Here is a 72,089-nt window from a genome sequence, read left to right on the forward strand (position 1 = left end):
ATTTATCTACTTCTCCATGAGAAGTGCTAATTTATGGTTAAATTGTTCATTATCTACCCTTACAATATCTTCTTAGATTAAAACAGAGTTCCTTACTTGTCAACCTGATCTTTGTAAAACATATTGCAGTGGTCGTTGAAGTTTGAAAAATTCACACGATATTAGACGGTAGCAGAAAAAAGGGGTGTAATTTCTATGTGTTTTAATGCTCAATTAGAAAAGGTACAAGTCATGAGAATTTCTTGATTTGAAAGGCTTGAGGGATTAGATTGAAGTTTAACTGGTCATTTGTAATGTACCACTTTAGCTAGATTGAAACTCACAAAACATTCTATGAAAATTTAAACTTCATTAGCTGTGCATTTTAAGAGAAACATAATGCGTAAGTGCTTATGATTTATACGAAACTTGATTAAATGGGAAATAGACTTATGTTGTGCTTCCTGATGCATCGTTACTGTAGAAGTGGTGATGTGATGGTGCAATGGTTTTCTCAATACAATTAAAATACCTGAAATAGTCACTATTTATCACAAAGTAGCTTTATGAATCTGACAAAACAATATTGTTATTTTAGTTGCACCATCTAAAATCTAAAACCGCATTTTCATCATGATTTTGACTTATAATAGTAGCAAATTTTTACTAAAATACAGATGAGAACTATCAATTTATAGCTTACTCAGAAATGGGATTGTAACATCCTTTTATCAAGCAATGTGGTTGTTTCCACTGAGTCTACGATTTTATCTGGAAACTTTGATGATTGCATTATGTGTTTGCCTATGGAAGTTTCAAACCTTTGAACCAAGCTTTGCAGTTTTAAGGAAATATGATAAATAGTCAATCAGGTAAATCGATTTTCACTAGAATGCATCAATCTAGCATGGTGAGATTCAATGTAACGGTTGCTTCTAATCCATACATATTAAGCCTAGTCTTGTAACTAAGTATGCTTTGTCATGTTATTTGTTATTAAGACGAAGAAATCTAGAAAGTAATCAAGAAATTAGTTAATAATGAATAGGTACAGGTAACAAGGAAAAACAATAAAACCAGCAAGCAAACAATCCAAAGAAAAATGGTCTGACATGATGTAATCTAAGGTTGAGGAAAAGAGGATGCCAACAATTATTGCATGGTGCATAACAGATGGAGGCATTACAAAGATGGTCTAGTGGGGTAGAATTTTCTAGTGAAACTATAGATTGAATACTATGGGCTTGTGTAAGGCTTACTTTGATAGTTGTTTTTAATGATCTTAAATTGAATGAGAAGATCAATTCGTAGAGAATTTGGGATTTTAGAATGGAAGCTTATTTAGTCAATAAAAGACTAGTGAAAATATTAGGATACACTTTTACCCTTATTCTAGTGTTGAATAAAAATATCGTGAAAAGTAATGTGTTGCTAGTTTTGGATAAAAAGACCCTCAACCTTCTTCGCAACTTTGTGGTCACTGGCCACTTATGAAAGGAGTAGGCATCTTCAGAAATGTGGTGCCATTTAGAGGAAATACTAATAGCAATAGGGAAAAGGAAATTATTCCGTTCATTTAATTATTTTTCAATTGTATGGTCATATTGTGAGCTGCAATATATATCACAAGATTGTTTTAGTACTAGTAAACAATGATTAAATATATAATAAATTTGAACCTTTTGACATTTACAGGACATTCCTCTCAATTTACAAAAAAAAATAAAGTATGAAAATCATGTTGGAAACAGTTCTGAAGTTTGGAGTTTTTATTTTATTTTCAAGATTAATTAAATGGGTTTGGAAGATTGGGACTTATCTATTCACTAAGGTTTTAAAGAAATTATATGCATAAAACTTATACTAACACCTCCTAGTGGAATTGATAGTGCACTAATTTGTTTCTTGCTATTATCTTGGTTTTGGTACCACCTTATAGCATATACGGGTTCAAATTCTATTTTCCATGATGGACAGTTGAATCTGTTTCAACTCTAATTGTTATTGAGGGGTTCCACGAGGATGACACATGAGCGTTTATGATGCCCATTTTAACATAGATAGCCACATATGTTAAGGTTCTATTGTGCAGTTCCATGTTGTTATTTATGAACATTATATACATTTGATTGGACACTTGAAAATCAATTGATGGATTTGGTATTGATGATGGAAATGTTGGATGTATAACCAAATGTATGACTTACTTGGTTACAATTTATCTAGTGCATGACTTGTCAAAGTTATTATTGCATCATATAGGCTTATATAGATATGATTTATCTAATCGATGACTTAGTGAAATTATGATTTATCTGATGTAAGATTTAATTCCAGTATGAACAACAAAAATTGACAAGTGGACACTGGGCTTAATAAACATGATGTTTAAGATCATGTATCTATATCTATTTTGTGGTTATATATATGCATGGATGAGAACTAAACTACAGATTGGAAAGAACCATATGATAGCCAATATCTACTATTCCATTGGGGAAGGTCGAGACAACCAATGAGGAAAGGTACGATGTACATTATTCTATTGCATTTGGTATCTACTTGATATACACTCTTATGACACGAGTAAAATGAAAATGACAGGTGGCAAGACGACCTGACTGGATTATTCGATGACAAGTCCAACCAGCTTTGTAGTGTGGTCCGTGCTCTGAAGGAGGGGTGGAGGTGTTTCCCACCGTGTATCCTCCGAAACCTAGAATCGTGGGGAGGACAGCTGAACGCTCCCCCTAGACGTGTGATGACGATTTCCAGATGCCTGCTGGGGAAAGTTCGGTCGAGGTATTCGATGCTTCCACCATGTCGGTTTTATCAGTGGTTAGTATGGCCGTTGCCACTGATAGAGCAGCAGAGGATGGATAGGGTGGGAACGAAAGTAGGTCAAGATGGATAGGAGGAAATAGATTAGTTGGAGACTCTTGATGGGAAGTAATGACATTTTCTGACTTATCAAATTTTAATGCTATAACTCTCTCTGGGTTGCTATGCTTTCAAACTCCTTGTATCTTTTCATTCTAACTTTGGGACGAAGTTTTCTGAAGGAGGGGTGTATGTAATGCCCCACTTAAATCTTATCCTACAAATTGTGTTAATATTTACATTATCTGAAAATATTGAGAAATATTGGTCATAAAATAAATTTATGATTTCCATTATTCAAATTCCCCACTTACCTTCTCAATTTGAATATTATGTAGGATATGGTCTCCTTCCATTAATTCAAAATATATTTATTCATTTCACATACCCCAATGTACCCTCACATTTACTTGGGAGAAGACATAGTCCTCTCCATCTTATCATCAATATATATTTATTCATTTCACATTCCCCAATGTACCCTCACATTTACTTGGGAGAAGACATAGTGCTCTCCATCTTATCATCAATATATATTTATTCATTTCACATTCCCCAATGTACCCTCACATTTACTAAGGAGAAGACATGGTCCTCTCCATGTAATTACACTTCACATTCCTTGTACTTTTCAGATTTACTTGGGAGAAGACATGATCCTTTCCCATTAAATTCTCAATTTTATATTCATATCACAATTCCAAATGTACTCCTAGCTTAGAAGAGAAGTCAACCAAGGATGGGTGAGAGTTAATGACATTAATGAGAGGTGGTTGAGGAAAGAGGGTATAAAAAGGGAAGGGGGAAGGAAGAAAAGGGGGGGAGTTGGAGTCTTGCTTAGGATTGTGGGGGTTGGTTGTGATTGTTTGGCCTTGTTATGATTTTGGGAAACCTTGGAAACCTGTGGAGGTTTCTTGGGTTTGAGAGGAGGAAAGTATCATTATCTAGTTTTGCACATTCTTCTTGAGGACACACTATATCTAGTTGGACTTGGGCACGGAGGGCTAGGGAACCTGTGGAGGTTTCCTGGGCTAGGAATTTGTTTCCTAGTTGGTTGGGAGGCAAATCCGGTTGGGTCGGTCAGAAGGAGTGTTCAGCTGGAGCTATAAGACAAAGGTATCATCATCAACCGCCGGAATAGGTATTTTTCCATGGACTACTCTTGTCAATTTGATATCAATGGAATGCTCACCTTAACTTATGTTGTTTATGATAAAATGATAAGATGTTAAATGTTTAAAGCTATGTGAGAATACCAACAAGTTCTTTTAATTTTAACTTTTAAACCAGCGGGAAAATAGATCTGTTAGTGTATAATAGGTTGAGGCTCTCATAATAGGAAAGAGGGCCTTACAAGATACCTCAATCCAGTGTGATCACTCATCAGTACAAACCTCCTGCCAAGAAGATAGTTCCTCCACATCTGCAATACTTGAATGATCACTGCCTACTCAATATCATGTGTCAAATAATTATGCTCGTGTTCATTTAATTTCCTTGATTCATATCATACCACCTGTCCTTCCTGCATAAGGACTCCACCAAGCCCTCTCCTGTAAGAATTTGTACATACCAAAGACTCTTTGTTTGGATCTGTATTCTTTAAAACTCGAGCATTTTCCAACAACTACTTCAACTGCTCAAAACTTGCCACACATTCCTCTGTTCATTCAAATTTCTTACCTTTTCACTGCAATGACGTGATAGGATATGCAATCCGAGAGAATTCATGATGAACCTTCTATAATAACCTACTAACCCCATAAAGGACCTTACCCCATCCACATTTCTAGGAGTTTCCCATTCCAAGACAACCCTTACCTTTTCCGGATCCATTTCTATGCCTTCCATGGAAACCACATGCCCCAAGTAGTGTACCTCTATATGAAAGAAACTTCATTCATTGAGCTTATCATACAATTGATGCTCTCTCAGTAATCTCAATATTGTTGCTAAATGTTCGACATCTTCTTCCTAATTCTTAGAATATACCAATATATCATCAATGAAAACAATAATAAACTTGTCTAGATAAGGACGCAACACACTATTCATCAAACACATAAAAGTAGCTAGAACATTAGTCAAACTGAATGGAACTAGAACAAATTCATAATGCCCATACCTAGTTCGGAAAGTTGTCTTATAGATGTATTCTTCCTTAATGCGTACCTAATGATATCATGATCTCAAGTCAATCTTCGAGAACATTACTTCTCGCTTCAGCTGATCGAACAAGTCATCAATCCTCGACAACATATACCTATTCTTAATCGTCACCTTGTTCAACTACCTGTAATCAATGCATAACCTGAGAGTGCCATCCTTCTTCTTCACAAACAACATTGGTGCGCCCCAAGGTGACACACTTGGCCTAATGTATCCCTTGTCTATCATTTGCTTCAACTGCAACTTCAATTCCACCAACTTCAATGTTCTCATCCTCTATGGTGCCGTTGATGCTAATGCTGCCCCTGGTACCAACTCAATAGAAAAGTCCACTTCCATGTAAGGCGGTAACTCTGAAATCTCTGCAGGAAATACATCTTTAAATTGCTGCAAGATTGGGTACCTTATCAATACCTCTGCATCCTCAACATCCTTACTCTTATCACTAGATATATGCACAACAAATAACACACACCCTTTTATGCGATTGTACTTTTCCTACATAGTTGTCACCATTCTAACTGATGTCACCTTCTTCTTACCCTGCAAGATTATTTGTTCTCCATTGTCATCCAAGCATCCAATGGCCTTGTCATAACAATCCACCTTGGTCCTATGAAGATAAAACTAATCCATACATATCAACATATTGTATGATCCCAGCGGAAGTACATTGAAATGCACCGATGTAGACATACCATTCAATTCAAATGCACAAGCTCTTACCCAATGATGAACTTTCTTCTTAGTACCTGTAGCCAACTACACTAACCAAGACTCTGCATGCACTTCTTTATTCAAACCACACTTATCCACCAGGTCAATATTAACATAACTATAATTAGATTTAGGGTCAATCAAAATAGAAACAACTTGATCACAAATATTACCATCCATCTTGATAATAAACGTCTGGTGATATGCCTTCCTGTTATCCAATGTTGCATAAATCCGAGGAATACTCATTCCAACATACCCCACTGTTTATGCCTCCTGAGCACCGTATATCTGCAGTTTACCACCCTGATGTTGTAGACAATCTGTCCTGCGATGCTCTCCTCCACAAGTCCAACACTGCAAGGGCTTCCTACAATCACCCTTGTTCTACTCCTCAGACCAAAATCTCTGTCCTCTATCAGATGCATTGAACTTCTTAGGTGGTGCTGGATTCTCTTTGTTACCTATGTCTTGAGGTCTTGCTCGCTTCTCATCTCATTTTCCTTTATTCTTCTCATTACTTTTCCAATCATGTTTAGTCTCAGATCTACACTTTGATTGCTCATAACAATGCTTTAGCTTTTGGATGGCCTCCTCCAATGATATAGGCTCATAAAACTCAATCTTGTCCTTGAATGCTACCGACAACCCACTGATGAATCTCTAAATCTTGGCCTTCTCCTCCTTGAGGTAAGGCACATAACTCAATAACTCCAAAAATATGCTAGTGTACTCCTCATCGGTCATAGATCCCATCTTTAGCTCATAGAATTATTTCGCCCTGTCATCATAATAGATCTCTGATAGATACTTCTTCCTGAAAAGTATCTCGAAATCACTCCAAGTCAAATCCTCTTCATGAATACCTCTGACGTTCTTTACATCTTCCCACCAAATGTTTGTTTTACCTTTACTGAATGTGGTTATTTTGCCCTTCATGTTTGTTGATTAATCATGCAATCTGAAGAACTTATTCATCCTAAGAAACCATGCTTCGACATCCTGTGACTTCTTCATCTCTCCATCGAATATAGGTGGTATTTCTTTCTTGAACTCATCCAACAAATATCCCCTGTCACTCCTCCTATAAGGATGATAATGATGATGACTATGATACGTGTTTGAACCAGAACTGGAGTAAATCCCATGTCCACTACCTCATTTATTAAGTGTATCCAAGAATCTTCCATCTCTAACCGTGTCATCTCTATCCAACTTGTGCCCACCATGTGACCTTCTATCATATGCTCCATTAGTCCTATCCTCCCATCCATGACTGATTCTAAGCAATCCATGTCTCTGCAAGTCTGAAAAGCTTTAAAGGATAACTGCATTGAATTCTACTTGTTTCCCCTATTCCCTAGCAAGTCTCTCTTGTGATTGAATGATTCAATCATTATCTTCTTTGCAACTCCTTATTTATGCCTTCAAAGTTCTCAAAGTATCTGATATGTGAGGGGAGTACTCATCACCATGGTGCTCATATGATCTATAGGGAGAATCTCATGAATTGTAGTCTACCATATTTCTAGTCATATTTGTTATTCTCTCCCTTTAAGGTATATCATGTTAGCTAAACCAAATCACAAACCTATGTACCTCAACTTAGTTCAGGGGAGGATATCTCGTCTACAAGATCAACCAGATTTGCACAATACATGTATAATCATAATCATCACACTATATAAACATCATCTCAATAATCATTCAGTTACCATGCATCATGCCACAACTACATCACCAACTAGACATAATGCGTGCATAAAAACATATGTACGACACACATGCATACACAATACATGAAAACACTAACATTCATTCGTGAAGAACAAATTCCGACAACAACACCATCAAATTATGCATGACATCACAATGGCAACCATGACCACCACCATGCATAGACAACAAGCACATATAGCACAAGCACGAGGACACATGTGCAACCGAAATGTACATATGACAACACATTCATCCAAGGAGAACAAAAACCAGACATCACCTAAGGAGAACAAAACCATGCTCTAATACCACTCGGTAACACCTTCCTCCCACATTTACCCAAGCTAATCGGTCCACTAGGGTAAACATGTGATGAATATTACTATGATATGATTCAACTCCCCATGTAAATTTAAGGAAGTGGAACTGACATGACAAAACCAATCTAACCTCTCTTAAAAGCTACAAAACCTTAAGGAGCCAACCAACCCCTAAGAGAACTTGCTCTTTCACTACCTTAGAGCCTCAATCACTCCCATGACAAGGCATTCTTGTGATTGGGACCCTCCATTCTCTCTCACAACAAGGCATCTATGCGACTGTGGCCTTTTTGAGGCAATTTTTTGCCAACAACCTAGGATTCTGTGACACTTTTTCAGGGCTAGGACTCATGCCACTACCCAAAACTTCATGAAACTTTGAGAAATGACAAATAACATCAAAATGAGGATACTAATGAAAAAAATTAAACAAGGACTTTATCTAACCCCTACTATCCATGACAAATATTTCGTCAAACATATCACAAACATGTAATCTACAAGTCATAACAATAGATCTAAACATATGGGTCTCATAATTATCTGAGAATCGTCCAAGAGGACTGATATCTCCTCACAATAGATGCATTTTTATCTATTAGGTCATCCATTCATTAATATTTCATATGCTAACTGAAACATGATGAGAGCCACACATCATAATTGTCATAAAACATGCTCATAACCAGCAAATAACTAGAGATATATCAATGAGGAAACAACCATTAAAGCCACATAATAGAAAGCACATTTACTCATGAAATTACCAAGGAAAAAATATCTTATTAAAATATGCAAATCCAACCAAATCAAGGACTTCCACGTACCACCCGACCATAGATTGGGATGAACCAAATCTCTCTTTCAAAAAATCACCCCCACACCCTATTCCAAGCATGAATGTGGGATCTCATGAAACACATCAAACAAAACAAAACTAGGTCTTCCAGAGGCAAAACCACCTCAACCATCAACCAATGATTCCACCTCATGGTCGGACATCACTAACCATCACCATATCGGTCTCTACCCAAGTTGTCCAGGGCTTTAGAGCGTTTTTTCCAACCAAGGCTTCCAAGACTAGTAACTCAACCCACAGTTTCTGTCAGGATCCAAAGCGTTTTTCCAACAAGAGCTTCCAGGACTTGTAACTCAACCCACCAAGGGCTCTAGAGAATTTTTCCAACCAAGGCTTCCAGGACTAGTAACTCAACAAAATTTGTTACAAGAACTAATAACTCAACCCACGACCATAAGGAACATGACCACCAACCAGAAAAAAAAAAAAAAAACAAAAATAAAAAAAAAAATTGAAACCCACAACACCATGGCTATCCAAGAAATGGAAAGGCTAGTCAAATCCATTATCAATCCAAGCAATCCTCCATGCCAATGACAAATCATAACCAAGAAACCACAAGCATGCCAAAACTAGCAAGGAAATAATACATGCAACTCAGTACCTGGAAGCAAAAATTGCTATAGCTGCTGAGCTAGATGCCCTCTTGCGCTTTCCTACTCTTCCTTTGCCTTCTTGCTCCAAATTCAAAGTATTCCACACTCCTCCAAGAGTGCTCCAAGAAAACTCTAAGTGTCCAAGAGTATGATAGAGATAATAAAATGAGAACTCCAAGCTAAAACTGACAAAATGTTACAAACTGATCCTTACAATCCATTTTATTAATGAGGCCTCTATTTTCATCATTTCCCATTATTTTTCCTTCATTTTCCTCCTCACATGCAACCTGTGACCTTTCACCTCCCTTTTCTCTTATTTTCCATTATTTTCATAAATAAATTGCCAATAAATGCCTCATACCTTTCCAAAGCCTTTGCCATTGCCGTTGCCAATTTCCATAGCCATTGATTAATCACAAGTGATCCCCATCACTATTGTTTTTTTCCCAACATTCAGCTTGGAATACATGTCCCATGACCTTGATTATTATTTTGCCTTTATTAATTTTATTACATGGATTTTTAACCAAGGTTGTTACAATATCATAGATTGTACGTTTCAGTGAATGAAAACAACACCGATTCCTGAAAGGTATACTGCCTTGGTGCATATGTCTTCAACAAACGTCTCGGTGCTACAAAATATTGTATCCAACTCCGTGTGTTATTAAAATTAACAACACTAGTTATTTTATATTAGTAGTACACTAGTCCTTTTATATTCAAATTAAGAACACTAGCCTGCAAGCTTTTTTTGCTTGCCTCGGTGTTGTTCCTAAGAAGTACATCTTGAGGCGTTTGTTGAAGACATACACACCAGAGCGGTATACTCTCCAGGCACCGATGTTGTTTGCATTAAACGCCCCAGGGCATGGCATCGTAGACTGCCTGAGCCAATGCATTTTTTATTTTTAAAGCATCGATGCTTTGATAATGATAACCCACCAGTGTTCCAAACCATTGGTTCTAGTCCTGATGCTTTTAATAAATTTATGGCATTGGTGCTTTTATATTTAGAGCACACACGTGTTATTTTTCCATTAAGTGCACTGCTAAAAAATATTTGTTAAAACCTCCAGTCGCCCATATTTTTTTAGTTGTGATGAATTTATGTTATCAACTCCGCTAAAACATATGCTACTACAAATGGATGTTGTAGCGGAGGTTTTTTTGACAATTTTTGCAAATTTTATAACACTAGAAACCTTCATTATAACCTCTGCTAGAAGGTATTTTCCTTATAGTGAAAAGAGTCAAACTAGCCATTGGAGGTTACTCTTTCCTAGAAGATACATTTGTGGACAATAAAGTGACTATTAAAATTCAAGTTGCTAAGTCTTTTCTATTGGAGCGAGTTACTAAAATAATCATTCACATTCCAAGGAGAGGTCGAGTTGTGCAAGAGGAATGTTGGACTAGATTTGATCATCATTTCCTATTTTTTGACTTTTGGATCCTTTCTTTAGTGCACCATTGGACTTTTTTTGAAGTGTTGATGACGATTTGATCCACTTAGTCTTTGAATTCATTGTGGATGAAAAGTCAAAGATTTTTATTTTAATGTGGGTGGAAACTTGTTGAAAATTGGTAGCTTCGGTTGGTATTTTCATTAGAAAATCAAAGAATAAATTATATATTTTTATGTTGGCCAAGTATGTCATCATATGATTAAGTCGGCCCCATGCATTGAAAGGGTTTGACCCTAAGGTCAAAACCCACTTCCTAGCACATGTATATATTGGCATTCGAGTGACCTTATTTGGTATCCATCTCACTCACTCATTCGATCTGAAACAAGAAGAAGAAAATTCCACACATGCAAAGGATAAAGAGGAAAGATTTGTTCTGCATTGACCAACCATATTTCTTTTGTTTGACTAATGTTAACTTGGTAATTTCTATTGATATTTGATCGAACTCTTAACGACATTTGAAGGCCGATATTTTCAGTGGTTTGTTAACTAAAGTTGACTGAATATTTTCTCTTGTTCTAACTCGTTGACCAAGGTCAACATATGTACTTTGACCAAGCTTTAACTGTGGTATTGGAGGTTGAATTTTGACTCTTTTACCAACTACCTCAGACCGAAATTCAGCCCCTCAGCTGTAAACTTTGACTTGGACCAACATTGACTATTTATTTCTCTTTTGACTAGGTTGACTTGGAAAATATTGAGGTCAAAAGATTGGAATTTTGTTTGGAATATTCTGATGTACATTTTGATGAATCAAACTCTCTCTCATAAGGAAATATTTGTTGGGTTTTCCCCTTGTGAGTTTTTCCCTAGTCATTGGCCAATTTTTTTTGTCTCTTGTCTCATTATTTATTGTGATCTCTATTTCTCTATTGAAGAAGTGAATGGTTGAAAAATTTCATGTATAAATGCTTAATGATTGGAAGTCTCTAAAGAAGTAATATTCTATAATTGGAAGTAGTTATCAATTTGAAAAATTGTACTAGTCTTGATTACACTAGAAAATGAACAAAACCAGCCATTAAAAATGAAACTTATGAATTGCTAGCCCCTCCTCTCATTATAGGTTGTTGATTGTGAGATAATTTGATGTTATTAATAAAAGAAACTAGTTTGCGAAAAATATTCTCATTTGTGCTCTTGCGTTGTATGGAGTTAAATTTTCTATGATTCTTGATCTTTCACACTTATCACCATGCTTTCTACATTTTTTTGTAGGTACAATTCTCTCATCATACGATCAAAGTCGAAATCCATTGAGGCACAAATTGTCATGTAGAAGGGAATAGTAAAATATTAGCCTTTTATAGCCACTAAAATTACACATTTCTAAGTGGTGGAGAAGCCCTCTAAGGGGAATTCCCATTCAAAATCAATGGTTATTAGTGTTATAGTTTCTACATTGATTGAGGCACCTCAAATGAGAAGGTCCTCCTACTAAGCTAGGATTTTTAGTGAGTAGTTTCATGACTAAGAAGGTGGGATAATTTCACCCCCAACTTCTTACTCTTTAGTCTCAAAAGTGAAGGATCGACAAAATAAGGGTTGTGATCACAACTCTAAAAAGTGGTGAGGTAATAAGGCAAGGTAAAACTCACTCTTAAACTCCATTTTATTTCAAAAGTATAAAACAATTTTCTTTTATTTTTTATTTATGTTCTATATTACTAGCTTGTTGGAAATTTTTAATCTTTATATCTAATAGAATCCTTGGAGAAAAGAGCATAAATTTAGATATTAACTAATTGATAGTTATGTCCTAGGGGGTAGCTCAATTGGTTGATTTGAAGTTTGTAAAATCGTAGAACAAGGCAACCTAGGTTCAAATCCCCCCTGAAGTGACCCAATTTACAATAAGGAGGATAGGTCGTAAACCCCCAGAAGTTTACTAGTAGTTACATGTCAGGTGCGTTGCTGGGTTCCTTTGGGATACCAAAAAAAATACTAAGGGATAGTTATCTTTGTTTTCTTGATTTTATTTTGCATATTTTATGTAGGTATACATAGTTTTTTGTGTGTCAAGATGCATGTATATATTATTATAGTAGAATTTTAGATTGCAGATTTCACATAGAAAGGTACTCAACAAGACATTAGACATCAAGTAAGTACATTTTGATTATCTTGTTTTAGCTAAGATTAAATTGTATAGCTAATACTTCAAAATTGTAGCTTGGAATCATTTTTTTCCATGAGAAAAAAAAAAGGTTTTATATTCATGAGAATGAATATACATTTTTCAATTTTGAGAGAGTGTCCATTGTATGTCAATCTTTTGTTGGTTAAAACAAAAAGCCTTTAAAAATACTTGTTTACATCTTATACATGCAAAATTATATTCGAACCTGTCATTTTTGTGAAAACTATAGTAGTTAGTTGAAAGAGGCATTTTTTGTTCTTGATTATTTGGCCCAATATTCCTCAAATGTGATACATACATGGAAAAAAGCATGAAAATTCAAAATAATCACATCTGAAAAACTATTGAGAATGCATCGATATAAAGAAAACTGTGTAGAAAATGGTGCTACGTGGATGACCATGTGGTCATATGTCCCACTTCATCCATAAAATCAATGACCACAAATGTTCTTACATGAAGATTTAGTGCTTCCCTATAGAGGTTGTTAGTGGTGTTGTTTAGCCCTTAAATCATGTGTTTTAATGAAAGCCAATCAAAAGTGGAGAGAGAATCTATGATGTCCTATAGGATTGGTTGCAAGTAGATGTTCTCAATGGATACCCTCTTTTTTTCCAAGACAATTACTAGTTTTGAGTCGCCAAAGATTTGTAGTGACTTACTCTTTTTAGTGTTTCTATTTCCAAAAGGGTGCAATGGGAAATGAATTTAGCTCGGTTATGTGAGCCCTGGATGGGGGCATATCTAACTTGTACACATGAGGACTAAGTGATGAAAAGGACTACTCCTACTCCACACTTGGGCATATTTCCTTAAGCTACATGATCCATATTGGATCATTATATTGTTTCTCATCCATATCGATGCTTTCAGAGTGGAAAAAGTGGAGGAATAAACTCACAAGACCATTTTTACTAGCGGGACCTAGTTTGACAAATTGGGATCTAAAACATTCCAAGAGCATTTTGAGGCATCAATCAACGTCTTTTGGGGTAAAATATTACAACTTTAGCACCACACCTTTTTTCCATATTATACACACAAATACCTTTCCAACGACACAAGAATCACCTCAATCGAAGTCCATTTGCAAAAGTTATGCAACTTAGAAATTGAACTTCTTGTTTTCACCACCATAATTCGAGAGGATGCCACGTCAACCCCCATTATTCATGGTAAAGGGGCTAGCCACGTGATTATGATTAAGAAGAGTTTAGATGCATTCATATTGTAATTCTGGTTGAGAGTTGAGCTAGTCAAACCTAACCACTAGTAGGATATCGAGATTTGTTATAACCAAGCCACTAGGAAGAAAATGGGTTCCATTATTTTTTAGTGATTTTGTTCCATATATGAGAAAAAATAACTAAGCGGGATAGGACATAGGGCACACACATAGGATTCGTTCAATTTAGTAGCCAATGGGCCACAAGCCATACTTCTTTGTACTCACAACAATTTTCTTTTCAAAGAAAGAGAGCAAGGAGACCTCACCTTCTAGCTGGGTTTTTCCCCTGAAAGGGTTTCCCAGGTTATATCTTGTGTCAAATCGTAGCTTGTGAGTTTTTATTTTTCTATTCTCTATTTTATGCATAATTTAATTTGCATGCATACATAATTAACAATAATCTACATATCCCCAAAAATCTAAAGGAAATAAAACCCTAATAGTGTAGATTTTGGACTTTTAAATGTAGTTTTATTAGATATGTTCTGATGAATTATCCAGTGGAATATGTATGGTAGTTTACTAATCACCACTCCATCGAACAACCCCAAGGACAACCTAGAGTGAGTGGTGGAATTAAAGGAACTCTAAACTTATGAGGTTTTTGTTCAACCTTGTATTCTTTGTACAATTTTTTAACTACACCTGTAGTGACCTCTGTAGGATGTCCCCTAATCAGAATAAACTATTGTTCATAGCCCACCATAGACTATTTATGAGGATGTCAGGAAGCCCTATAAAGCATTACATGTCTTTATTACATTACCGAGTTTTGAAATTGTTCTCTAGTCCTAATCCTGACCATGAGCCTTTAATGTCTAGTTCGATGAAGTTAGATGAGGTGACCCGCACTATGTAGGAGCAAGATAGAAAGAGGTGTGAGATATTCTCGATTGGTGACTTGCATAAAGGGAAGAAACTAGGTCCCTTCCATCCCCTTTAGTTGAGGTTGTCCTAGGCAAGGAGTTTATTGAATAATGCCAACCAGAAAGTTAGCTTTCATTTGAGTGGAGCATATGTCTTCCATAAAGGGTCTCACCACCATATTTTTATTTGTATGTATTGTTGTTCAATGTGTGTTTCATATACCACTTTGGCTAAGAAATACCCATTGTTTGGGTTCTTTTTCCATACTAGATCATCATCTATGTATTCCCCCAACCATATAAAATTTGAGGTCATAAGTCTTATGTATTGTTTCCATTCCACAACTTCTTGTGTTTAAATACCCATACAAACAACATTTTTCCATGATTCCTTTCACCATTCGTATAGAGATTGAGCCTTGGAATCTACAAGTGTGTAAACAATCAAGAGGTGAAGGAATTTGATTAGGTTGTTTGATAAAATGTAATCTTCACCCGATCCAAGCCAAGGATTTTGGACCCAATTTAATCTATTTTCCATTCCGAACTCGCCAAACTGTCCAAGAGCCTATAAGGGGGAAGGAAAGAACCAAGGCTTTCCAAGTGTCTGAGCCTTTGGAGGATTTTCTTAGAATACGAAACCAATCAGAGCAAGAGATATTTGGTAGATATTTGGATTTGAGTGTGTTCCCTAGAGGAAGGTATTGTGTGTTAATCTCTAAAGGCTTCTTGCTGTGATAAATTTGTTGAAAGTGTAGATGTTTTTGAAGCCCCAACTACCCAGGTATTTCAATATAACTATTTTTTTTCGTTTGACCAAGAGAATTTCACCTATGTGTTTATTTCATGAGAAAAGGAATTAGAAACATGCTTTCCTAATTTTGGTGAGGATGCCCTCTCGAACGTATGCAATAGAGCACCAGTAGACTGGTATACTTTCAAGTACAACCTTGATAAGAACTACTATGCCTCCTCTATAGAGAAGTTTGTTTTCCCAGAAATTCATATGAGGGTCAATTTTGTGGAATAACCAAAGCCAATCAACAAAGAGATACCCAAGTAGCCTGAGGAAGAAGTTAAGGTAATTAAATCCTTCATACAAGGGAGAGATAAGAAAGGGGAAAAATTTTCTAAGTTGAAGGGCTATAAGTTGGATAGTATATTGGGATAAGGCAATATTTTTTTGGGTTGATTTTCATTGCAAAAGCTAGGAAAAAAAATGAGAGGGAGTTTTTGAGGACGAGGCACTCAAAAGTTCCATTAGGTAAAATGATGATGTCATCAAAGATAGGAGATGAGAGATTCATTGATGAGAATCCATTTACATATATATTATAAGTTGATATATAGTTTTGGGTTGTGTACCCATGATTTTTTTACTCCAAAACCTCAAAAATTGAATTTCTAGCTTGTTGGAAATTCAATTTTACAGCAAGTTCCAGTCTCAAAGGTGGTCTAAATTGACCATCCTTTAGTATTTTTTGGCTCCCCACTGCTAGATCTAAGACATATAATTTTTTTGGTACTTCTGGGTGGTTTATTAAGAGGTCTACTTGTTTTTGCAATTTTCTACATAAATTAAAACCCTGCTAAAAATATGGCAGTAATGAATTTCACAAAAAAAAACCCTAACCAATTGTTCAATCACTTAATCATTTCTATAATTGTTTAGGATATTTAAATTTATGAAAATTGATTACTTACATGCCATGTCTAATGTAATTTTGAGTATCTTTTCTTCTTGATAGAAATTTATTTACATATTTGCAACATTGTTAAATAGGACAAAAAACAACATTGCAACTATAATTCTATTCTCTAGTTAGTGTATTTCAAGCACATTAATTTATGTTATTTAGTTGACAAATTTCTTCAATTTTCAGTGTACTTGTAGGTTGGTTTAGTTTAATACAATTGCATATGTTTACATTAAGCCAACATGAAAATTGTAAAAATGCATCCCTTCAGCCAATTAGAACCCATTAGATTGAATGGTGAGGACCTAGGTTGAGGTGAGAATGGGTCTCCATCCAATTTGTTTGTTGATCATAGTAAATTATATGATGTTCAAAAATTTGCTAAATGAGACAATCAACAACTCTAATTTGTGTAATGATATTGTAAGGGCCATATTTGAACTGCTTTATTTTCTTCTATTTCTTTTTTATTTTCTCCTATAAAAAGTAATCACAACTCTCCATGTTTGCCCTCATGATTTTGCAATTTTTTGTTAAAATATTCTCAAGTTGATTAGAATTTGTGAATTGATTTTATAAACCACATCCAATTACTTTCTTTCTTGTCTTTGCCTTGGCCATTTGATCAATAATATGGATCATTTGGAAAAATTTAAGAAATCATTCAAAAGGTGAAGTGTGAGTCATTCTCTACATTATGTGATTGGGACTATGCTATACATATTAGATGTAGTCATTCCATCTCAATGGATGTTTTAAATTAAAATTTCTCAGTAGTTGGGCCATTGTCGGTCATGCTATGCATTGTGCGAGCATGACTATGGATTGTGTGCTCGTGACTATGCTATACATATTGAATGTTGTCATCCCATTTCACGATATGTTTATATTTAAAAATGTTCAATAATTGTACCATTGTGTAGTGTACTACTACTTTAGATTGAGCAATTTGTTTAGGATATTGAACAATTTTTTTAGGATAAAAGAAAATTTTCTTTAGAAAAGAAAAAAAAATTAGGATAAAAGAAAAAATTATTTATCTTGGTTTCTATTGATATTCAAATCGTTTTCCAAAAATCATGAAGAAATCCCCATATTGGGAGAACAATTGCACTGTATTAAGGCTTAAAAAAATTCCAAATTCCAATAGTGAGAGAACAATTGCACTATATTAAAGCTTAAAAAAATTCCTTTGCTCTGTCACCATGGATATGCTTATCTACAAACACAACGGTACTCATTAAAATTTCACTGTCACCATTGCAAGTCAATATTCACTTAAAATTAGTTTTAGTAACATGAACAATGTCAATTCTTCGATAATTCTACTATTCATCCTTCCTTGACTCATTGGGATTGTATTTACTGAATTGCATGATGTCTGAACTACTTCCACACATAAAAAAAACAAGTCTACCAACTTTATATATTCCCTTGGTTAACTCAGTGTTCAGATTGGGCTTGATAGCAATATCACCATCAAACGCTACAATGCCATGAGACTCACCATTCCACATAAAAGTTGAAATAAATGGCAATTACCATAGTTTCAGGTTCAGAGAAGTTGAAATAAATGGCAATTACCATAGTTTCGGGTTCATAACAGTTGAAATAAATGGAAATTACCATAGTTTCATGTTTAGAATAGTCTAAACTCAATCCAATACAATGCCCAACTTGATGTATTATGTGGATGCATATCAGTGAGCAACTATAGCAATTAAATAATATAAAATAGTCATAAGCAATGAAATGTTTGATGAAGGTTATAGGGATTGGTAAAAAGGTAAATGCTTGATTATTTAATGACTAATCCCATGCCATATATTGTCATCCATCTAACGTACCATGCTGGAAAGTGTCCCACGAACTATGCAACAAAAGGACACCCCAAGTAATGCATAAAACCTATGTATGCTTATGTACCACCAATACAGACACCTACAACCTCGGGAAATCTACAAGCACTGTAATGAACTATGGATATTTAGTTGTTAATGGTTGCAAGAACAACGAATTTCAGAATTTCATATGCAGAATTGTGTTATTGGCTTTGTAAAGAAAGCTTTTAATGGACAAAATAATCTTTGTGAGAAATTTCTTTATTTAAACTATAAATTCAACCACAAGGAACACATAGAACATATTAAGAACACCAATAAATTATGACCCATTATAATCTTTGTGAGAAATTTCTTTATTTAAACTATAAATTCAACCACAAGAAACACATAGAACATATTAAGAACACCAATAAATTATGACCCATTATGACTCTTGCACAATTTAGCATGGTAATAAAGACATTCATAACTTAAAAACATAAGTTTCACATGAGAAATCTAAATCTATTTTAACAATCTAGGATTGTAATGTAGTTCATGGTTTTAGGCCATTCACACTATATACAGTGCATTTGGTGGAGTCAAACAAGGATAACATAAAGCTCAAAGCTTACAAGAAGTTATTAAGCAAGAAAAAGGTTGATTTCATGGTTTCAAGGAGGGAAGAACTAATATTCCTTGGGAAAAATAATCCCAAACTATTTTGGAAGGAGCTCCAACCGAAAATGATACATATTGGAAATAATATTACAGCTTCTAAATCGTTTGACTATGCAAGACAACTCTATGAGCAGGTTCCCAAGGTTGACCCTCCACCCTTGGTCAACACTGATACTAAACTCTTCACGATACAAGAGGTAGAGATGGGTATCAAGAAGTTGGGTGTTGGAAAAGCAAAAGACTTAGCTGAACTCCAAGCAGAATATCTAAAGTGGGGCTCAAATATTCTTGCACCTCACATTACAAAAATCTTCAACAACATCATACAGCAAGGGCTCCCCACATATTGGACAACTAGTTTGGAAATACCTCTTTTCAAGAGCGGTGACATCAATAATCTCTCCAATTATAGGACCATCATGATAAACCCTTTGTTTGCAAAGCTATTTGGAAGCATGCTAGAAAACAAAATTAGCAAGTGGGCAGAAGAAAGCGATAAGCGTGCTAAAGGGAAAGCAAGTTTTAAACCTAAACATTCCACAGTTGATCATTGTATAACTTTAAGGCACATCATTGAAAAATTTTGGGAGAAAAAGGAAGAAGTCTTTTGTTGCTTTGTTGATTTCAAAAAAGCGTTTGAATCGGTTCCTAGGGATAACCTTTGGCACAGAGTGGAGGAACTTGGGGTTCCTAAACATTCGAGAGCAGCGGTGCATAGGTTGTATGAAGAGGTGAAAGTCAAAATTAGAACTTCAGCAGACATTTCTGAAAGTTTTAGAAGCGGTATCGGGGTCAAACAAGGTTGCCCACTGTCTCCTACCCTTTTTGGTTTATATATAGACAAGCTTGAGGAGTGGTTAAATTCACAAAGGGGTGATGGTATCTATTTGGGAAAGTTTGTTATAAGGCTTCTTTTGTATGCAGATGACCTTACTCTGATTGCTAAATCAGCTCTTGGTTTGCAAGAGCACTTACTATCCCTTGAGCATTTTTGTAGAAGTGTGGGGATGCAAGTCAATATCAGCAAAATGAAAGTAGTGGTCTTCTCTAAGAAAAGAAAACATAACCAACATAAGTTTTACATTGAAGGCAACATTCTGGAAGAAGTTGCGGATTACAAATACCTTGGAATTGACTTCAACAAAAATCTAAGCTGGAATGGTTGTAGAAAGAAAAGAACTTTGGGGGGTTGGAAAACATTTTATGCTTCTCAAAATAGGTGTAGAAAGGCAGATTTATGGGACTGGAAATCCACTCAAACTCTTTTTGGGCTTCTAGTGATTCCGGTGATTCTCTATGGTTGTGAACTATGGTCTAGCAATACATTCGACATGCAGTGGAGACAAATTGAGAAAATTCAGAAGCATTTGATTAGAAACAAATTTAATATTAAAAGCGCAGTTCCTTATGATATCTTGTTAAGTGAAACAGGGACTGCTCCTATTGAAGCAATTGCTATGGTGCAAGTCTTAAGGTATTTAAAAAAAATTGAGCAAATTGAAGAGGGTAGATGGCCTAAGGTTGTCTTTAATGATAGATTGTGCAAGAGCAAAAAAAATTGGATGTAATAAAATAACAAATGGTTTAGTAAATGGGGTATCTGCTTGAACGCGTGTCCCATAAACAACAAAGAGATAAAAACTTTTGTTATGGAAAAGTTCCACGAGTGTACCTGGGATAAGGAGCTAGGAAGAAAGAAAAATTACTATATTGAAGTGTTTAATCCCACTCACAGTCATCAACCAAAAGCATACATAGAGGCCAATATCTCTTGGAGAACCAAATTTCTTATTGCTCAGTTAAGGACTAATTCTCATCAACTTCGTTGTGAAACAGGGCGCTGGAAAAGGCCAAAGGAAGTGTGGGAGGAAAGAGTATACATTTTTTGTTCTTCGGGAAAAGTGGAAACATAAAAAAAAAAAAAATCATTTTGAGAATGTGAGGCCTTCAAAGACAATTGGGAAATTTACGCAGATATGTTGGCAGCTAACTCTTGGGATAATCTATTTAGCGAGGGGTTTGTCGAGAAGCTCAGAGCATTTATTTTGAAGCTTCACAAAAAAATGGTCGAATACATCAAGCAGATGAATAAGCAATCTGTCTCATAGGCTATCTTTAGCCTCGTGGATGTTAAAATACTTTCTTCTTCTTCTCATCTTCAACAAAAACTTTTCATGAATTTAAGTACACTAAGATATAACCTGATCAACAACAACATTTTGTAACTCTAATTACAACGGAAGAGATGTAAAGATGAAAATAAAGATTAAATAAAAAAACATATTATTATTTATTTCTTCTTAAGAACCATTCATTATTCATTTATTATTTTTATTTATCTTTTCAATTTTTATTTATTTATTTAAAACTTTCATATTTTTTTTTTTAAATTTTACATTATTTGTAAAATTATAATTATAGTCAATGGTTCTTAGTTTGAGTAGTTACGATTGTGGTTTGTTATTCCATAAAACCAGATTAATAAGGCTAGAAAAATTAGTAGTCAATACTAACGTTTTAATTCTTGCTAAGTCATATATTCGTGATATATTCAGATTACAAATTACTAGAAATACTCTTATTATTATCAAAATAATTAATAAAAATTTTATAACATATAAGCTCAGCAACAATATTTTATAATAACATGACTTCAAAATTATAATCAATTATTTTTTAAATATTTAAACTTCAAATATTCTTTAATATTCATATTAAATAATTTAAACTTAAAATTATAATGAAAAAATCCCATTTAAAATTTTTAAGAGTATTTAACTCCCGCTCCCTAAATTACCAGTGTTTAACTCCCACTTCGTAATGTTTACATTTCCATCTCCATTTCATAAATATAAATTAATAGAAACATTTCATAAATTAACAAAACCAAAATAAAACATGACTAAAGGATAACATTAACCATAAACCAAACCAAACCGTGACATGGTAAATACCTTTACCTTGTGCCGTTGAGCCCGCATTGCATTAGTCCCAGAGTCAATACATCTCTACTTTTCGTATGGCTGATATAACCCTTTTTAACACATCGCTTTGGGGATTTGCCGCCTCAGCCAACACCACTATTCTCCTCATATTCGCACATTCAGATATCAAGAACGCCTGCAATGATACCAACGTTTCCAGACCCGGCAGCTCCTCAACGGCATAACAACCATACAAGCGCAGGTCTCTAAGCTTTGCAAGGCCACGAAGCCCCTTTACTTTCTTTAATGCACTACAAGAAAACAAGTCCAGACTTTCCAGTGATGTCGGCAATGCTCCAACCTCCACTAGATTCTTACAATCAGCGAGATAGAGTCGTTCAAGGGCTGGGCAAACATCTCCACCAAATGAGATTTCAGTGATTCTCGCCTGGTTCAGAATTAAAAGTTTGAGTCGAAGCATGCGGTTGTCAATAGAAGAGTCCAACAATCTGCGGCCTCCTTGAACCTTTTCCACACTGGCAAATGGCACTACTGAACTAAGCGGGCATTCCCGTAAATCCAAACTTGCAAGATTGTTCAGCTCAGCCAGACCTGGCAACCCCTCTATTACTTTACATCCGCCCATGTCCAGATGTTGAAGCTTTGCGAGGCCACGAAGCCCCGTTATTTTCTTTAATGCACAACAATCCCTCAAAGCCAGACCTGTTAGTGTTGTTGGCAATGCTCCAACCTCCACTAGATCATTACAATCACTGAGATTTAGACATTCAAGGACTGGACAAACACCTTCACCAAATGATATTTCAGTGATTCTCGCCTTCGACAGGACTAAGGTTTGGAGTCGAACCATGCACCTGTCAATAGAAGAGTTCAACAATCTGCTGCCTTGAACCTTTTCCACACTGGAAAATGGCACTACTGCACTAAGTGGGCATTCAGGAAAATACAATAATTCAAGACTGTTCAGCTCAGCCAGACCTGGCAACTCCTCTATTGCTTTACATCCTCGCATGAACAGCTGTTTAAGCTTTGCAAGGCCACGAAGCCCTGTTATTTTCTTTAATGCATGACAATCCCACAAGTTCAAATGTGTTAGTGTTGTCGGCAATGCTCCAACCTCCACTAAATCACCACAACAACCGAGATTGAGATATTTAAGGACTGGACAAACACCTTCAGCGAATGATATTTCAGTGATTCTCGTCTTGCACAGATTTAAGTAAATGAGTCTAGGCATGCACTTGTCAATAGAAGAGTCCAACAATCCTTGGACATTTTCCACACTGGCAAATGGTACTTGACAAATCGGAGAAGAAACTATTGACAAGTATGTCAACTGTTTCAAATCGCCAGGCAATTCGGGAAAATATTTCAATTTTCCCAAGCAGATTCCCAATCTCTTTAAATTCGTGAGCTTACCGAATGAATGCGGCAAGGCTTCCAACGAAGGGTCATCTATAAACAGAATTTCCAAATTGCTCAGATCTCCAATCGCACTAGGCAATTCTTTTAACTCTGTACCTTGCAAAATTAGTTCTTCCAGGGACAGCTGATGTGTGACTTGGGGAGGCAATACTTCAATTCTGCGACACCCGGAAAAATTTAACCTTTCAAGAGTGCTAATATTCCCAAGTGTTTTGGGACAGAGCCTCAAGTTGCGGCAGCCGCTCAAATCGAGATGTTTGAGTCGAATCAAGTTCATGAATGAGTCTGGCAGCATCTTCAACTTCACACACTCCGCCAGCTTAACCTGTCGGAGCCTAGTTAAATTTCCAAAGGCAGGCGACAGAGTTTTCAAATCCTTGCACCCAGACAAGTCAATATGTTGGAGATTTGTGAAGTTCCCCAAAGAGTCTGGCAACGACTTCATACCTGCGGTGAGTCTCAAGTGCTTCAATGAGCGGAGAAGAAAGAATTCTTCCGGCAATGTTCCTTTGAAGTTGTGCAGTTCAATCTCTTCCAGGTACTTCAACTGCCCTATGGACTTTGGTAAGTTGAAAAGGTCAACATGAATATTCAACTCCCTCAACTGGAGAGGTGCCTGCATAGCACTCCCTCCGACGACCAAATATATTTTATTAAATTGGAAAAAATCTTTACTTGTACCTCACTGTCAGTGTTCCACAAAGCTCCCAAGCTCAGAATCGTTCGTGACAGGAAGGATCTCTCTGGCAGTTTTACCAGTTCTAAGACTCTTAGTTTCTCAATGGAACCAAAGAAGATAGGGAGGAGTTTGAATCCTGTATAGAAATCCACGAAGCTAGGGAGTCGTCATATATCTCACAGCGAAGCCACAAAAGTTCTGGATGTGTCATCACCTTGAATAAGCTTTCAAAACAATCATCTGGAGCTCTCAGTAGTCGCAACGTGCTCATGTCAAAGATACGATTGGTAAACTCCGCAGGACTTTGAAACGATTCGCAGGGGTTTTGTTGAACCATGTTAATTCCTCGCACCTAAATTGTTACAGGAAAGTTGCAAATTTCAAGAAATCACAACCTGAAAGATACAATTCTCTAAGCGTAAATTTGACAACACAACATAATGTGTAGAGTTCAAACACTCACCGTGGATTGAGTAGGCACATTACGAAAAAGGTTGTCATTTGAGCGCCAAAGACGACGTGGACATCCACGAGGTTCTTTCTCCGCCAAATCTCTGCCCAGGTCACGGAGGTGATCATGCATTCTTATACAATTTTCACTGTCGAGTGTTACAAGACACTTACTTTCTAGAGTCCTAAGACCAAGCGATCCTTCCCAATCAGATCCGTCCCAGACTCTTGTGGCTGTATCCTTTTTTATTCCTATGAAGAAACAAGCGATATCTAAAAATATCTGTTTCTCATGTTCCTCGAGACTGTCGTAGCTAATTCTCAGCCTGTTTTTTATATCAGCCGGAAGTACATTCTGGAGTTTACGTAACTGGGCTTCCCAATACTCCAGGTCAGGCCTTCGCAGGTAAAGCAGCGCCCCAATCACTATGAGAGACAAGGGCAATCCCTGGCACGCATTTAAAAACTCTTCAACAAATCCTTCAAACCCTGCAGCAGGATAAGGCTGGTGGAAGGCATAGGAGCAAAAGAGCTGTTCAGAATGTTCAAGATTCAGGCCTGTCATCTTGTAAATGGATGACTCCTCTAACCCTCCAGATATTCTAAGAAGGTCCTTATTACGAGATGTAAGCAAAATTAAACTACCAGAAGGGAGGACGTCCTTCACGGGTGAAAATAATGCATCCAGTTGCTCCACATCGTCCACGTCATCCAATACTATTAAACCCTGAGAGCTGGAATGATGTTTGAGCATGGGTATACCTTCATCAATTCTATGTATCAAACGATCTGATCCAGTCAAATCTTTGTAAAGCTTACTCTGCCAGGAAGGTAAGAGGTGCCTAGCTGCAGCGTCTCTGACGTCAGGCAAAAAACAGGACCGCTGGTAATCTGATCCCTTCGTGTTGAAGAATAATTTTGCCAGGGTGGTTTTCCCCATACCACCCGGACCCACTATCTCCACAAGGTTGGGTCCTCCTCTGTTGTGCTGCTGCTCGGATAACAGCGTTGTTTCAAAGTCTGGCAGCTTTTCATCCAATCCAGTTGGATGCTTGGCCACATGCAATGGTGCTCTTCTAACCTTTTTCTGCACCTGTCGTGATACGTCATCAACGAGCTCGCCTTCATCACTGGTTATTGGCAAAAGAATAGCGCTGAATAACTATTTAAAGCTCTGTTTATCAATACAGTTAAGCTAACACAAAGGGGGAGAGAATAGTACTAACCCATTACAGGCGTCCAGCTGGAAACCGCTTATATGTGAAACTTCATACAGTGCTTTCCTCCAAGCGGCGAGTTTTTCTTGGGTGTATCTTCATTTTTTTTTGAAGATTTAGAAGGGCTTCCGCATACACTCTATCTCTGCCTATCCACTGGAGAAATCTTACGGCTGGAGCATACACTCTAACTTTGAGAGTTAAAAATATGAGTTGAAAAATTTAGACTGTATATTCAAACCTTTCTTGACCATATACAGCATACACTCATAAATTGAAAATACTAGTTGAAAAAGTAGTTTTTTTTCCCTCTAAAATTTGATCATGTAATATAATCTTATTTTATTATTTCCACTATTATTATATTAATATTATTTAATAGGCCCATTTTAAACCTCAAAATTTGTAAAATTGTCTGAGAGATAAGTTATGAAAATATGTTATACTTGTTTATATTTAAAGGTCCAAATGCTTTTATTAATTGCCTATAGTCCCGACTCCCTTTCTCATTTTAGGAGAAGCAACAAGGAGTTATTGACTCTATAACAAAATGGAAAATAATTTTTTCTTTGTATGATATTACAAACACTAATTTAATATGAATGTTTTTTATTAGATTAGCATTTACTATGTAGAAGTTTCACAAAAGAAGCATGTCCTTCTTGTCGCCAATGAGATCATTTGGAATCATCATTATGCCTATTGGTATTGCAATTTTATTTAGAACAAGTTGAAGTACACTTTCCTGAGTAAGATCCACTAGAAAGGAACTCTATTAGGGATTGAGGATTCCATTGAAGTGAAATATAATAACATAATATACTTCCCTAATGGAAACATATATGATCTTCGCTCAAAACAAGGTTATATTTTCTAGAATTAAGATGGTTATCTTGACCATATACATGAGATTGCCTTTCACTATTAGTGATGCTTTTTATATATTGTCTCAAATCAAAAGATAAGTATCTTGACAATAGACATTCAAGAATGACTACCTTTAATGCCATGGATGTCCAAAAGATAAGTATCTTGACAATAGACATTGAAGAACGACTACCTTTAATGCCATGGATGTCCCTTCTACCTGTAATGCTAAATTTCATGTTTAAAATCTATAAATTGTATATGAAAACTAAAACTAAAACTGGAAATTAAATTCCACTAACAATTTATCTATTCATGATTAAATTTGTAAATTAACAATTAATTTCTAGAAATAAACATTACAAATATGATCTTTATGAGATGTAAAACGACTACTTCTTAATACAAAACCATATTTTACACATTAAATTTGAAACACTACATATATATCATTTCTTAACTCTACTGGTCTCAACCTTATATCCAATATATTAACTTCTATTATATGTCACCAAACGTATATAAATGAACATAAAACATCATAATGTTTTAAGGCTTTAACTATAATAATAAATGAATCTAAAAATTCAATATATGATTTCAATTTTGAAATTAGGCTAGGTTTTAAGCTTTTAACTACAATAATAAATGAAATTAAAAATCTAATATATTTTAGATAGAATGTATTCTTTTCTAGATTTTAGTACTTAAATTATATTAATGAGTTAAATATTTTTAAAAAATAAAAATGTATGATTTTGAAATTTATTTATATAATAAAAATTAATTCATATAATTTAACCTATTATGGTTTAATTATATATTTTATAAATTTTAATTATTTTAAATTCAATTTATTAATATGAAATTCACACTAATTTATTTTATTATGTCATTATTTTTTAACATTTTCTAATTATTATTAATTTTATTTAAAATTTAATTTAAAATTTTAAAAATAATTTAAAATTATAAATATAAGATTGCAATATTTTGATGGATTAAGAACTTTTATTTCAAAATAATGAATATTATAATTTCATTGATAATTACATCGCTCTATTTCTAAAATCCTAAAATTAAAATTTTAACTCGTTAAAAATATTATGTTTTATAAATGTGAATTGTTTTTCAATTTAATTTATTACTTTTACATAAACAACCATACAACTCTATTTAATTGAAAAAAAAAACAAAACAAAATTAAAGAGATCTATAAATATAGAAAAAGGCCATATAACATATGCAAATTTATTTAAAACACTTCTAATACAAACCTACATTAAACATTTTTTAAAAAAGACTAAAAATAGTTGAAAATCCCAGGTTAATTTACACTGATACTAAATTATCTCTTAACATTGGTAATGCAATTTCATGTATATCTACTTTAATTTAAAAACAAATTAACACATTTATGAATGTCAATTCAGAAATTAACACATCTATAAATGTCATTTCAGAAGCCCATATACATATTCCTATAAAACATTTTTGGAAAAAAAAATCGGAGATAGGTTATGTTGAGCGACATAATAATTAGCATTTCATGAAATCCCAAATATATGTAAACTGAGTCTTTATTTAAAATTCATGGTACAGTGACATCTATGACACTGCACAACTATCCATCATGTTTGGTGGAACATACTAGACTTATTACACACCAATTGGAGAGACGACCACTATATAAGAGATTCTATTGATTCAGGTGTGGCAGCTGCTCGTGTCGCACTGGCAGTTTGGGCGGCACTTGCAGTCGTTCTCTAGAGATACATCTGCAGCATCACTGTTTACACCAAACCCAAATAAATTCAAATATCATGTCATTCTGAAACCATAGAAATGAAACTTATAACAACTACATATAACGCAATACCCCATTTCATAAGTGGTCTCCACAATAAGGTCCATCTGGAAGCCCTTTTCACTGTGAAACAAAACAACCGAAAATCGAACGAGTTTTGACGTAGCTAGATTTGAACTCGTGACAAACAACACGAAAGTTGAAAAGGGAAAGGAAGAGAGATTAATAGAAATTGAGATTAAAAGAAAATTGTAAAGAGAGGAGTAGACAACATACGTGCAGTGGCTCTTGTCAGCGCAGTCACAATTTGCGCAGTCGCTCGACATGTTCGCAACAACAATTATCGCAGAAACCAATTCCTTCGCATGTAACTTCTCAAGTGCTCGCTTACCTTCTCAAGCTTTGCTCGCCCACCAATATACGGTAGAACATCAACAAAATCATATTGATCAGTGGTTTCCCTACGCTGCTCTACATGACGGTGCTCTTCGATGATATTGCTAATGAAAGATCTCACACATGGCACCAGGCGGGCACAACGAGCATTGATTCGAACCTGCATCCAAAGTTGCAGCTGCCCATGATATTGTTCAGCGGTATCAGGGGACGTTTAGATAAAAGAAACTCCAAATGAAAGAGCATGCATCAAAACAATTATATGATAAAAAGGCGGGGCAACTTATTTCAAAACAGGGCAGGACAACAAATTTAAAATTCGAATGACATGAAGCGTGATTGCATCAGACACTAATATATCATGAAGATCACCTGAAAGCTCTGACCCTGTCACAAAGTTCAACCATTTCTTACTCTTCACAAATTCAAGACAAGGCCACAATACAAACCCAATTAAAACAACGCTGATGCTGGCAGCCATGACTTTAAAAGAAGCAACTGCTACCACCAGAACCAGTAACAACGAAGGTATTAGACAGAGGAGAATAACTCCAATAGTCCCAAGAGGAACTTTATAGGGCCGAGCAAGTCCTGGCTTCTTGATTCTTAAACATATAAAGGCAGCAAACTCTGCAAACATACCAAAGCAATAGAGATAATTCTCAGCTGCTACAATTTCTTGAAAACTCAATGAAATTCCAGAAGCAGAAAACATAATGGCCAGAAGAGGAGTTCCATATCTTGATCTGACAACAAATAGAGCAGGAAGCATCCCTGATTGTCCCATGCCAAGAGGCTGAAAAGGATCAATGCTCATTTCAATTTAAAAAATTTACGTGGCACAGCCCACCCTCTCACATTTCATTTCAAGTGGGACTGTGAGTTTGAAATTTTGAGCGGGACTGCAAGTTTGAAATCTTGCGCGCGGAGGTTTAGTTGAATGTGTGTACGTGGACAGTGCATTTTCATTAACTACATCCACTTGCATTAAGTGCATCCAAGTGATTAAGTCGGAGCGGAGGAGCCTGTCAGAGCGGGTGCGGTGGTGGATGCATCGTCTCAACATTACTGGATGGGCAACTTGCAAAAGCATTCATTGCTTTTTCATGGTCTAACCGTTAAGGAAAGTCGACATGTCGGTGCTTTGTTCCTACGCAGAATATTGTGAGAGGGTTTGAGCATGAATTGAATTTGACAGTAAATTTTCCAATCTTTAACTATCCTGGAAATTTTTTTTTCCACTCATCAATATTTTTTTGGGTTAAAATGATGAAAATAAAAAAAAGGGTTAAAATGATGAAAATCAATATTTTTTTGGGTTAAAATGATGAAAATAAGTTGAAAAGTCATTAAATTTAATTGGTGTTTCAAATTTGAAATTCTTACACCTGCTGAGGGACTGTGTACGCTTTTATACTTATGGTTTGTTTGTCTGGATCCCTAAACAGTTTTGTTTTGATAGACATCATTAAAATTCTTCAATTTAATTTATTTAGACATCATTAAAATTTTTCAATTTAATTTATTTTACATTTGCTCGCTCGGTCATTGTTCAGCCGTCCTTTCCACGTTATTCGAATAAACATATTGCCTTCATTCATATTTGTGGGTGGTCTAAGATTGTTATTTGTTCCTGTCAAAAACTCTAAAATAAACTCTAAAATATAGTATAATAATTAAATAACATCTTTTAAATATATATATTTATTTATTTAAGACCCAACAAATATCTTAATATTTATTTTATACCGTGAAAAACTCTTTTTTAAGCCTTCCAAGGAGTTTGAAGTTTTGCATTTTCCAAACATTTTTCTATGTTGCTCACAGCTGTCTTGATGTTCATGTATGTGACTCTTAATTACTATTATTTTCCATAATGAATATAATAATAATGAAGCACCCACTTGAATAAACTATGGTTCTCACCGCCTAACACAGCCTGTCTGACATGTGGTTTCTTATGATCATGCATTGGATTATGACGTTAATAATAATGACTTGTTTTGCCATTCCGAGTGGGAAGACAGATTCTAATAGTGAAACATCCTTATCAAACCATTGTGATGAAGAAAATCTTTGAAGACGTAATTGTTTTAATTTGGATTTCAATAGGGTTGATAAGTATTAAAAGGGAATGTTCAATTTGGATTTGAATAGGGTTGATATGTATTAAAAAGGAATGTTCATTTGGATGAGGACAATTTCGTAGAAGAATACTTTAGAGAAAATTCTGAATCACAAGAAATCAAGTAAAAAAAACAACTCTCAAGACAAGCAGGGAGAAAGCCCCGCCCAACAACAAAAAAGTGAATTCGACAACTCCTCAAGCATCAACAGTTATGAGGATTCGAATACCCCACAAAATAAATCTTCATTTAACAGCGATCTCCTAGACCAAACTTCTTCTCCGACTATCTTCAAAAAGACGAACACAATAGATCGTGAAGCTAAGACACCAATGTCCCAAGAACTAGAAGAGATGAAGGAGATGCAAGCTATAAGAAGTTGGAAGACCATAGAGAAAAAAAAAACTACAACACCAATCTCGCCAAGAAAGACGAAGAAGCCAAACAATTAAAAACTAAAAAAATTATAGGTCGAATAGACCAATTTAATCCCAATATCATAAAACTACGTAACTTGTTTATTTAATAATCGGTTGAATAGAACAATTTAATCCCAGTATCATAAAACTACGTAACTTGTTTATTTAATAATCATCACCATCTGCAGTTTTAAGAATTAAAAACTATCGTTTCATCTTTTGCACAATATATGTTTTTGAGAAGAGAGTCCAAGCGGAAGATTGGATGAGAGACGTTAGGATAAGTAGTATAGCTTTATGGTTGTGCGATTAATTGGTTTCGTTAATTTTATACTAATGTAATTTATTCATTTTTATCGTTATTGTATAAGAGTTTGTGGTTTAAAGATCATATTTGAGTTTTAGTTGAGAAATATTTTTAAAATTGATAAATGAGACACATATTTAGGTGAAGTGTTCTTGTGGTGTAATTAATCAATTTTATTAATAGTTTATCTTTAAAAGTAAAATGCCAATGCACTTTTATAATAATGTTATAGTTTTTAGGGTTAATTGTTTTGGAGAGTCATTTTATTAGTATATATATAGCTCAACAATTTAGAAAAACAATATAGAAAAATTATGTTTATAGATTGGTTGAGATCTCTATTCATAATTGAATAATAAAAATGAAGGATATTTAAATAAAAATGAAGGACATGGGTCATCTTATTTATGATAGTTGATATTTTTTTTGGATTCCTCGATTCGAGAGGTGTAGGATTGATTTAAAGATCATTCGATTCTAACATGTACAAATGAAGTTATGAATTTATTTTGATTATGGTCAAATTGTCAAGGTCGGCCAACAAATTTATGTAGGCTCAGAAGCCCAGCGATCATGTCTATTCATCCTCAACGTTGCATATAAATAGAAGGTGACTTAGCCTCATTTGGACACACTCATCTTCACATTTCTCTCTCTCTCTCTCCTCATTGATTGGGTACAGATTTCTGGGCCTCTCTCTCTCTCTCTCTCCACACATCCGAAATTTCAAGAGAGCGAAATTTTAGGAGACCGAATTTCTGGACAATTTGACCAACCGTTGACCAGCATGCATCAACCTCATTTGACTGTGTTTTTGTGAGTGCTATCTCTCTTTGGGCAGACCACATTTTTGGGCACATGAATCGAGGCTAAACATTGACTATTGACCAGCGTTGACTATAGCTAGGGCTGATCGTAGCTGGGTTGTTTGACTAGACTTTGATTGGGTTGAATTTGACCATTTTGAGGGTTGTTTTATCTTGTTGTTTGGAGGCCAAAGTTGACTGAAGTTGACCGATTTGCTGAGGGTCAAATCTGCCCTGTTGACCAGTGTTGACATCTCTGGTTAGGTCTCTTTTGTTGTTGTTATAAATTATCATATTTGTAAATTATACTATCTCTCTACTGAACTATTGAAGACTAAAAGAAGATTTCATCAAGCATTTCCCCACATTAGTGTTTGTCCCTAGCTAGTGCCACATCTTGTTTCCTCTTGTCTTGGATTGTCTTCTATTGTTTATGCTTATTTTCTATCTACATTTTACTATCATGTTGATGTGATTGCTAATCTGAATATTGATACTGGGTTAATAAAGAAATTGAAGTAAAATTGCTCTAAGGCATAGAACATACCATTGTTGCCTAAAATTAACATGGTATCAGAGCCAAGGTGAAGACGAAGCCCAAGCAAGAATGAAAGAGAAATCACCAAAGATAGTTGTACAAAGACAAAAGGTTCAATGGGTTCCTCATCCTACTTCCTAGTTGAAGATAAGCTCCATGATAAATCTGACTATCATGGATGGAAGATGTCTCTTGATTTGACCTTGGAAGAAAAAGAAGTGATGGACTATGTGCAGGGTAAAATCCCTGAACCTCCTTCAAATGTATCGGCTACTGCGAAGACCAAGTACAATAGGGCCGAAGTCAAAGCAAATAAGATTATGAGGGATTCCATTGATAAGCATCTAGTGGCCTACATCTATGAATGATCTGAATTGGATCCATGAAGAAGAATCAAAAGAACCATGGTTGTATCAGGTCAGGACAGACTTCAAAGAATTCAAAACAGTGGTCAAAAACACCTCTAAACCAGTGGCAGTGGCAGCCAGCGTGGAACGACGAGGACCTCGGTCAAAGCGCGCTGACCGAGGCCCATGGAGACTACGTAGGAGGCGAAATTAGCCCCTGGGAGGCCCAAATCGGGAAACAAAGGAGGTTTTTGATGCGCGATTAGCGCTTATGGCGCATCCCTGGGTGAAAGGCTCGAAATGGAGAAGCCCCGAGCACTCAGATGCGTGGGGAGCCGGAGAACCGCTGGCGAAAAGGCGAAAAGCGCTAAAAGAACAAAGGCAGGATCCGCGCTCTGGAAACCGACGGTATTGATTGGGGCACCCTCAAACGGTAAGCGATTTTGGATGGAAGCGAAGCGATCCCACTCAACGAACGACGCGTGTCAAGCGGAGGTGAGAGAAACTTGCCGTTGATCGCGCATTAAAGGTCGAGCAAGTCAACCACACAAAACGTGCATATGGCGTCAGATCTTGAGGCCCCAGATCTAAAGGCCAAGATTGTGCCTGAGCGGAATCGATGAAGGAATGAGCTGCAATTTAGAAGGATTTGAAGTCTGTTTTGACCGCCACGGTGGAGGAAGACTTCATCCACGATGTAACCGAAGAAACGAACCAACAAAGCAGGCTGGCGCTGGTTAGTGGAGGACATGTGGCCACTCCTTGAGCGCTGATGATGACGCCGAGCCAGGGAACTCTAAGCACAGCTGCAGAAGATGATTTGATGGAGGCGGAAGAGGAACTAAACAGGCATGGGAACGAATGGCTTTAAGGCCATGAACAGAGAACAGACGACGAGGGATGAGGGAATAAGACCCGAAGACAGAAGACAGAGAAGCACAAAAGACAGTGAAGCAAGAAAAAGCAGACAGAAGACAGAGGGCCGAGCTAACCAAAGGCAACGTTGAGCAACAGAGAGCTTGAGAGATTTAAGCCATCCCCAAGAGGATTTGTCAGACCAGAAAGGTCAAAGAGCTGGTAGGCAACAGAGTCTGTGAGCTCTAGTGGCTTGGGGAATCCAAGAACCACCCTGCCAAGCAAATCTGTTTCAGGTGACTCATATTGAGCTCCTGCATTGTAATTCTCTACTTAAGACACGATAAAATAAGGCCACCACTGAGAGCTGGACCAAAGATGTAGCCCTGGAGGATAGGGTGAACTCATTATTAATTTCTTGTGTTCTTGTATTTGCTTATTGTATTTCTCTGCTGTCTTTCCATTCCAAGTGTCTGTGTATTCGCAATATGATCGATCTGTTGCCTAAATAACATAGACACACACCAACACATGAGTCTGTAATACCTTCATTTAACAAATCTTTAACTGGAGTCACTCATAGGGTGATTATCATATCAAGTGGTATCAAAGCCCTAGGTTGTAAGGTTAGACAAGCTTGTGTTGGTTTAGCTGTTGAATGCTAACTAGATCAAAGCTCAAATTAGGAGAAGGAGAGTTGGTTGAAAGTAATCCTGAGATTGGAAGGGTCTATCCTCAGAAGAAGGTTCTGTAGGACCAGACCCTCAATTCCTAGAAAGTTTTCTAGCCTTGAAGTCCATGGTAGAGGAAATGTATAAGGATTTTAGAAAACAAAATGATGAAGACCCATTTGGCTCTAAAAAAGACAAAGGAGAAGATGAATCTCATCTCCATGACCACTCCAAAGGCAAAGGGAAAGAAGAAAACTTTCTCACACCTCCTAATAGCCCTGTGCATAACAAGAAAGCATCCTTAATCAAACTAGATGTTAAATTCGATTTGCCTGTATATGATGGAGAGATAAATGAAGAAAAGTTGGACAATTGGATTAGACAAATTGATGTTTAATGCAAAGTACAAAACATCGAATCATACAAGAGCAAGATTCAACTGGAAAGCCTACGACTTGGAGGCACTGCCTTGGTTTGGTGGGAAGGCAGGACCCAAGCTGACTTAAAGAAACATGGTAAGACTCTCTCTGTCTGGAGTGACTTTGTTTCTACAATCAAAAAATAGTTCTATCCATTGGCCTACATGCAACAAGCCATGATGAGTAGGAAAACTCTTCGGCAGTTGAAAGGGCAAAGTGTGCAAGGATATACTCAAGACTTTAGAAAGAGAGCATTGATTCTAGGAATCTCATTAGACTCACCAGAGACTCTTTTGAAGTACATTGGTGGTCTACACAACTACAGGAGGCATACCATCCTCATGTTTAATCCCACTAGTATATATGAGGTATTTGTACAAGCTACTCATCTAGAAGTTAGAGGAAAGAATGGAAATCTAGAAGTTGGGGGACCATCCCAACCCACTACAAGCAAGAGCAAGGAGAAAAGAAAGTAGAAGTGGAAAGAAAGGAAGGCTAACACTGCACAGAAAAGCAAAGCTTCATGCACTCACTGTAAAAAGGATGGGATGATGATGAGCATTGTTGGATTCTGCATCTAGAGGTAAGACCTAAGAAGTTCGAGGGAAAGAAAAAGAAGATTGTTGCAGCTATTCAGAAAGATTTGGGATCAAACTCAGGAGATGAAACAACTATTGCAGCCACAGGCATAAAAGGTAAGAATTCTAAAGCATCTACAAGTAATTCTGCTCAATCTGTTATTGATGAAGAAAATGAGAGAAAAAGACATGAGCTTTTCCATATTCGAGTTGTTTCCAAACATCAAAATATTGATACTTTGTTTGATAGTGGCTCACAAGCAAATTTGATTTCTGAAGCAATTGTAAAGAAATTGGGATTAGCAACTACACCTCACAAGAAACCATACCCATTAGGATGGTTGAATGATAAAGCACAACTACAAGTGACTAGATAGTGCAAACTCAAGTTTTCTTTTGGGTCAACATTTGTAGATGAGGTTGAGTTAGACATAATTCCTTTGGATATATGTGGAATTCTTTTAGGAAGTCCTTACTTGTATGATAGAAAGGCTATTTTCTATAGAGCTGAGAACAAGTATCTACTTGTTAAAGATGGAATCGAATACTTTGTAAGGGCTCATAAGCTCAAGAATAATTATACTCTCATAAACTCAGGGCAGATGAAAAGAATGATAAATTCATGCAAACAATTCTTACTGATGGTTGTAAAGGAAAAGAAACATGATAAAACCAATGTATTTGAGGGCTGTAATGCTAAACAACAAGCTAATTTAGAAAAGGTTGTTTCAGAATATGATATCTTGTTTCAAGAACCTAAAGGTCTACCACCCAAAAAGAGAATAGTACATGATGTTATTTTGCAGCAAGATGTTCCATTGCCTAACATTCGAATGTACAGGTTGTAGGAGTTGCTCGAGAAGGGGTTCATCAGGCCAAGCACATCACCATGTGGGTCACTAATCATTTTGGTGAGAAAGAAGGATGGCTCGTGGAGAATGTGCATTGACTACCAAGCACTAAATAAGATAACAATAAAAAATCATTATCCCCTTCCTCACATAGATGATCTTTTAGATCAATTGAAGGAAACTGTTTATTTCACCAAGCTGGATTTGCACAGTGGATACCATCAGGTCAGAGTTGCAGAACAAGATGCATGGAAGACTACTTTCAAAACAAAGCAGGGATTGTATGAGTTGCTGGTTGTGCCTTTTGGCTTCACCAATGCTCCTGCTACTTTCATGAGATTAATGAATGATGTACTTAGGCCTTTCCTTGATGATTTTGTTATTGTGTATCTGGATGACATTCTGATATTTAGCAAAACATGGGAAGAACACTTAAAGCATGTTAAGCAGACACTAGACGTTTTGAAAAGAGAAAAACTTTATGTTGAACTCTCAAAATATGAATTTGGCAAGACATCTCTAAACTACTTGGGTCATATAGTAGGGGGAGGTGAATTGAAAATAGATCCCTCTAAAGTAGCAGTCATTGTAAACTGGCCTAAACCCAAGTCTGCTACAGAAGTGAGAAGCTTCTTAGGAGCAACACAATATTGGAGGAAGTTCATTTCTAACTTTTCCTCAATTGCAGCTCCCTTACATGCTTTAACGGGATTGAAAAAGGTGTTTCAGTGGGGAGGCAAACATCAGAAAGTCTTCGACACCTTGAAAGAAAATATTAGTACAACACCTGTACTAGCACTGCCTGATTTACAACGACCATTTGAGATCCAAACATATGCCAGTGACTATGCCATGGGAGCAATGTTGACACAGCACGGTAAACCCATATGTTATCATTCTGAGACTTTTAATCCTGCAGTAGTTAACTACCCTACATATGATAAATAATTGTATGCATTAGTTCAGAGTGTGAAAAAGTGGAAACATTACTTAATGGGGAAAGAGATAGTAATACATATTGATCATCAACCACTTCAATATCTACACTCCCAAACTAAATTCCAGCAATCAAGACACTACAGATGGATGGATTTTCTACAACAGTTTCATTTAGTCTAGAAAAGAGAGAATAATAAACCATAAAACAGCTTGATGCTTTAACCATATTAGGTGGCTAAATGATACTGGCAAGCGAGAGTGTTGTAAAAGAAAATTGATTTCAATAAAGTGATATCTAAAAATGGTCAATTGTATAATCTAAAATCAAGCAATAGGGGAAAAGTATACCTGTCAAATTGTATTGATAGTTTTGTCTGGATTTGAATATGACAACATAACAATTATTGCATAAACAAATTTATTTAAGGAATTTAGCAATTGACTTGGTTTACAAGAAAATGAATTTTATTCTACCAAGTCATGATCTAGTGTTAAGGTGGGGTATCCACATGTTAAGGACTCAAGCTCACACCCTGGTATACAGAGTACCATGGAAAGTAATAGATTATGGAATGTGAAAACATGGTAACCTTCAGTCATGACTCCTGTATAGGAGGTGTATGTACTTACATACTAATTGTTCGATTGATTTTGAATATACATTGAATTATTCATGGCCAACAAGCGGTTGGAAGTAGTGTTAAAAGAGAAAACATGAAAGCATACGACGTACCAGTTTATATATGGAGTACTTTTAAGTACCAAACAATTTGTTTCTTGGCTAAAGTCAAAGGTAAGGTTGTTATGAGACTCAAATATAACATTGAAGTCCATACTAGACTAACTATCATAGTCAATAATTTGCCTTATGATTAAGCGGAGGTCATATTCCGCTCTTATTAAAACTTTGTCTATGGGACAGATTCAATCCCAAAACTCAAAATTATTAGTTTTGTAAAATTGTATTATGCATCTATATTATCATTTGCTGAAAAATTCCTACAACCATAACATACATGAAAAGGATTTTCTAAGTAAAATCACTTGAATACTTTGACATAAAAAAAATTCAGTTATGCTCTGGTTGTAGAAATCAAACAGATCCATGAATTCCTTATTCTCCAATTGACAAACGAAAAATGATTTAATTGGACTTGCCTAAATGTAATATGAATAATTGAAGGAATTTTTGGCATAATACTAACATGGTTGAAAAAATGTTGGCAAAATATATGTCATGCAAGTGATGCTATGGACATTGGCATGGTGTACAAGTTGTACAGGCGGTATTGTGTATATATGTTTGTATGTGTGCACTACACACTATGTGTAGGTGCACATGGTTAAAGAGAAGGTGCTGGAGATTGCGAGTTGTGGCAACCGATCCATAGTGTAGAAGCAAGGCAAAGGTGGAAGCTGAGAATTGGTTTTGGGAACTAAGGGTAAGTATTAGTGTTTTGTTTCAAACTTATTACACATATGAAATATGATCTTGATTTATGGTGGTTACATATGGGTTATGATTCTAAGTTAACTTGATATGATATTATATACATATTAATTGGTCAAATGTAATAGTTTGACTTGTTTTGACTAATGTAGGGAAGTTGCAGGAAGCAAGTGTTCGGAAAGAACACAAATGCATTAGAGTAAAATGAATTTCTTCCTATTATCTAAATAAGTTGGAATTGAGGAATCATAGCTAAAGAGCGGGCAACATTAACCCATAGTTACTCATGTAACAAACAAAAATTGAGTTTCTGCATTTGAAAATCTCTTACAAAATTGATTGAAACAAATGCACAGGTAGCAATGAAAGGAGATTGTTGGTAGAACTCTGTTGTAACCAATGTATCGAAAGATCTAATTCTGGTGGAAAGGCCATGGGAACCTGAAAATTTAGAAACAATTACTTGTGAGTGAGGAAATAAATTGTAAGATGCAGTAATACACTGAGGACGGTGTAAATTTAAGGGGTGGAGTATGTAACACCCATCTGTTGTACGTAACACTCTATTGACCTAAGCTAAGAAAATCTAGGTCTGATATGTAACAATGAAGGTAAATACTTTATTATTAAGTAAAATAATTTAATCACTTGGAAAAGCGAGACACCAAGAGATGAGATTCTTGCCAAATCCCATTGGTGAATGGGAATGGATAATTCTTTCGTGATAAGACTTCTAGCCCCCAATCTATATAAGCTTAATGTATTTGGAGATAAATATACATTAAGCTACTTAGCTAGATAAATATGTTAAGTTAAGAAAAAAAATAAAAGCCTTGTGGGAGATAAAGGCAAGATTTTACGAGGAAAAGCCTCGCGGGAGATAAAGGCGAGTTTTTCTAGGAAAAGCCTAGGAAAATGGATTAAAAATATCCATAAAAGCAGGACGCCACTAATGTAAACCATATCATAAAGACGGTATTATCTTTCTAGATATAAATGGGGATTCGTGGGTAATATCTCAAAAAATAGGAACCTTTCCAATCTGCGGAATGATTGAAGATTTTACAAATGTACTTCTTGTGGGAAGTGATAAGATTAAAATAATAAGTTCTCTTCTACTAAACAAAGTATACTTATAGACTAGATATGGTGGTCCTTGATGCATTAGATAAATTCAAAGCAACCTAATGAATAACAAGAATTGTACACTAGATTCGGAACATGATGGTCCGAATTAATTAGCAAATTCTTGATAAACCCAAAAAGTTTTCACATTAATACAACTTATGATGATGATAGGGATCTTATGCTAGTAATAAAATAAATGCACCAAAGAGGTGACAGATAAAAGGTTCTAGAAACAGAGAATAATAAACCATACAACAACTAGATGGTTTAACCATATTGGGTGGCTAAATGATACTGGTATGCGAGGGTGTTGTAAAAGAAAATTGATTTCAATAAAGTGATATCAAACAATGGTCAATTGCCCAATCTGAAATCAAGCAATAGGGGAAAAGTATATCTATCAGATTGTATTGATAGTGTTGTCTGGATTTGAATATGAAAACATAACAATTATTGCATAATAAAATTGACTTAAGGAATTTAACAATTGACTTGGTTTACAAGAACATGAATTTTATTCTACCAAGTCATGAACTAGTGTTAATGTGGGGTATCCACATGTTAAGGGCTCAAGCTCAAACCCTGGTATATAGACTACCATGGAAAGTAAGAGATTGGGGGATGTGAAAATAGTCATGACTCCTGTATAGGAGGTGTATGTACTTACATACTAATTGTTTGATTGATTTTGAATATACACTGAATAATTCATGGCCAACAAGGGGTTGCAATTACTGTCAAAAGAGAAAACAAGAAAGCATATGACATAACCAGTTTATATGTGGAGTACTTTTGAGTACCAACCAATTTGTTTCATGGCTAAAGACAAAGGCAAGGTTGTTATGAGACTCAAAAATAACATTGAAGGCCATACTAGACTGACTATCATAGTCAATAGTTTGCCTTATGATTAAGCGAAGGTCATATTCCGCTGTTATTAAAACCTTGTCTATGAGAAGATTCAATCCCAAAAATCAAAGTTATTGGTTTTGTAAAATTGTATGATGAATCTATGTTATCATTTGTTGAAAATTTCCTGCAACCACAAGATACATGAAAATGATTTTCTAAGTAAAAGCACTTGAATACTTTGATATAAAAAATTTGTTGTGAAAGTTGAATAAGTCCATGAATTCCTTATTCTCCAATCAAAAAACCAAACATGATTTGATTGGAATTGCTTAAAGGTGATATGAATAATTGAAGGAATTTTTGGCATAATAATAACACGGTTGAATAAATGTGGGTGAAGTATATGTCGTGCATGTGATGCTATGGACATTGATATGGTGTACAAGTTGTACAGGTGGTATTGTGCATAAGTGGTACATATGGTACTAGTATGGATGCATGTAGTGCATAATGATATATGACATATATGGTTGTATGTGTACACTACACATTATGTGTAGGTGTGCATGGTTGAAGAGAAGGCACTGGAGATTTCCGGTTGTGACAACCGATCCATAGTGCAGAAGCAAGACAAAGGTGGAAACTAAGAATTGGTATTGGGAACTAAGGATAAGTATTAGTGTTTTATTTCAATCTTAGTATACATATAACATATGATCCTGATTTAGGATGGTTACATATGCATTATGTTGGATAGATAAATCCCTTCTGCGGACAAAAGCGATCCCACTAGCCCAACAGGGGTCTAGCAACAATCAGTCAAAGCTACTATGCAGGTTACTAACTGCAAATAACAAAAGTAGGTAAAGAAGGACCTACTTGGAATCCAACGCTAGTGTTGAAGAAGCGGAGCTACTTTCGTTCCTTGGTCCTGGCCGGTCACAATCCTTCGCTATCCTCGCGAACGGACACCTGCACACATAAAGAACGATGCAAACACAAGCGTGAAATCTGATATAGGAAATTATATGTCAGTCAGAAAGGACATAAATTTACATCAAACACCATGTAAACAATGAAAGTGGAACCATAATAGTAGTCTTCTATTATTAATGATAAATATAGAAGAGTACAACCAAGGTTCCGACGCTAAACCTCTCCTCTGTCTGGGCGGGCAGCTATGTGTGTCTTGCAATCGGCAGCATCACCTCTCTATGCTTCACTATTTCTAGCACTCTAAACAAAATTCTAACTCAAGAACTTCAGCACTTAGGAACTCACTCCCAGAACTCAGAACTCCCAACGAAAAACTCCTACCAGAAAAACTAGCTTGTCAAATGCATGAGGACAAGCTTATATAGATGAAGAAGGGAGGAGGATACAATGAACCGAGACACCCATTGTGGATTAACATTATCCCCGAAAGCCATAAAATATGGAGATGGGATAGAGCTCGAAATAAGACTGATTTTTTATCCTCAAAAAGCTCCATGTAATGAAGGAAACAATAGTCGGGCGTGCATTAAGGCAAAAAGCATGACCAAATTTGGTTGGCGCGACCGTTGCTCTAAGACAGAGCGCCAATAGTCGCGCCCTCTTTTGAGGATTTCTATGATTGGCACGGGTGAGACACTGTGAACCCGCGCCACTGGAAAAAGAGCACTTTTCAGGGGTAATTTGCAGAAGGTGTCTTCAGGGAACATGAAGTACATACTCAGGGGAACATAATGCAAGTGTTTTTAGACTTTGTCACTTCTTATAACTCCCGGGATGAGTCCTCCAAAGTACGACAAGAGGAGTAACAGGGATGGTGACAAATTATTGTGTAACAGATGCCCCCTAAAGCATGAGGTCCGAGAGGTGGAGAGGGGTGAAATGCTTTACAAGAACACACAAGAACACATATAGCTGCTGTCGAGGATCTGCATTGGGAAATATGACTGATAATTCAATTACATGACATACATGGTATGGTCGCAACCATCCATAAGAGAGTACATGAATAATCTAGATCCATAGTATGGACGCAGCCATCTAGTTAGGATCAATAAATTGACTCAGGTATGGTCGCAACCATCCAGTGAATGAGTCATGTATCAAGAATCACGCCTTGATTACAACAGACACAATCCAGGGTCTTGCGCTCCATCTCGACCCGAACAAGAGTACAAGTTCAAGCATGCGAATATATGAGTTGAAGTCGAACATGCATGAACATCGTCTGATTACCAGTCAATAGTGGAAACTGTTAACAGACGTGAGAGGTACCACCAATAATGACAATGGTCCTCAAGGTACTATAGGTACAATCTACGGCGTGCGAATTAATGAGCTGATGTCGAACACCCGTAGAATCATTCGATCAGAGGCCAATGATGAAAAACCTCACGTCGAACACGAAGAACCTGCCATTAAGGCATTCAGGCTCCAAGGCACCGGAAGGGAGTCTCTAGATCAGCTTCCTGGATAATGAGCTGGAGTCGACAGGAAGTGACCTTGATCGAAGGTGGGCCATAATGTTTCCAACATCATCGACACGAGACAGAGAAATAATGTTGTGAATCAAGATTATGTGAACTATCAGATGGAGGTTGTTTCTTTTCAGAGGTCAACTTCTCTTGAACATATCGGCGGCACGATATTGGAATTGGCAGTATTTGTCATCAATGGATCAGAGGTCATGATGACGAGGCAATGAGCACATGAGAGGTCAAATAGGATTACCCAAATCCATGGAAGCCAGTGAAAATTGAGATGAGATATCCCCACCCAGACATGAAAACAGATGAGTGCCATGTTTAAGAGCGACATACTGCCGACACGACAATGATTATGGTTCCAAAATTTTCTTTTCCCCCACCATTTCTGGCGAGTACCCCAGTTATTTTTAACAAGCTTGATGGGGATATCATATGCTTGTGGTGTGTCATTCCGAAAAAATCCGATGTCATCAGGTTTTAACGAGTCTGACAAAGGAAGAACTCGGCGTCTTTTCATGTTTAGAGAGTTTGAAAAGACAGCATAAAAGGAAACTCCAGGGGTGTCCTTTTTCGTAGAGTCGTGTCTCCCGAGCCCGAAAAAGTATAAAACAATGCTTGAAAGAACCACCCGATCATTACGATCGAGGAGTACTTTTTATAAGTAGTGTTCCTGACCTGAAAAAGTAAAAAAGCGGTCAAAAACACGTCGTTTCATGACCATTAACGAGTTTGAAACGACAAAACCCGGTAATCTTTTTACGTTCTAACGGTCGACAAAAAGAACTTAAAACGACCGCCCCTTATTAACGTTTAACGAGTTAAGACGTAACTCAGCAATCTTTTCTCTTTAAATGGTCAAAAAAAGAGCTTAAAAGCGGACCTCCATTTTTATTCTCTTTAACGAGTCAAAAAGGAAAAATACTCGGCAATCTTTTCATATTTTACGAGTCAGAAAAGAGCGTAAAGGCGACTCGTCCTGAAGGAACGAGTGGTATAAAGGGTAGCAACTGGTTCCGGTAATGGTGGAACTGCTCAAAACATGTAATGGTCAAGAGGCTGGCTAATAAAACCACTCATCGCTGCGGTTCCTCAGGAAAGGATGAACAACCAAGTGAAAGCATATGATCGGCCAAAGAGATGGTGGCGATGGAATGAAACAACCAAGGCTCATCTAACAGAACTTAGCAGATAAACGGCAATCACAAGATGTGAATTGGGTATGGGTTCATTTTTACCCAAGCTTGAACCGTAGAGAACTTTGCTTGGATTCGGTTTCATGTTTACACAAGCTTGAAACGAAAAACTATGCTTGTTATAAAGTTGCATGCCCCCAGCATAATAATGCAAATCGAGATACGTGCCCCCCAAGCTTCATGGCATTCACGGAGTGGATGGAATGAAGGTTGAGTTGGAAAGACTCGATTTTGAAAAGGAGGATGCATGCCCCCCGGGCTTCAGTCACGCGCCCGGGTCGGCGGCCGTCATCAGAATGACGGACTGGTTGATGTGGCATTTCCTGTGGATATAAGACCATTTAGGAATGGTAAATGACTATACGTGAAGTGTGAACTGGGGAACGAAAGTTGGTCTACGATCTTGATCGTTCTTCCTTCGTGCGGAAAACACATCACTCTGAAGAGTGAGGACACAATTGCACGTATACGAAAAATATAGTCTCGTCCAAGGAGTAAATTGTAATCTAACGGACCTTGGATTTCCATGACGCCCATTTGGACTGTCTTCCCTTCTAATGTAATGGGTACAGTGGGAAGAAGTCCTAAAGGTCGAGTGGTTTCTCGATGAAAACCTGTAAGGTTTCTCACCTCAGGGAGAAGCAGTGGCGAACCAAGTGCTTCCCAAGCTGTTGAAGACAGGATACTCACAGGAGATCCTTCATCAATAATGGTACCGGCCATAACCATTCGGTAGACTTGGAATATAATTCGAAAAGGTATGGAAGCGGGTAACCGAGGATTGTCTAGTTGATCCCAATTGAAGGAAACAACTAGATTGCTTAGAGGTGGGACCGGATAAACGGTCGGATATGATTCTGATAAACTTCCTTCTTGGTGCGAAGCAATGAGAGGGATGCTCACTTGATCATCTGTGTTTATGAATAGAATTTGGACGGTGTGGTCGTCATTCTTAGTGCCAATATCATCTGAGGGTGGAACTTCCGAAGGCAAAACCGGGTCAAAGGTAATATGAATATTTGAAGGAATTTTTGGCATAATACTAACATGGATGAGAAAATGTGGGCAAAGTATATGTCGTGCATGTGATGCTATGGACATTTGTATGGTGTACAAGCTGTACAGGTGGTACTATGTATAAGCAGTACATATGGTACCAGTATGGATGCATGTAGTGCATAATGATATATGACATATATGGATGTATGTGTGCACTATGCACTATGTGTAGGTGCGCATGGTTTAAGAGCAGGCACTGGAGATTGCTAGTTGTGGCAACCGATCTAGAGTGCAGAAGCAAGATAAAGGTGGAAACTAAAAATTGGTATTGGGAACTAAGAATAAGTATCAATGTTTTGTTTCAATATTAGTATACATATGACATATGATCCTGATTTAGGATGGTTACATATGTGTTAGGATTTTGAGCTAACCTGATATGATATTCTATACATATTGGTTGTTCAAATGTGCTAGTTTGACTTGTTCTGACTAATGTAGGGAAACTGCAGAAAGAACACAAATGCAATGGAGGAACATGCATTTCTTCCTATTATCTAAATAAGTTGGAATTGAGGAATCATAGCTAAAGGGTGGGCAACATTTCCATAATTACTCATGTAACAAATAAAAATTGAGTTTCTTCATGTGAAAATCTCAATATTGATTTTAAAAAATGCATAGGTAGTAATGGAAAGAGATTGCTAGTAGAACTCCCTTGTAACCAATGTATCAGAAGATCTGTTTTAGGTGGCAAGGCCATGGGAACCTTAAAATTCAAAAACAGTTACCTGTGAATGAGAAAATAAATTGTAAGATGCAGTACTACATTGAGGATGGTGTAAATTTAAGGGGGGGAGTTTGTAACAACCCTATGTTGTATGTAACACTTTATTGACCTAAGCTAAGAAAAGCTAGGTATGATATGTAACAATGAAAGTGAATACTTTTTTATTAAATAAAATAATTTAATCACTTGGAAAAGTGAGATACCAAGAGATGAGATTCTTGTCAAATCCCATTGGTGAATGGGAATGGATAATTCTTTCATGATAAGAATTCTAGATCTCAATCTAGATAAGCTTAATGGATTTGGAGATAAATATCCATTAATATACATAGCTGGAGAAAGACGTTAAGTTAAGAAACAACATAAAACCCTTGTGGGAGATAAAGTAAATCTTTTATGAGGAAACGCCTCGCGGGAGATAAAGGTGAGTTTTTCTAGGAAAAGCCTAGGAAATGGATAAAAAGATCCATAAAAGCAGGATGCCTCTAATGGAAACCATATCATGAAAGAGGGTATTATTTTTACAGATATAAATGGGGTTCCGTGGGTAATATCTCACAAACAAGGACCTTTCCAATCTGTAGAATGATTGAAGATCTTTCAAATTTTTTCCTCAGGGAAAAATCGTATTTTTCTTTTAATTTGGAAAATTACATGTTGTATATGTCTGTGGCATATGCTGTATGTTGTGGCCATAGCCTTCAAAAATATAGTTCTGTACATATGTTACCCATAAAGGGTATACAGTCATAGTTCTGTGAAATTTTGTAAAAAAATACAAAATTATATAGAGCATAGATAATTTTTATGTACTGCAAAAAATACTGTAAAATTAGGGTCTATTAGCCCTATATTGTCGTTGATCGATGTAGGGCCTGTGGTAATACTAAAACAACTCTACCTCCCTCTATTATTGAATTATCCATAGACCTCTGGGCTAGTTCGAGGCCTCCTTGGATAGTTGATCTACAACCTGGTTGCGCTCCCTATAAATGTGTAGACAATAAATATGTTCAAATCGTGATTTTAATTGAAAGCCATCATCCAAAATGTTTCTAAGAGTATGCACATGACATGTAGATGTGAATTTGAACAAATTTAGGATGATTCTGGAGTCCCGGAATATCTATAAATGTCTAAAAGCATGTTCCAAAGAAAACTGTAATAGATGCCTGAGCGAGATGAGTTCTGCGAAATTGTTTGTACCAACACCCAAACCCATATGGATATGAAAATAATGGTTGAATGATAGGTGAAATAATGCCCCCACCCACATCCCTGTTCTTGTGTATATCCATCAAAATAGGCCCAAGGTTGGTTATGGTTGATGGCTTCAGGAGTTATAGTACGAGCAATTGGTGGGTGGTCATCATCGAGCACCTCATTAAAATTATTGATAATCCGAGCAATAACTAATGGCCACCGAATTCGCATGTTGTTGAAAATGATATGGTTCCTGCTTAACCAAATAGACCAACACATAATTAATGGGAGAATACGATTTTTCATATTTGTGGACCCATCCCACCAATGGTTCCATGCCTCCAAGATAGTGTGCCCATCCCATTGTTGTGTGATTTCCAGAGAGGTGAGGAATTGTTCCCAAATGTGTCTAACCGTTGTGCAAGACAGGAAGAGACGCTCATTCAATTCCTCAACCTGTTGGAAAATGACACACCAGGTCAGACCATAGTGGGATTGCTTCATCAAGTTTAGACTAATGGGTGTTTTATTCATAATGACATTCGACATAAAATGACAAGTTCGTGGGGGTGCATTAAGTTTCCAAAGAGATATCCACCACCTTTCCAGAGCAGGTGGCTTATGCACAGCGTGAATGATGGGGCATCCTTCCTTGGGAGAGTAACTTTGTGAGCTGTAGGTGCCCAAATGAGCTCATCTTCATCATTTGATATGTGGATATGTGATTAAGTCAATGCAGTGATGTAACCCTCCCATTCTTGTAGTCACTGGTCAGGGATATCAAGGGTGGTTGTTGATTTCCAAGACTGCATAAAAATAGTGGAATTTTCCAAATCCACAATGTGTGCAATCATGGTGTTGGCCCTGTATTTAAAGAATTCTATAAGGTCGAGTGGGAGGCGATATGTATTGCCATAGCTAGTCCATGGATTTGATCCAATGTGAACTGATGTGCCTGCTTTAATGCACCATGTGAGGCCATTGTTGATGGTAGGAAGAGTGTGAAGTACAACCCTCCAGATAACTGAAATACCATGTCTCTGCCAAGTAGGGAGTTGTATCCATTCCATAATGTGAAGCGAACAAATTTTTTATGTAGTATCACCTCTGTCCACAGGCTACAGGAATTTAGAAGCACCATCCTAATTTGGTAGCTAGAGCATGTGCAAAAGCTAGAAGATCTTTTAGTCCCCATCCACCCCATTTCTTGGGTAATGCAATACGACTCCATCTCACCCAGGCAAACGAATTCCCCTCCTTGTGCCAGTTCCATAGGAATTTGTAGCAGACTTTTTGGATTCTAGAAAGTATTCCTTGAGGAATCCATGCCAAGGACATCCAGTAAACCGGAATGGCTTCCAATACATATTTAATAAGCACCAACCTCCTTGCTCTAGATAAGAATCGGTGATTCTAGTTTAGAAGTATTTTCTCCACCTTAGCCACCAGCTAGATCTAGTCCGCTATTTTATACCCATGGGATTTGATACGGAACCCTAGGTATTTAAGTCCAACTTCCAAAAGGTGACTTTGAAAAGGAAATTTCAGATATGAAAACCGGGTTTCCTGTGGAGAGCATGCAGAGAAAGTAATGGTTGAATTTGGCCTATTTATTTCCATCCCAATGGCAGCACTAAAAAGTAACATGATATCATAGAAAGTGGAGAAGTCCCGGATGCCACCATTTAGGAAGATAAGCACGTCATCTATGAATAGAAGATGAGATATTGTACATTAATCAGTGATCTTAAGTCCCTATAGGCACCCTCCTCTTCTTTCGTGTAGAATCAATCTTCTTAGGCCATCCATAACCAACAAAAAAAGTATAGGAAAGAGTGGGAACCCTTGTCTAAGACCCCTCTCAACATGGAAGAAATTGGAGGCAGAACCATTGATGAGAACACTGAAAGAGACAGAGGAAATACAACACATGATCCATTGAATGAAATTGAGAGGGAAACCTAAATGAGTGAGAAACATTCTTAGATAAAGCCAGCTAACTCGATCAGCCTTGGAGAGATCAATTTTGAGGATGGCTCCTTTTATATGCTTCAATTTGATGGAATGGAGAGCTTCCTGAGAAGTACCAATGGCTTCATGAATTTGACGGTTGTGCAGGAAGGAAAAATTATCAGAAGAGATATTGGCAGAGAGGATAGGCATTGTTGGTACTATTTTATTGCCATTATTTTCTTCTAAAAATCCATCATTTATCTATCATTTTCTTCCATAAACCCCTCATAGTCCTTTGAAATTGATTAATGAAGCATTATAATTGTTATTTTACATTAAATTTAATTTATGGATTTTTATGTTAAAAATTGGACATTTTCAACAAAATTACGGGATGTCATGACTTCCTGTAATTGGTTTATGTTGTGACACGTGGCATGGCAGGAAAATTGGAACATAAGATAAGGACGTGATCTAGGATGTACATACATGGTGGAAAATCTATTTAGCATCGAATTTGGAGCTCCTGAATACATGGTCAATGCTGGTCTAACCCAGCATTTTTGGTTGTAAAAGCAGCAAAAATCTGAAGTTACCTAAACTGATTTCGTTTTGTTTTAGAAATCAATTAGGATTAGGAAAAATGAAAATAGCCTTTTTTATTGTAAAAGCAGAAACATCCGAAGTGATAATGAATGTACGTTTGGTTGTAAATTTTAATAAATAAGTGGAACGCTGGTAAGGAAAGAAGATTAGACAAGAGCAGACTTGAGACTGTAAGCGTATTCCAGAACTCTGTTTTGAATGTAATCGATTCTCAGAACTTAATCAAAGGCAGAATTTCATCAATTATGGTGTTTATGAGTTAACGTTCTTATCATCTGAAGTTTTCTAGTGTGCCATCAAAACGTGGAAGGGCCCTACGTGAAGATTGGTACACTTTCGTTTCTGTTTCACAGGATTTAGTCTTCAGATCTGAATAGCATTTGATGTTATTTCATTGCTTGTGAGTTGATCAGTTTGATTAGAATTCCTTCCGATTGTTATTTTATGATTCATAGTTGTACTTGGAAATTCAATTGCAAAATTATTGAATCAGACTTTGTAAAAGGTTTAATTGAACATTGAATTTCAAGATATTTCTATGGACTCTGTTTTCACGAATTTGATATTTGGTATGCTTAGTATGAATTTGATATTTGGTATGCTTAGTGTGTTATCTTGAAAGAGTTTTTGTGAATTATGTCCTTGTAAGAGGATTGAGAACTCAAATGCGTAACACTCTGTTTTTATAACAGTTAATTAAATTAGATGATATAAGTGTTTAAATTGTGAAAGGAAACATATTTCAATCTCTTGTAAAAGAGTGTTGTAGCCTGTCACAATAGACACTTATTTAGATAGATGAGATCCTTTTAGGTCTATAAACTTTAGACACGTGCCTCTAAGTTTACCTACCTTGGTTGACATTAAATTTAGTCTAATCTAGACCCCTGGATTGGTCACTACATTTTGGCGCCGTTGCCGAGGAGGCGCAACTAGAGGATTTCTAAAAAGAATAAAATAATAAAATAAAATAAACAAAAACAAACAAAAACATAGATTTAATTTTAATTCATCATTTTAGAAGTCATGTTTACATATGTTTAGACCTAGAGATGATAAAGGTAGATTCATCAAAACCCCCCATCCAAAAACTAACCCACCACTAGGAGCAGACCCTTTAGGAAAAATTGAACACACAACACCAGCTGGGAAAGTCACCATACAAAAATTAGAGGTTAAACAGAAATCAGGGCAAAGACCCACACTCATTGAGAGACAAATTCTATTGGCACACGAATCACAGAAGAAACAGCTCCTTGAATCCTATATAAAAAGAGAAAGTAGTAAAATAACTCAACAATCTCTCCTTGAACCCACTGATTTTGAAAAATCTCAAGAAGGAGAAAAATCACTAGAACAACTTCTCTTTGAAACAAGTGACACTGAACAAGAAATTAAATCAACATAGGAATCTATCAAAATGGTTGAGGAAGGAGGAGGATCAGTAAGACGACCCACTCCTGAACAACTTAGAGAATATGAGAGACAACAAGAGGAAAGACGAAGACAAAGAGAGGCTGAACTGAAACAAAAACAAGATCAAGATCGAAGAGAGGAGGAAGAGTCAACCTTTAAATTTCCTATTCAAGAACCAGGAGAAAATCCTAATGAGGAAATTAAAATGAAAAACATACCTCCATCTGTGTTACCAAACTTTTATGGCATGGCTTCCGAAGATCCAAACTCATTCTTGTTTGAATTTGACATAGTATGCCGAACATATGGTTACACAGATGATGCCCATAGGCTTAGACTCTTCCCAGCAACATTAAAAGCATCAGCATTAAGATGGTTCATGGGACTTGGTGAACATGCAATAACTGATTGGGATGGCATGAGAAGAATATTCCTAAAGAAATACCAACCTTATTGTAGATCGAAAGATTCTAAAGATGATATCTTTAGAATGAATCAACAAGAGGATGAAAATTTAGAGGAGTACTTGGAACGATTTGTTTACAATTTACAAAAATCAAAACATAGAACCATGTCTCTTGATCTGATTCGAACAATATTTTTGAAGGGCATTCGAGAGGAATACCTAGATGATCTTAATTTGATGGGCAAAGGTGATATTTCCACTTTACCTTTCGAAGAAATTGCTGATTTATGTGAAAATTATTCAAGGAGCAAAGCCAGAAATGGAAAAAAAGCTCTATCATCTAAAGCTACAAAATCTGCTTCAGCAAGTGTCACAAGGGCTGAAATAGGAAACTTGTTAGAAGAATTCAAAACATATCTATTAAGTACCTTAGGAAATCAAATTGACACTCTGAAAGCAAAGAAAATACAAGAAGAGGAAGATCAATTAATGGTTGTCTTTTGTCCAAAATGTCGGAAGAAACATGCTTTGAAAGACTGCCCATTAGAAAACATTCAAGTTTGTGCCTTTTGTACTGAAAATCATGATATATTTCATTGCTCTAAAATCAAGATTTTGCAGAATTGTAATGTGGAAGCCAACACAGATATGGACAATGTGTATTTCATGGGCGCTAAGAGACCATGGCAACCAAGACCTCCACCTCCAGGTATGTTTCCAAACCAAAATTTGCAATTTCCTGCACAAGATCAGATGTATGTTCAGAATTCTTGGAATGTACCCATGCCATGGCAACACCAAAATTACCCACAACAACAATGGAAACCATTCCAGCAATACTCTCAACAATATCAACCATATCCTCAACCATACCAACCATATCATCAGCCATATCAACAGTATCATCAACCATATTCGCAATATCCTCAAACATATCAACAATATCCTCAGCAGCAAGTTGTTTATCAACCCCAAAACACTCAACACGCATTGCTTGCTCCTTCACCAATAAATCCACCTCAATTACAACTTCCGTCTAACCAACCTCCTAGACCCACTCAGATTCCTTCTCAACCTGTACCAAACCCAAATAACAGAGCAGAGAAACCAGCTTACAATGTAGATGAGGGACCATCATATCCCACATTACCTTTACAAAATATCGCGCTGAGGTCTGGTAAGGTACTTCAAAAAGAACCTCCAATAGATGAAAAACAAGAAGAAAACGAAGAAAATGAAAATGAAACTCCAACTCAAAGGAAACAAAATGATGACATCAAAAATAAACAAATGCAACCGTTGCATCCACCACCTTTTCTAGAAAGATTGGTCCAAGCAAAACTTCCCATGTCTATACCACAGTTTGATGTTTTAGATGAGCTAAATAATGTCTATATAAAGATTCCACTATTACAAGCCATAAAAGACATTCCGATATATACTAAAGCAATCAAAGAACTATGCCTTAAGAAGCCTACCAGGAAAAGAGTTGATCCACAAACTATTCATGTTATTGGACATTTAGCTGGCCTTATGACAAACATTATTTCAATGGAAAAGTATGTTGATCCTAGTATTCCCAGAGTCACTACAATCATTAACAACATACATATTCCAAACACCTTAATTGACCTTGGGGCCGCAATAAATGTGATGACTCTTGAAACAATGAAAACATTGCAGCTCACAAACTTGCAGTACACAACAATTGTTCTAGAACTAGCTGATAGGTCTAAAGTGATTCCTGAAGGGATTTTGGAGGGCATAATTGTTTCACTGGACTCTTGGGAGTATCCAGTGGACGTTTTAGTTCTTCAGCCAAAATCTAATTTAGGAGGACACCCCATCATCCTTGGTAGACCATGGTTAGCAACTGCTGATGCATTCATAGGATGTAGATCGGGTAATATGATTATTTCACGAGGAACTAAAAGAAAACAACTCACTCTCTACCCATCAGCACAATCACCAGCAGTAGCACACAATTTATGGCTTGATGATAAATACAATGATAAGGAAGAAGTTCAATCTGTTTTCAGCATCAATCAAATCTATGATTTTCAAGAACATAATAATGATGATTTGGTAGAATTGTTCCTTTCTCAACCTGATATTTCTGAAGAATTAAGAAATGAACAATACCATGCTGCAGATGAACTTTTGGCACAAAATTTTCAGGAAACATGCACCATTCATTCTTTGCAAACAACATTTCAGAACATTTTTCCCATTCAATCTATCACAAACACACAGAGCAAGACCATAGAGATTAGTCCAGGAAAAAATTTGAATATTAGCACTCACCTAGACTCATCTCAGGAGGAAAAATTGATTCAATTATTGAGAAAATATCATAAAGCATTTTCTTGGGACTACACCGATATGTGTGGAATTCACCCTGAAACATGCACTCACCATATTTATACGGATAGTAATATCAAACCAGTGAGGCAACCGCGGAGAAGAATGAATCCCATTCTTCAGGATATTGTTAGAGATGAATTACAAAAACTATTGAAAGTCAATTTTATTTATCCTATCTCTGACAGTCAGTGGGTATCTCCATTGGTAGTAGTGCCCAAGAAAAATGGCAAGCGGAGGATTTGTGTTGATTACAGACAATTGAACAAAGCAACCCTCAAAGATTATTTCCCACTACCATTTATTGACCAAGTGCTAGACACGTTAGCTAGGAAATCATCATTCTCTTTTCTTGATGGTTTCAGTGGCTATAACAAGATCAGGATAGCCTTAGAGGACCAGGACAAAACCACTTTTACTTGTACCTGGGGCACTTATGCCTATAATGTTTTACCATTTGGACTTTGCAATGCTCCAGCTACATTTCAAAGATCTGTATTAGCTATTTTTGCTGATTTAGTTCATGAATGTGTTGAAGTTTATATGGACGATTTTTCAGTGTATGGTAATTCATTTGAGCATTCATTAGAAAATCTTGAAAAAGTTTTGAAGAGATGTATTGAAGCTAATCTGTCCCTGAGCAATGAAAAGTGTTTTATGATGCTAAATGAAGGGATAGTATTAGGTCACTATATTTCTTCTCAAGGCATTAAAGTTGATCCATCAAAAATCCAGATCATTGTCAATTCGCCAATTCCGAAGACTCAAAAAGAGGTAAGAAGTTTTCTTGGGTATGCAAGCTATTATAGAAGTTTTATTGAACATTTTAGTAAAATAGCTTTACCTCTGTTTAAGCTTCTAGCAAAAGATACACCTTTCAACTGGAATGAGAATTGTCAGCAAGCTTTTGAAATACTCAAAGAAAAATTATCAACCACACCAATCTTAAAAGGACCTAACTGGACCCTACCATTTCACATCTTTACATATGCATCTGATACTACAGTAGGTGCCTCGTTAGGCCAAAAAGAAGAGTCTTTCAATTATGCCATCTATTTCATTAGTAAAAATCTAACACCTGCAGAATTAAACTATACAGTCACTGAAAAAGAAATGCTTGCAATCATACATGCTGTGAATAAATTCCGACATTATATAACTGGTTATGAGGTTTTTGTACATACTGACCACTCTGCCATTAAGTATTATTGAATAAACCAATCACTAATGGCAGAGTTACCAGATGGCTGTTATTATTACAGGAATTTAATATTACAGTGTTAGATAGACCAGGTAAGGAGAATCAAGTGGCAGATTTTCTTTCTAGACTGCAAAATTCAGGTGAGGTTGTTCCGGTTGAAGATTCTTTTCCAGATGAAAATTTATTTGCAATTTCAATAGTGAATCCTTGGTATGCTGACTTGGCTAATTATTTGTCCACAGGAAAAACACCTCCATATTTTACTCCAAAGGAAAAGAAGAGGCTGATCAAACAAAGTGCTAGATATTCATGGGTTAATGGAGATTTATTTTACACCGGTTATGATATGATTATTAGACGATGTGTAAGAAATGATGAAATAATTGATATTTTAAAATCTTGTCATGATGAACCATGTGGTGGGCATTTTGCAGCAAAAAGAACAGCATTCAAGATTCTCAGTCTTGGATACTATTGGCCATCTATTTTTAAGGATTCCAAGAAGTATGTGAAAAGTTGTGATAGTTGTCAAAGAATGGGCAGACCAACAGCTACAGATGAAATGCCACTTCAGCCTCAAGTACATTTAGAGCCATTTGAAAAATGGGCTCTAGATTTTATAGGACCCATCAATCCAACTTCCAAAGGCAAAAAGTACATCCTAGTATGTACTGATTACGTGACAAAATGGGCTGAAGCAAAAGCACTAGTCCGGGCAACTGAACAAACATTGGTAAACTTCCTTTTTGAAGAAATTTTTGTAAGGTATGGAGTACCAAGAGAGATAGTGACAGATCAAGGTACTCAGTTTACTTCAAAGTTTGTCAAAGACATTACAGAAAAATATAAAATCAAGCATAGGAAAAGTACACCTTACCATCCACAGGCCAATGGCCAAGTGGAATCTACAAATAAAAAATTGGAAGGAATTATCACTAAGACAATAGCAATGAACAGAAATAATTGGGAAGAGAAGCTCAAATATGCACTCTAGGCTTACAGAATCACGTGGAAAAACACTACAAGATTTACACCATATCAGCTGGTGTATGGAAAAGAGGTAATGCTTCCTATTGAATTTCAAATACATACTTATAAGATGGTTGCAGATTTAGGAATTGATCTCAATGAAGCACAAACAAAGAGAATTCGGAAATCGAACCAATTAGATGAAATGAGGCAGCAAGCAGAGGAGATAGCAATCCTAATGCAGAAACAAAGGAAGCAATGGCATGATGCACACATTAAAAATAAACAGTTCAAAGAAGGAGACTGGGCTCTACTCTTTGACTCTAAATTCATAGATCATAAAGCCAAATTTACAACACATTGGATGGGCCCATATGAAATAGTTCAAGTATATGAAAATGGATCAATCAAGCTTACTACAATTGATGGAGAAGGCAACACCTTTATTGTCAATGGGCATAGGTTGAAACTCTATCATAAGCCCATCAGCAAGGAAAATTTTATTCAAACTGTATCTCAGCAAAGGGAGGTTGAGATATTGCAGCCTTCAGTTGTGATATCTCTACCTTAGTTAATTCAATTTCATTTTTATTAAAAAATAAATAAATAAATAAAATAAAAAAACAAAAACAAAAATAAAAAAAATAATAATGGTTTAGATGTGAAAACCAGACTCTGGCACACTCTAAACCCGAATTCTTACTAGAAAACCATTCATTTGGATGGTAAAAATTCCTTGTTCTACTTGTTTACTGTTTTTCATCAATTCTATAATGACTTGAGGACAAGTCACAGACTTAGTGGGGGAGAAGAAACAGTGGTTTTTCCCTATCTCATCTCCTAATTTTTAAATCTTCAAGGAATTTGTTTCAGTAATTCAGTATTCAATAAAAGAGTTGTTTTTGTTCTAATTAGAGGGACCTGTTCAGAAGACTATGTCAACATTACCAATATGCAGTGGGACCTGTTCAGAAGACTATTTCAACATTACATTAGAGGGACCTGTTCAAGCAATATGCAGTGGGACCTGTTCAGAAGACTATGTCAACATCACCAATATCAGAGGGACCTGTTAAAGACTACATTCAAGATACATCAGGCTACTTCAACAAAGTTTTCAAAGGTTGATTATCATCAGAATTATAATCAAGGCTACATCAACACCAAGGATAAAAAAAAGCTTTACAAGCATGGTTCTTCAGAGTTCTTCAGATTTTAAAGGGACCTATTATATTCAATTTCATTTCAAAGGGACCTATTTTAGAAAATGAAGATCAGTCATACCTGTGCAAGCCAAATTAGCATTTTGTCAACCAACAAGTGTAATGTATTGTTGAAATTTTTATTTTTAACATTTAAAATTCTTAAATTATTTTAGTGTTAAAAATGATAATTATTATTGCTTGTTATCAATTCCAAAAATCCTTATACCCATAACCTTTGTAATATTCCTAAATACTCACCTCATTATCGCTCTGCTTATCATTTCCATTTCCCTATCACACCCTAGCCTATTTTTATTTTCTATTCCTACTACGCTCTTCAAACCTTTTCATAAACTCATCATTTTTAAATCTGGCCTCTTGCAATAAAGTACCAACAAGTAGTGGATACTCAATGTACAAGTCCATTCAATGGAAAGACAAGTGTTAAACCGTCTGTCCTCAAATGATTTCATGCATTTCGACTGCTGGAGTTATAAAACAATCTTCTGACCCAAATCTGCTTATGAAATGTATCCGTTATCATCATATGATTTGTATATTGTGATATCAGGATTATGCTTCTGCAAATCAGTACTGCTCCTCTCTATTCATGATTTGAATGCGCCTTCCGGCTCTGCAAACAAACTTACGGCCCCTGATTGAAGACTCTGTTCTCTGCATTATCATCATAGCAATTGGATGAAGGTCGACTGTTGATTTTTCATTTTATAAAACTCTGAGTTCATAAAGTTAGTTACGGCGTTAGTATTCAGACTCTGAGTTTCTCAAAGAGGGTCGAGATAGTAGGTGCTATAAAGGGAGAAAATATAGCAGACAGACTTATGCAGAGTTTTTTTTTTACTTCCGCCCAGAATTTGAGGACGTTAACCAGGTCAGCTCAGGCATTGAAGAAGTAAGCTCAGAGAATTGAGGACGTTAACCAGGTCAGCTCAGTGGAACGCAGGAAAAGAGGTAACAAGTTGAAAACCAAGTTATTGAATTTTTGAGCATAAAAAAAGGGTTAGAACAGAGATTTTTAAAATGACCAATAGAGCAGAGCCCGAAAAATTTGATAGGTCAAAATATCATGAAGACTGTGTCAAGATTTTAGGGGAAAAACACTGGTTATCTTTTCTAGAGAAATTTAATGGAAATAATGAAGAGGTTACGAAGCAATTTGCTTTTTCCTTCAATGGAGAGAAAGCTTTAATAGGAAATTTCTATTTTAGTATTTCAGAAGATACCATAGCACAAACATTGGAAATTAGTCCAGAAGGAGAAAAATATTTCAAAACCAGGCAATTTAGAGAAAAATCATGGACTCAGTTTATGTGTATGTCAAGGGTTTCCTCGGTCAATTGGAAAAAGGGTGTTCCTAGGAGTTGGCTAATTCACCCATGGGATGAGATGGTATACATTATTCAAAAATTTGTTACGTGTGAAGGACGTTACAGTATAGTATACCTATATCACATAAAAATTCTGTTGCACTTAAAAGGTCAATGCACTATCAGTTTTCCCTACTTCCTCTTACAAAGCTTGACTAAAATGTCGAAGACCATTCAGAAACAAAAAGGTTATGAATATAGGAGTTTGTATCATTTTGGTTTGATCAAAATTCTAATTGAATTTGAGTTGCAGAGGAGAGGAAAAACATGGAAAGAATTTCTAATTGACAATCAAATCAAAATTAAAGAAGATGAACAGGAAAAGCAAGAAAGCACAGAGTTTATGATTGATATTGAGGAGGAAATCCCTAAGCTTAAGTTAAGCAATGTCCCTCAACCCAGAAATAGTGTAACGACAAGAAGGATGAGGCAAGAAACTGCCAAGAAAATTGAAAAAGATAAAATCTTCAGTACTTATAAGAGAAGATCAAGGAGAATAAAAAGGAATCAGACACAAGATGATCAATCAGAGCCGAATACAAATGCACCAATGGAAATTGAAATCAGTGCTAACTCACAGCCAGCACAGGAAGCAGAAATGGAAACTAAGAGTAACAAGGAAGAAAGGAAAGAGCCAGCACCTACAAACAAGAAACAGAGAAGGTTAGAGAAACAGATTGAAGAGCTAAAAGAGGAATTGATGGAAGCAAACATGTTAGAGAAGGTCATAAAGAAGGAAAATGAAATGTTGAGAGCTCAGAACAAGAAGATTCAGCAGAAAAATGAGAAACTGAAGAAGAAAATCAAAGAACTTATGACTAATCAAAATGAAACGTGCAAATGGGCGACAAAATGGTACACTCCGAAAAAAGTTCTCAAAGAAAAATATAAGAATATGAAACATGAGTTCCAAGTTCAGAAGAATGCCCAAGTTCAAAAGAATATAGATGTATTGCTACAAGCGGCAGAGGCACAAGCAGGAACAGAATATAAAGGGAGCACATCAGGATTAGCATGAGGACATGCTAAATCATTGAGTTTGGGGGAGATGTTGGTACTATTTTATTGCCATTATTTTCTTCTAAAAATCCATCATTTATCTATCATTTTCTTCCATAAACCCCTCACAGTCCATTGAAATTTATTAATGAAGCATTATAATTGTTATTTTACATTAAATTTAATTTATGGATTTTTATGTTAAAAATTGGACATTTTCAACAAAATTACGGGATGTCATGACTTCCTGTAATTGGTTTATGTTGTGACACGTGGCATGGCAGGAAAATCGAAACAGAAGATAAGGACGTGATCTAGGATGTACATACATGGTGGAAAATCTATTTAGCATCGAATTTGGAGCTCCTGAATACATGGTCAATGTTGGTCAAACCCAACCTTTTTGGTTGTAAAAGTAGCAAAAATCTGAAGTTATCTAAACTGATTTCGTTTTGTTTTAGAAATCAGTTAGGATTAGGAAAAATGAAAATAGCCTTTTTGATTGTAAAAGCAGAAAAATATGAAGTGATAATGAAGTTTGGTTGTAAATTTTAATAAATAAGAGGAACGTTGGTAAGGAAAGAAGATTAGACAAGAGCAGACTTGAGATTGTAAGCGTATTCCAGAACTCTATTTTGAATGTAATTGATTCTCAGAACTTAATCAAAGGCAGAATTTCATCAATTATGGTGTTTATGAGTTAACGTTCTTATCATCTGAAGTTTTCTAGTGTGCCATCAAAATGTGGAAGGGCCCTACGTGAAGATTGGTACACTTTTGTTTCTGTTTCATAGGATTTAGTCTTCAGATCTGAATAGCATTTGATGTTATTTCATTGCTTGTGAGTTGATCAGTTTGATTAGAAGTTCTTGCGATTGCTATTTTATGATTCATAGTAGTACCTTGGAAATTCAATTACAAAATTATTGAATCAGACTTTGTAAAAGGTTTAATTGAACATTGAATTTCAAGATATTTCTATGGACTCTGTTTTCACGAATTTGATCTTTGGTATGATTAGTATGAATTTGATCTTTGGTATGCTTAGTGTGTTATCTTGAAAGAGTTTTTGTGAATTATGTCCTTGTAAGAGGATTGAGAACTCAGACGAGTAACACTCTGTTTTTAGAATAGTTAATTAAATTAGATGATATAAGTGTTTAAATTGTGAAAGGAAACATATTTCAATCTCTTGTAAAAGAGTGCTATAGCCTGTCACAATAGACACTTATTTAGATAGATGAGATCCTTTTAGGTCTATAAACTTTAGACACGTGCCTCTAAGTTTACCTACCTTGGTTGACATTAAATTTAGTCTAATCTAGACCCCTGGATTGGTCACTACAGGCATGATACGATTGGCAATGATTTTGGGAATAATCTTGTATAAAACATTGTAGAGGGAGATGGGCCGGAAGTCATTGAAAGTTTGAGGATAATCTACCTTTGGAATAATGTTGGAAATAATACTCAGAGGGGAGGTGAATCAGTATTATCAGGTCAAATATTTTCTTTTCAAAGCCAGATCATATACGCTACTTTAGTTAATGAAAACCGTGTATATACGCAACTACAGATAAAGAGACCCGCATATATAAAACAGACTTGTAATTTAATTTATCTTTCAGATGTTGATCATTAATCTGTGTGTCAGAATTAAATAGACAGTACCAGAAAGAGAAGAAGACAATCACACACAAGAACACAAGATATAAGGAGGAAACTCAATGTGGGTGAAAACCCCCGGTTGAAATTCGTCTCTATCTTCTTTTAATTAGAAACTTCTTTTTACAATGTTTCTGTACTGGTGCAGTCTTTACCAGTATGTAGGCTGCTACCTGCAGAGAGCTACAACTCTCTCTCGTTCTCCAGCTTTCCTGGAAGGGAGCTCCAACCCCCTCACTTCTTTTACTAGCTGGGATACTAGTATGCAGGCGCCTACCTGCAGAAGGCTGCAACCTTCTCTTTTCTTTCAGGGACCACGTTTCATTAATTTTCAGACTGGATCCACAAATAACATCAATCAAACATCAAGAATTTATGCATCAACCAATCACCTTTTCACCAATCAACACTGAATCAAAATAAACACTTCTCTGGCAGCTGTACCCAGAACACGGTAACTGCAACCACACACCAATTCTGAACCCAGAACACTGCAGCAATAACCAAAAGCAGCTAGAACATAAATCAAGAGATGTACGCTACTTCACTGCCAGAAACCTGCGTGCATACGCTTCTGTGTCAAAGCCAACCTGCGTATACGCTTCTTTACCTTACCGAAACAGCGTGTATACGCGCGCCTTCGCTTCACTGAACCTGTTATGAAACCAGCTCAAGAAAAGATAGAAAAGATAGATCAACGCCTTAGAATTCAGCCTCTTCGAGGGGGCAACCTCCTTTACATTACATAAATGAACAATTCTTTGATGATACAAATGACAAAACCTCCTTTCTATATATAGGAGTCTAAGGAGTCACAATATAACCCAGCCGACCTAACAATAATAATATAAAGCCACAAAAATAACAATAGGGGGATTCTATGGGGCACAGAAATAACAACATGGGGGTAGTAGGGGCACAACAATATAAATAAGGGGTATAACTACAATAGTAATGGGGTAATCACTAGTATTATAGGGACCCAACATGCCCCTCTCCTTCAAAAAAGTGTTTTCCTCAACGCTTGAGTAGTTCTGGATACTTCCGCATAAAAGTCTCATCCTCCCATGTGGAATCTTTAGCGGATAAGTTCTTCCACTTGATAAGATACTCTGAAATTGATCGATTTCGTAGCTGTCGAGTTCTTGTTTCTGTGACTGCTTCCGGTTCCAATATAATTTTTCCTTCCTCGTCAAGTTCTGGCAATATTGTTTGAACTGGGAGCTTGTCGCCTATAAACTTCTTTAAACATGAAACATGGAAAACTGGGTGCAATCGAGAAGCTGCAGGAAGCTCCAATTTGTATGCCATAGTACCAATCTTTTGCAACACCTTGTATGGACCATAATACTTTGGTGATAATTTATTATCCTTCTTAGCTTGCTTTAGGGACATTTGCTTATATGGTTGTAGCCGTAGGAATACCCAATCACCTACATCAAAACTTCTTTCACTGCGATGTTGATCTGCCTGTTGTTTCATTCTATTTTGTGCCAACACGAGGTTATCCTTTAAGAGTTGGAGGACTTGTTTTGATGTTCGATGTGATCTTCCACTGCCTGAACCTTAGAATTTTCTCTTAAATATGATGTGATGGATGGTGGTTGATACCCATAAAGTGCCATAAATGGGGTCATTTTTGTTGCTGTATGGAAGGAAGTTTTATACCACCATTCAGCTAGAGGCAACCATTTGACCCATTGTGTCTGTTTATCAGATACAAAGCAACGAAGATATCCTTCCAAACATTTGTTTACTATCTCAGTTTGCCCATCAGATTGAGGATGATAAGATGAGCTATGAGCTAACTGAGTACCAAGACAAGAAAATAATTCTGTCCAAAAATTTCCAGTGAAAATGGGATCTCTGTCACTTACAATAATCTTTGGGTTTCCATGTAGCTTTTGAATTGTTTCCATAAATGCAGTAGAAACTGTACTAGCTTTAAATGGATGTGATAATGCACAAAAGTGTGCATACTTGGTAAGTCTGTCAACTACCACCATGATGACACTCTTTCCCTCAGACTTGGGTAAACCTGTGATAAAATCCATTGAAACCTCCTCCCAACGTTGGCTTGGAATGGATAAAGGTTGTAATAGACCCTGTGTCTTAATTGTTTCAACTTTATTTTGTTGGCAAACCAAACATTCCGCCACAAACTTTTGAATATCTGATTTAAGGCCATCCCAAAAAAATTCCTTCTTAACCCTGTGGTAAGTTTTTAAAAATCCTGAGTGCCCTCCTAAGGGAGAAGTGTGCAATTCCATAAGAATCTTTTGTTTTAGCTGGGAATTCTTACAGAGGTATAAGCGATCTTTGTACCATAACGAATCATTTTTCCAGCTAAATGTATCAGACGTACTGGAATCTTGTTGTAGCTTTCGAATAAGTGCCCACACTTCTTCATCATTCTTCCATTCCTCCCTTGCTTCGTTTATCCAATCTGGTTGGATAATAGAAATGGCGCACAACAATGCTTCCACATCCTCATCCTTTCTTGAGAGTGCATCTGCCACCACATTTTGCTTCCCTTTTTTGTAGATGATTTCAAAGTCATAACCCAACATCTTTGTGACCCATTTTGTTGCTCTTCAGAGGATAATCTTTGTTCTAAAAAGTATTTAAGGCTATCATGATCCGTTTTTACCTTGAAGTGTCTTCCCATTAGGTAGGGTCGCCATTTCTTAAGTGCATGGAGTATTGCCAACATTTCCTTCTCATAAATAGCTTTGCTTAAAAACTTTCCCTTGATTGGATGACTTTCAAAAGCAATGGGTCTTTCATCTTGCATTAGAACAGCACCAATTCCATTTCCTGAAGCATCACATTCCACAATAAAGGTTTTTGTGAAGTCTGGTGTAGCTAAGACCGGTGCTTGGCACATTGCCTCTTTAAGATGTTCAAAGGCCTTTGTTGCTTCCGGAGTCCATGAAAATGCATCTTTCTTCAATAATGTTGTTAGAGGTGCTGCTATTCTCCCATAATTCTTAACAAACTTGCGATAATACCCTGTCAACCCAAGAAATCCTCGCAGATGCTTTATGGATGTGGGGATTTTCCATTCCTTAATGGCTTTAATTTTGCTAGGGTCTACCTTAACTCCTTCATGAGATACAATATGACCCAAATATTCCACCTCCTGGACTCCAAAGAAACATTTGGATCTTTTTGCATATAATTGTTTCTCCTCCAATAGTTGTAGCACCTTGTCAACATGTTCAACATGATCCTTCCAAGACTTGCTGTAGATTAGTATATCATCAAAAAATACTAACACAAATTTTCTAAGGAATGGTTTGAAAATTGAATTCATCAAACCTTGAAATGTTGAAGGTGCATTGGTAAGGCCAAAAGGCATGACCAAAAATTCATAATGACCCTCATGAGTTCTAAATGCCGTTTTTGGAATGTCTTCAATCTTCATTCTGATTTGATGATATCCCGAACGAAGATCCAACTTGGTGAAGTAAATTGATCCATGCAATTCATCCAGTAATTCATCAATGACAGGAATGGGGAACTTATCTTTAATAGTGAGCTTGTTGAGCTCCCTATAATCCGGACACATGCGCCATGATCCATCCTTCTTGTGCACCAATACTACTGGAGCAGAGAAAGAACTTTGACTTGGTTGAATTATACCAGCCTCTAGCATTTCTGCAACCATACGTTCAATTTCACTTTTTTGGACATAGGGATATCTGTACGGCCTGATGTTTGGAGGAACACTTCCTGGAATCAGATGAATAGCATGATCATGATCACGCATAGGTGGGAGACCTTTGGGAGTCTCAAATACCTTGGAATGATTGTCCAGGACTTTTTGGAGATCTGGAGAAATAGATGATTCCAATGTGGAAACATCTAGCGAACATAATTGTGCAATTACACCTCTTTGCTCCTTTTTTAGAAGCTTTGTCATACCATTAGAGCTGATTATCTTTCCTGGTTTCCCTGCAATACCCCTTAATTCAACTTCCTTTCCTTCTGTAGAAAATTTGATGAAAAGTTCTTGAAAATTAAAAGCTATTGTACCCAAGGATTGTAGCCATTGGACTCCTAGTACAACATCAGCACCTCCCATTGGAATGGAAAGCATTGGGCTAGTCAATACATATTCTCCCATGGATAGCTTGATATTATGGCACTTTCCAGAGCAATTTATTGTTCCTCCATTTGCAATCATCACTTGACACTCTGGTGCTGGATATAGGAAGCAATTCAATTCTTTTGCTACCCTGCAATGAATAAAATTGTGTGTGCTTCCTGAATCAATCAACACTATTACCTTTCTCTTCTTGATTTGTCCTTCTATCTTGATGGTTTGAGGAGTGGTAATTCCTGCTAATGCATTACAAGATATGGTTGGATTTATTTTTTCTTCATCTAGGCTTTGTTCCTGGAGTATATCCTCTTCTTTTGACCTTTCTTGCTCCCTTTCTTCTTCCTCTTCACAATCTATGTAGAATAATTTCTTCTCAGCACACTTATGGCCTTTAGTGTATTTGCTATCACAACTGTAACAAAGCCCTTTTGCTCTTTTTTCTTCCAATTGTTGTGGTGTCAACCTTATAGGTTGTGGAAGACTAGGGGCAACAACACTTCCGTCTTTATAGTTGTGAGTGGTATGCTTCCTGGTTGCCATAATTTTGCTTTCCATTTTTCTTGCTAACCTGAATGCCTTCTCTAATGAATCAGGTTCCCAAAGGCGAACATCATGTTGGATATTATCCTTTAAAGACCCTATGAACACATCAATCCTATGGTTCTCTGGAATATCTTTAACCCTTATGTTCAATTTTTGGAACTCCTCAATGTGCTCCATTATTGAACCCTTTTGTTTAAGACTTATCCATTGGCTAAAAAAAGTGTTGCTTTTTGTATCCTCATAATGTACTACCAATTCTTCCGTAAAAATTTCCCAAGTGATAAATTGTTTATGAGAGCAAAGCCATTGATACCATACAAACTGATTTGGTTCCAAATATAAAGTTGCCATACGTACCTTTTGTGTGTTTTTCACATTATTGAGATCGAAGAATTGCTCCATCTGTAATATCCATGTTGCGGGATCCTTGCCATCAAACTTCCTCATATCGATTTTCAGAATGTGGTGGGTCTTCGATCCCACATTAGAGTCTACGGAATCATGATTAACATTTCTTTTGTTCTCATCATGAGTTTCCTTTACTACCCTTTCACCATTAGTGACCCTTTCTTGTAGTAACTTCTTTAATTCGTTCATGTCTGTCTTCAATTCTGTTTTCAAGTCGTCCATGTCTGTCTTCAAATTGTCCATCTTAGCTTCTACACCTTTCTTTAAACAATCCATCTTAGCTTCTGTTCCTTTTTGTGCAAGTGACACTTGTTGCACTTGGTCTCGTAATTTTGCTATATCATGTTGCATTTCTTCCTCTTCTTCATAATTCATGCTAGATCTTTCAGGTTTCTTACCAGGTGTTGACATTTTCTTTCTTTGGGGCATCAATTAATGAATATAATGCTTTACTATGCCCTTTTAATTCCTTCAAACCAAGCTTATGCAAGAATTTAAAAAAAAAAACACACCTTTTTTCACTTTGTATAAGCCTGCTATTGAATCTGATGTATCTCTGTAATTGCGAATCATCCAGCTCTGAAATTGCAACCTGTAGTAGCCTTCTGAGTCCTCTTTCCAATGCCACAAGTCTCACCCAAATTGGATTCTCCAAGGAAGAGTTATGTGAAATCTCCCACAGTGACTTCCTTTTAGACTAATTCAGTAGGGAAAACTTGTGCGACGTGCCACGAGTCACTGTTTCAACCTTTGGATTTGAAAATCGCGCACAAGAAAATAAAGTCCGTCCCCTTTCTGCACCTTCTTACAAAATTTCAATCTGATCCCCAGAGAGAAAGTTATCACGATTTTCCCCAGGTCACCTGTTTGGAATGTAATTCAGGAGTCTGCAAAAAGACCGACTTCCTCAGATCATAACTCCGGAAATATAGCGCGAAAAGCTATGAAATTCGGACCCAAGGTTCAGCGCGATGTCGGCTCAAATGGTTGTTTTTTTTAACTTCTGAAACGTCACAGAAAAAAGTTATAGCGAAAATGCCACGATGACCTGTTTGGAGCAGCGAAACCCTAGAATCAAAAGCTCTGATACCAAATGTTATGAAACCAGCTCAAGAAAAGATAGAAAAGATAGATCAACGGCTTAGAATTCAGCCTCTTCGAGGGGGCAACCTCCTTTACATTACATAAATGAACAATTCTTTGATGATACAAATGACAAAACCTCCTTTCTATATATTGGAGTCTAAGGAGTCACAATAAAACCCAGCCGACCTAACAATAATAATATAAAGCCACAAAAATAACAATAGGGGGATTCTATGGGGCACAGAAATAACAACATGGGGGTAGTAGGGGCACAACAATATAAATAAGGGGTATAACTACAATAGTAATGGGGTAATCACTAGTATTATAGGGACCCAACAGAACCTGCGTACAGATCTATAAAGGATAATTCATTCTTTCAGACATTCAGACATTAGTTAACCTAGATTATCAAATTTATAGATCAAGCGAGCGTCACATATCAAAGATCAAAATCATATAGAGATACCACTATTCAAGCCTTAAGATTTTGACCCATTAAGTAAACTTATCCTTTTATTTGCGCTAAGGTTCCTCCTTCATTCAGATCCAGATCTGCACCATAACCCAATCAGCAGTATTCCAGATCTAGCACGATATCAGATATTCAATAATTTAGATGATCTTTGCCCAATGATCTTCTTCCTCTTTTATTGTCTTGCCTTTCACAATACCACGGTCCAAAACCATAACAAATCAATACCAAGGACCCAATACATGGGATAAACACATTAGACGAGATACCAAGGTCTAAAACCATATGTTCAAATACCAAGGACAAAACACCATGGACCAAAAATAAGTTTTCCCACATGTACGCGCCTTTCCTTGCATAAAAGTGTGTGTATACGTATACGCGACTTTAGAACATCTAACCCGCGTATATACGCAGCTTCATTAAGGTGAACCTGCGTATATAAAATTTCCTTCATTCTAAGAGCCTGAACTGATATCTGTCACCAAAGTGAGTTGCCATCAAGGACAACACCTGTACCATAGCGCCATACCTGTGAAATAATGCCAACAATCTCCCCCTTTGGACTTGATGGCAACCCCAAGATCCTCAAATTCATTCTCCCCCTTTGTCATCAAGGGAAAAGGGCTGTGCTCCCCCTGAGTACATGCTGATATCACTGCTCTGCTGTGCTAAACATGCTCCCCCTGATTGTGGGCAAGATATGCAAAAAGATTTCTTTAAAAAGAACCATGACTTACATATCATAAATGACCTTCCTATCACCAAAAGACTCGATACATACATCCATCACCCAACCAAGTGGGGATACATCAGAAATATACATATGACAACCAATTACATTACATCATTCATCCCAGGCATAGTGGGGAAACCAAAATAGGCCGTTACATGACCTTGATAATAAAAAAATATATGCATGACATAGAGACGAAATATCAAGACTATGAAAGTCACCAATAACTACTATCAGCAGCATCTGTCAATCATTATTCAGATCAGCAACCATGTTCTCCTTCTGATCTCCTTTTTGCAGTTGATTCATCTGAACCCAAAAATAACTTGTGAACTTGAACCAAGAGCTTCTAAGGTAATGCCAACAATGCATTATTAGAATATTATCTGCTCCCCTTGAACCTGTGCCAGATGGTCTCTGACAGACCCATATCAGACTCTCTGTCCCTACTGATTTCCTTCAAAAACTCCATATACGCGACTGCACCTGCATAAATCTGCGTATGTACGCAGATCCCCCTCATCCAACTCGCGTACACCAACTTTTCTCTGAAACTGACAAGTTTCAACAGCAAGATGAAGCATCAACTACTCCCAGCTTCTGTATGAGGTATTCAAATGTTTCCCTGGGCAGTGGTTTGGTGAGTATATCAGCAACTTGTTCCTTAGAGGGAACATACTCCAACTTTAATTTTTGTTCCAGCACTTGTTCCCGAAGAAAATGATATTTGATAGGAATGTGCTTGGTCTTTGAATGCATGACAGGATTCTTTGAAATGCTGATTGCACTTGTATTATCACATAAGATGGAGACAGGTGGAGTACAAGTGATTTGAAAATCCTGCAAGGTTTGCATCATCCAAAGGAGTTGTGTGCAACAAGATGCAGCAGCCACATATTCTGCTTCAGCTGTAGATAAGGAAATCGAACTCTGTTTCTTGCTGAACCAAGATACTAATATGGACCCCATAAAGAATGCACCACCACTTGTGCTTTTTCTGTCATCTATGCTTCCAGCCCAATCTGCATCTGTATAGGCATGAAGAGTGAGATCTGTATCTCTAGGATACCATAGGCCATAGTTTTGAGTTCCTTGAATATACTTGAAGATTCTCTTTACTGCCTGAAGATGAGTTTCCTTTGGATTTGCCTGAAACCTTCCAACCACTGCATGCATGATATCTGGTCGGGTACCTGTCAAATAAAGCAAACTTCCAATCATGGATCTATAGGTTGGTTGATGCACTGCTACTGATTCATCATTTGCACTTAGGCTACACCCTGTAACCATAGGGGTACATAATGGTTTCGAATCTTCCATGCCATATTTCTTCAAGATCTGCTTGAGGTACTTGGTTTGAGATAAAAAGATACCGCCTTCATTTTGTTGGATTTGCAAACCAAGAAAGTATGTCAGCTCTCCAAGTAATGACATTTTGAATTCTTTCTGCATCACCAAGGCAAAGTTTTGACTCATAGCTTCTTCATTGCTGCCAAAGATAATATCATCTACATACACAACAAGTATTAGCAATTTGTCATTTTCAACTTTTATATAAAGATTGTTATCTGCTGATCCTTTGAAAAACCTTGTTGATGAAGGTATTTGTCCAAACGATAGTACCAAGCCCTTGGAGCTTGTTTAAGCCCATAGAGAGCCTTTTTAAGTCTGCATACAAGATTTGGATCATTCCCAACAATAAAACCATCTAGTTTCTCAATGTACACTTCTTCTTCTAAGTCTCCATTCAGAAAGGCGTATTTCACGTCCATTTGAAATACTTTGAACTTTTGAAAGCTAGAGAGAGCAAAGAACATTCTGATGGCCTCAAGTCTAGCAACAGGAGAAAAAGTTTCTTCAAAGTCTATTTCTTCTTGTTGAGCATACCCTTTACAAACAAGTTTGGCCTTGTTTCTAATCACCTCCCCATTTTCATTCAACTTATTTTTGAAGATCCATTTTGTCCCTATGACATTCTTGTCTTTTGGTCTAGCAACCAACTCCTAGTGTTATTCTTTTCGATCTGCTCAAGCTCTTCATCCATTGCCTTAACCTAGCATTCATATTTGAATGCCTCTCTTACATTTTGTGGTTCAGTGGAGGAGAGCAATGCCAAATAGCTTGAAGCTTCTGCAATTGTTCTTCTTGTTTGTATACCTGCCTCTTTCTGCCCCAAAATTTGAGATTCTGGATGATTCTTCTGAACGTACCTGGATGGAGTCTTCTCTTCTATCCTTATCTGTTCCTCTGGTGCCTCTTGAGCTTCTTCTTCATCATAAGTCTGATTTGAAGGATGGTCTTCATCATCTTCGAGATTTTCATAATTTACTTGCCTGGGAATGTTTCCTTCTTCATCAACCACTACATCAATGTTGTCAAAAATTCTTCCAAGTCTTTTATTGTAACACTTATATGCTTTGCTGTGGGGAGAATAACCAAGGAGGATGCCTTCATCTGCTCTAGGTTAAAACTTGCCAAGATGTTCATCATTATTCTTAATATAGCATTTGCTTTCAAAAATTTTGAAATATTTTACTGAAGGAGTCTCACCATACCAGAGCTCATGGGGAGTTTGAGTGTTGTTCACCCGGACGTTTGTTTTGTTGAGAATAACAACCGTAGAAAATGTAGCTTCACCCCAAAAGGTTGCGAGAGTTCCAGACTCATCAAGCATA

The 72,089-nt window shown here is 36.5% G+C and overlaps 3 protein-coding genes across 3 annotated transcripts; all 3 read right to left on the reverse strand.

Annotated features, from left to right (window-relative positions):
* Positions 1-21,943: 21,943 nt before the first annotated feature.
* LOC149214393 (uncharacterized) lies at positions 21,944-24,238 on the reverse strand. The gene is made up of 2 exons (XM_089390897.1): positions 24,204-24,238; positions 21,944-24,138 (listed from the first exon to the last, which is right to left on the reverse strand). The coding sequence occupies exon 2, from the start codon at positions 23,965-23,967 to the stop codon at positions 22,150-22,152; it is 1,818 nt and encodes a 605-aa protein (XP_089247023.1). The 5' UTR covers positions 23,968-24,138; positions 24,204-24,238; the 3' UTR covers positions 21,944-22,149.
* A 364-nt stretch (positions 24,239-24,602) lies between these two features.
* Positions 24,603-25,977, reverse strand: LOC149214394 (disease resistance protein RUN1-like). Its single transcript, XM_089390898.1, has 2 exons — positions 25,878-25,977; positions 24,603-25,781 (listed from the first exon to the last, which is right to left on the reverse strand). Exon 2 carries the CDS (start codon positions 25,589-25,591, stop codon positions 24,653-24,655), a length of 939 nt encoding a protein of 312 aa, XP_089247024.1. The 5' UTR covers positions 25,592-25,781; positions 25,878-25,977; the 3' UTR covers positions 24,603-24,652.
* Positions 25,978-28,442: 2,465 nt separating this feature from the next.
* Positions 28,443-28,871, reverse strand: LOC149214395 (metallothionein-like protein EMB30). Its single transcript, XM_089390899.1, has 3 exons — positions 28,819-28,871; positions 28,615-28,665; positions 28,443-28,524 (listed from the first exon to the last, which is right to left on the reverse strand). Exons 1-3 carry the CDS (start codon positions 28,866-28,868, stop codon positions 28,443-28,445), a joined length of 183 nt encoding a protein of 60 aa, XP_089247025.1. The 5' UTR covers positions 28,869-28,871.
* Between the last annotated feature and the right edge of the window lie 43,218 nt (positions 28,872-72,089).

The sequence above is a fragment of the Pinus tabuliformis genome, chromosome 1_1, assembly GCF_031772625.1.
Source record: "Pinus tabuliformis cultivar Carrire ecotype Pingquan chromosome 1_1, CPIR1, whole genome shotgun sequence".
Lineage (NCBI taxonomy): Eukaryota > Viridiplantae > Streptophyta > Pinopsida > Pinales > Pinaceae > Pinus > Pinus tabuliformis.

Bases quoted from the DNA above. Each gene is read 5' to 3' on its own strand.
- LOC149214393 (XM_089390897.1), bottom strand. From the start codon at position 23,967: ATGAAGTCGTTGCCAGACTCTTTGGGGAACTTCACAAATCTCCAACAT.
- LOC149214394 (XM_089390898.1), bottom strand. From the start codon at position 25,591: ATGGGGAAAACCACCCTGGCAAAATTATTCTTCAACACGAAGGGATCA.
- LOC149214395 (XM_089390899.1), bottom strand. From the start codon at position 28,868: ATGTCGAGCGACTGCGCAAATTGTGACTGCGCTGACAAGAGCCACTGC. The intron at 28,666-28,818 runs GTATGTTGTCTA...TTTGTTTCACAG, and splicing joins GCTGACAAGAGCCACTGCAC to TGAAAAGGGCTTCCAGATGG. The intron at 28,525-28,614 runs GTATTGCGTTAT...TGGTGTAAACAG, and splicing joins GAGACCACTTATGAAATGGG to TGATGCTGCAGATGTATCTC.